The sequence below is a fragment of the Trichoplusia ni genome, chromosome 9, assembly GCF_003590095.1.
Source record: "Trichoplusia ni isolate ovarian cell line Hi5 chromosome 9, tn1, whole genome shotgun sequence".
Classification (NCBI taxonomy): domain Eukaryota; kingdom Metazoa; phylum Arthropoda; class Insecta; order Lepidoptera; family Noctuidae; genus Trichoplusia; species Trichoplusia ni.
The window spans coordinates 7,897,321-7,958,268 of NC_039486.1; the positions used below are offsets into that span (position 1 = coordinate 7,897,321).

Consider the following 60,948-nt stretch of genomic DNA (forward strand, 5'->3'; position numbering starts at 1 on the left):
TTGGTACTTGTGGTAGCGGTTGAAAAGTATTAAGTCTCGTTTCTGTAAAATGTTACAGATTTCTTTGTAACTATTCCAAGTTAGTAAGTTCACCGCTCTAGAACAACTTAAAGATAGCGAAAACAATTCAAGTATTTAAATACTCTAAATATTAAACAAATAATGATCAGAAAGGGACGAGAGACAAAGTGAAAAAATAATAATAATAAATAATAATAATCTACAAACAATGTAAATAATAAAAAAATAAGATTATAGTAAATTGCGCGTATAATGTTTCAGATGTCTGATCTGCTTTCGAATACTGCAGATGCTGTTGTCTGATCCATAGTGATACGACCTGCGTATACCGTGGAAGCCTCCCTGGCTCCAAACATACCGGAGCACTGCAAAAACGGGCAACCCAACACATCAAACCGTTTTATATTGACACGTAAGGCATTGAGCGTCCTCTGCGTATATCTGAACACAGCTGCACGTGTAGAAGTCTGACAGTAGTTTAAATAGTGACTTAACTTGTTTACTACAACGCACAAACCTGCGGGCCAGCATATTACTTCTAACCGCCAATGCCCTACGTTCCCGTTCTATGTCAACCTGGTCCTCAAGGTCCTCTGTAACGTAATGTCCAAGATATTTAAACTTTTCTACCCGCTTTAGTTCAATGCCATTTAGCTTTATTGCGGGCACATTCAATGTACATTTACCGGGGGCCTTGAAAACCATGTACTCGCTCTTCTTAGCATTGTACATCAATCCATGCTGAATGCTATATGTTTCACATATTGCAAGCAACTGCTCATTGCACTTACAGTTGGGGTCAGCAGCACCATGTCGTCTGCGTAACTAAAGTTGTTCATACAAATGTTGTCAATCCAGCATCCCACTCGTGTGCTGCTGAGCCAACTATAAGCTCATTCACGTACAAGTTGAAGAGCCTAGGAGAACTCAAACCACCTTGTCTCACCCCGCACTCCAACCTGTACGTGTCCGAGAAGGCATTTGCCCACCTTACATAATTATTCTGGTTTTGGTACCAGAAATGAAAAATCCGTTGTACCTGTGTAGGCACGCGGGTTTTCTTGAGTTTCTCCCATAACAAGTCATACGACACAAGGTCAAATGCCTTGGAGAGGTCAAGAAAGCATGCATACACAGGTGTACTTCTTTCCGTGTAGTATTGGACAGTGTGCTTCAGACTCAGAATTGCGCTTTCAGTGGAAAGTCCCGCGCGAAAACCAAACTGAGCATCATGAATATTAATATTTTTATCAAGTTCTGAGTCGAGCACACTGTCCAACACCTTGGCTACAATTGTAGCCAAGGAAATCGGTCGGTAATTGTTCTTATCAGACAAATCTCCAGTTTTATTTTTAACTATTGGTACTACGATGGTTTTCATAAGGTCTATAGGCAAGTACGAGTGATTCAGACATAAGGTAAAGAACATTGCCAGCACACGCGGTAAATGAACACCAGCGTATTTTAGATGCTCGATACTGAGTCCATCATGACCCGGTGACTTGCCCCTAGACATGCTACTCACAATTTGTCGAACTTGTTTAGCAGACACCCTATACAATTCACCGGTCATGGTGGACCCAGGATCTGCAGACGAAGAACCAGTGGAGACTTAGTGGTAAAATGTTCTCTAAACAGTTCAGCTATATCTCTGCTATCACTCGCACTTCCCACGCTCACTGGAAGGCCAGTCTTATGATTTAAACTGTTGGTTGCTTTCCAAAAATCACTAAAGTTTTTAGAAGCACGACATTCCGAAATAATTTCCATTTTTATCTGTTCTTTGTTATTGTGACACCACTTTAATCTATTTTTAAATAATTTGCGACTTTCACACATTTCTTCATATATAGTACCGGATTGTGGCCTATCCTGAGAAACCCAGTATAAAAATTTACTCCTAGCTTCCCTGTGAGCTTCACATACATGCTTATTCCATCCTATTACATTATATTATATTATATTATATTATGTTCGCCAGCTATTTGCTTGCGATTTTTGATCAGGCGTTTAAAAATAACATTTGGGCGAATTTATTAATTTAGATTATAAATGACCTATGCAATATTTCATTATTTACCGTTAGCTATCTAGATTGTACACATAATAATACTTACTAGGCTCTATCGTACATAATCAAGGTAGGTACACAAAACAAGTTTTGTCGATATTTTCCAGACAACTCCAGGTACTAGGGGAAGATAATAAAACGAAGGACGGGAAAATTTTATGTACCATAAAAAATAATACCTATACTTTATTTGTAATAGTAAAAAACCGTCTGTAATAATACGTTATGGAGTTTGTTGGCAGTTCATCTCCTACTTGAAATAAATTTCTCTATGTAAAAATACCTTTATTTGAGGAAAAATCTAATATTTTTATATACTTCTCGGCATTTTTGTTTTAGCAGCTAAGTACTCGACAATACAATTTACCTAATTAAATTCGAACTCATGGACTTGTGTCGTTTTATTTCATAGCTTCTATGGACACCTACCAGCTGTAGCATGAAATAAGGACCATGTCACCCGAATATTCCATTGTCAATATGGATTTTCACGAAAAATTTCAGCTCAATTGGAAACTGCGATGTGGGTCAAATTTCTCTTACAAGATGAATTATTGGGTTGATGATTGAAACTAAAGCTTGTGATACGAAGTACTCATTTTCTAGTACATAACTGGCCACAACGAAATAGTTGATTTTGAATTTGACATTAAAACCTCAATGCTAGGAAATGTGGGCCTGACTCCATCTTTGTTTACATATCTGTGGGGTAACTTCAGTTCCATGGTCAATGTTTACGGCAGTGTACGTTTGGCTGACGTCAATTTACTTCACCTCGCATAAAAGTTGTAACTTAAGTCTCTATACGCATGGGAATAAAATTAAAAGCACGAAACATAATTCTTCTAACAGGTATTGTCTTTTAGAGAAAACTGCTTTACGTTTACTTTTAATTAAATTACTGAGTCACAATATAATATTTTGTTATTGTTTGAACAAATACGAAAACAATCTTATGCGAATCATCGGCTTTGTTGTCGCATATCGGATTTCAACTTTCTGGTATTCGTTTTGCTGGTCCGATTCAGTAGAAATTATTTTTAAAGTAAATATATAATAGCCTTTATTGCTACGGATGGCAATACTCGTGTGTTGTTGCTGAGTAATTTTTTACCAACCAATAAATTTCCGTTGTACAGGCTATGTATCTTCCATGAAATTCATTTAGAAATCCGTATGCTAGAGGGAGAAAAAAAACATCTCCGGTAAAACGGATCAGTTAAACGGAGAGCATGACTTTGTGAGCCGACAGCTATAGTTACGTGACTTGTTTGAAGTTTCTAGAAATTTACCGGAGCTGTCAAGGGTTTCAGGAATCGAGCTAGATAAATAGTTTATCACTTGATACGATCTGTATAGTTTACAGGGTGCTTGCCATTGTTTGTGTTGTACAGGTTCTAGACACAGGTTTGAAATTGGTTGGTGATGGACACAGATCAGCCCTTTTCCCCGAACCGAAAACAACGATATGGCTTTTATCTCTTCTTTGACAATCTGCTTAGTTAATTCAAATCTGATGATCGAATTTTTCCCTACACTAGTAAATAATTTATCAAGGGAGTGACAGGCGCATTTGCCTTCAGATGAGGGCAGGCTCTGCAAACGATATTTAATATCATATCGATATCCTGAGTCATTCATCTTGTCTACTAAATTAATATAAATTATTTATTTAAGAAAGTCGACTCGCGGCGCCTGGCCGCGTTAAATCATGAATAAGGACTCCCGTTTCTGAAACTAGTCGGGATATACGAGTACCACAATTTAAAACGCGTGAGTAAAGCATTAGTAAAAAAATAAATATGACACCGCATCTCGAACGTTATAATTAATTAATCTTTTGACCTAGTTTTTTTCAATGATAAGGAATCCTTTTGTTTGTAGCGTTTCCAACAAATTATAAGGGATTTTGTTTAGTTCTGTAAAGTAAATTGGTTTTTTCGCTTTTAGTAGTAATTCTATCTCTCCTTCTGAACTATAAAAGGGAATGAAAAATAATATCCGAGGATTGTTTGGATAATCTCGTTATCTCTTGATGTGTCTCCATTAAATAAAAAGGTGACAATATTTACTATTTTAGTAAAGGGTTTTTCTCTAAAGGTATATAAAAAAAATACACAGCTTTTGTAGTTTTAGTTAACCTGCGGCATTTAATTCTTTTCACCTTATTAAACCTTTATTCATTAACATTATAAATATACAAAACTTTTGGGTGAGTACACTTTTGAAGCATATTTTAAAGCACCCTCCATCTACAATATATAGGTATTCACAGATATTGAAAATATTATTTATTTTAGGGGGATGAGAATACAAGGTTATCACAGTACATCCCTGTTCATTTGGGGCCAAATTTTAATGGTATGATGAAGTATAGACATTTTTGCTACATTATAAAAAAGTTCTAAATTGTAAAAATGTGACGTTAAGCCAGCATATGCTGTTTTTATTTATATTCAGGTTCTAGTTCTTTTCAGTGAAGATTTTCAGGTAGGATATACATTCAATTTAAAAACTTGTGATAAAATGTGGCATAACTTGTGTTTTCAATTAAATACAAATAATATGCTAACATTGTAATTATATGTTTTCTTCACTTACACTGTAATGCACTCTGTTTTATGAGTGTAACTTGAATATAAGTTAAGAGTCAAAACTTAAGCTTTGAGATAGCTTAAAATTAGTGACAGCCACAAGCAATGAACATTTATATAAGTATATCTGTACGACATTAATTACTTTTACATCACTCTTATTCAAAACGCAAATTAAGTTTTAATTACACAATAATTGTTTCCGCTTACTATAACTCAAAAAGCAGGATGACACATAGTGGGAGTGAGACAGCGCGAGCCGCGCTATCCCGCTCACACACTGACAAGAGTCTTGCTTTAAGATCATGGTACAGAAACTATGTTAATTTTACCAGTTGAAGACAAGCAAATTTTATAAATATTTGTCGTTGCGGTCTATTTAACGATATAACAATATAGTATTAAATTTATTTATAAACATTTCCAATAATGAATAGGGAACAACATTATTATGTATTTGTACTCAAAATCCTTAGGCTTTAAAGCTTTGGTAGTTTATACTGACTTCATGTTTCAGTTTATATGACATTTCTGTGTTTGACAAACACAATAACAGACATTCTGTTTTATCTGATTTGTTTTGAAGTATATTATGTCTTTGTTCGAAATGTCTTACCCTTCTATATAATCTTAAATATAATATAAGTACGTTAACATATATTCAATTAATTACATATACTTAGTAATTAATATTTCACGAAGATATAGCGTTTATTAACACAACTCTAATATAGAATATAATTGAGTTATAAGTTAATTTACCATGATGTTTTAATAAGCGTTACTGTTATTATAGAGAAGAGAAATTGTATTTTAAGCTTTATAAATATTTGTATATGAAACATTTTCGTTTAAAATACAATAGATACATGTAGAATTATATATTGTTATTTAATAGACTTTGACGTCATATTTTGTTTCTAATAAACAATATTAAAACTGACAAAGGTGTTTAAGCGACTGCAAATCATTTGCATTTCATCAATACATATAAGTTTAAGATAATAGTAGTATTATTAAAGTAGATCCAATAGTTATGAGACGACATTAGAATACACATTTTCATATAAACAAGTAATGTATCACGTCACGTGTGATATAGACGTGTCACGATGTAATGGACAAATTTAAACTCTCGGTTCGTGAACTTAGTAGCTTACTTGGAAAAGCAACTGGCTGTAGCCAGAAGTTGCAGGTTGGAGTTTTGTCTGTGCGTAATGAATTCCGTACTGCCACGCATCGGCCTCATACTAGGGAGATGTTGCACGGTTGTTCAGGTTAAGTCAGTAAGTCTGACACTGCCACATCCCATCCCTGAGGGAGAGGGTGTATATCAAGATTCCCCGAAGTTTCCGAATGAAAGGATCGAGTCGAAGGTTTAAATTATTTCATTGTATTATTTATATTTCATTGCTAATAAAACCACGTTTTCGGCGTAAATTTACCTTAGCAAAGAAATACAGTTTAATTTTGAAGCGTAAAGTAGAATCCTTAGGTTCGATCCTCCTTCGATTATCCAATAGAAATGAAATTTAAATATTTCAGCAATTTCTATTATTTGTTTAAGCTGTCTTAGAAAGAGAAAAGGTATGAGCAACGAATGCAAAACCTCATTGAAGCGTGAGTAGTCGTATTTGCAGTTTTCGCTTCGCTGAAGAGAGTATGTAAGCGAATTATTGATGTAGCAGTAATAGCCCAGCGGCAGTACGACCGGTGGTCTGTCAAAGTTCTTAGGTTCGAATCCATTTCTGAATTATTGTGTTTCATACAGAGTGATAATCACTTGTTAAAAACTGTGAAGAAAATCATAGTGAGGATACCAATACACCAAGGAATTTTCAAAAGTGTGTCAGGCCACGTTAGATACCTACTAGCGGTTTAAACTCTGACACCAAGTTGTACATCAACCATACGAAAATAAAAAGATTCATGTAGTAAACCTAAAAGAAACCTATATTAGAATAGTAAGTAATTATAGAAAAATATAATAAATATACAAAAAAATCAACAAATGGAATTCTTCAACAATAAAACATAATTACAACAGTTTAAATTATTCGTAAATTCTCTAATTTGGAAGGTTTTAGAAGGTTTGTTCACTCCTTGCGGTCGTGTTCCGACTTCGGGCAAGGCTCCTCAGTTTCGTGGAAGGTGCCGTCCCCGCAACGCCTCGCCCTACTCGCTACCATAGCGTTTGTGGCGGCTTTTACTGAAAAGAAAATAATAATAAATATACATTTAATGAGGAACCATTTTAGTTTCTAGCCGGTTCTTCATAATAGGAATGACATTTTGGAAACGCGCAACAAGGTTTTCTTTGCAAGATTTAACGTTTATTTAAAGCTTATATTTGCTTAACACAGACGCCTCATTATCACCTTCTAGTGGTACCGGGTTGCAAAGATGTTTATTTTTTTATTTAATTCAGTAACTCATTTTTCTAAGGTCGTTAGATATCAGACCATTTAAAATAAATTAAAAATAATCGCATATAGTTTATTTGAGGCTAAACAATCCATTTCGAGTAGGCTTCTATATTTCAATTTCAATAAACACTATTCGTATATTCAATATTCGTGAATATTAGTTAGCAGAGTATAGTATAATATGTATATGAAATGGGATTGGTCAGCACTCTATAAAATTACTTATTGTAAAGTCAATAGACGGACGATTACAGATACCCTTCACCTCAGCAATAGATAGTTGAGTTACAGATATAGGTATATTAAACTACCTACCTATACAGGTATGTATGCACTATACATTATCAATAACTTAAATTATAACATGGCATATATGGCATGACTTGCCTGTTGGTATAGTGGTTAGTGACCCTGACTGCTATACCGGAGGTCGTGGGTTCGATTCCCACCCAGGACAAATGTTTGTGTGATGAGCACGATCATTTGTTCTGTGTCTAGGTGTAATTTATGTATAATATGTATGTATTTAGAACTATATAAGTATGTTTATCAGTTTTCTAGTACTTATAACACAAGCTCTGCTTAATTTGAGACTAGATGGCGTTGTGTGAATGTTGTCCAATAATATTATTATATTATTATTATTATAACAATAAAATATTGTGAGAAATTGTAAATTTCAAGACAAATGGTCACCCATTAATATGATATATGTAGTTACTAACCGTTGCGTAACCTAAATTCTTTTAATTGTTGTTATAGCGACATTTTATCATTTAATTTGAGGACCCTAAACATTGTGGTGTGTGCCGTTTTTTTAAAGTTATAGCTTTCTCTTTCGACAAAAGTTTAAAAGTCTAGGTGATAGTGAGTATCTGTAGAGAAATGTAGTTAGACATAATATAGGTATTTCGAGTAAGTTATACCAAAAAAATGCTAAACAGTAATAGTCCATTAAAATTAACAATGGCAATGTTGATGGTACTATCATTAAAATATATCAAATAATGTCACTAAAGTAATGAAAACTGACGACTGAAAGAAAATCAGACTTTACAACAAGTTTAGATAAAATATCTTTGTCTAGAGAGTTACTATGTTTTTAACTCTAAAAGTAATAATGCTAACCAATATCTTTGAATGTAACTTAAAACTTATTTAGAAAAGAAAATAAACTACACAAAGACAATGCTGTTAGTCTTTTCTCATTATTTTATGTGGCTGTTTAATCATATGGCTTTTTCAAATAAATTAAAATACAATGCATGAAAAAAATGGTGTTTGGTAAAATTTTAATGAGAGATTTTTTATCAATACAATAGAACAAAAATCGTTACTGTAATGGAAAGTAATTATGTGTTGGAAAAAGTTCTGGAACATTAGCTCAAAGGAGTATAATTTAACTAAAATTTGTGTTAAACGAAAACGGTTTCGTTAAACTATGCTTTGAGAGGCATGCTTATCCCAGTCTTCACATATATCCCTCCTTTGTTCAATCCAAAACAATATGCCAGAGCTCCAATTCCGCTATTTACAATGGCCGATGAATGAATGGCAATTGGATTAAATTTAATATTATTCGTATTTTCCATAGCATTTTGCTAACACTACAATCGGAAATTGATTGCATTGACCGTGAGTGTTCTGCCACGTACCGAATTTCCAATTATTACATTGGAAAAATTCTTAAGAGGATACATGATGGCATCTTAATCCCATTTCCATTCATTCATCGGCCATTGTAAAATTTCCTCTAACAAAAATTGCTATTTCTCATTTTATACTCATTTTATCTTACAAGAAGACGCGGTAATAATTTTCCGCGAGTGAATTTCGCAAGATTGCCGCCTTGAACTAAGTTTTCAAATTGTTCCTGTCTTGTACAAGTTTGAGTATTATATTTCTGTATCCGCTGAAGTTCCTTGTTGAACTTACGCTATTATAATAGGTACACAAAAGGCTCAGATATTGCCATGTATAGGGGTCTACCGCTACGACATAATATAACATTATTTTGTGTAGTGGTCACGTGTCCCGATTTGCCACGCTTTTAGCCTAAGTTTCGGTCCGTTCGGCTGTCCCTATGTAACTTATTGCTTGTATGTAAATAGAGAAGTGTACAATGACGTCTCCCTAAAAAATCTATATGTTTCAGAAAAGATTTTTTCGAATATAGTGTACATGCTATTTAAATAATATAAAAGATATACTTACAATCATAAGCCCAACCAACTTTGGCGAAGAAATCAATGAAATTGGTGGAAATATTGATTCTTCCCAATTCCGAAGTCCTGTAGTCCCAGGGGAAGACGTGGTGGTAGTTGTGCCAGCCTTCTCCTAGCGCCGCCAAGCTGACCAGACTGTTCTCCACAGATTTCACAAACCTGGGTGCGAATTAGAGGTTATATCAATGAGAATTAATAATTAATTGCATTTAAAAAAAAAAAAACGACTCCCGCAGTAAGGAATTTAATTCCTTGAGTCGCGGGGTGTTTACAAACATACAAATTACATGCACAGCACAAACAGACAAACCGATAAACCGGTTTTGTGGAGCACTACATATTGTAATTGTATATTTAACAAATAAAAATAAATAAATGCACAATGACACCCAGACTCAGAACAAGCATTCGTGGATCACACAAATGCTTGTCATACGCGGGGATCGACCCGCGACACGACACGCACAGTGGGTTTGGTTTGGTGACCACAACCACTCGGCTATCTGTGCAGTCAACACCACATGCCTGGAATTTGTGCTACTATTTTTTTACATATAATACAGAAGATTGTAAGGATGAATATGGCTGTTGGCTGTCTGTCACTCTTTCACGAAAAAAAAACCGGCCAAGTGCGAGTCGGACTCGCGCACCGAGGGTTCCGTACAAACCTGCAAGGTTTACAAAGTTCGTTCATTACGACAATCGAGTCATATAAATATATATTTTGTAATGTAACTAAAAATTTAAGGAATTCGGATTTTTTCCTGTATGTGTGCTATAAAACGTAGCTTCATGCCAAATTTCAAGATTCTAGGTCGACTGGAAGTACCCTTTAGGTTTTGATTCCCTTGCGAGTATTTGCGAGTTTCAAAATATGCAGCTTAAATTGCTGTTTCTTTTGATTGCGTTGACATAGAAGTTTGATTTTGTTACAGCTTAAAGGTATTATAGACCTGAGTATTTGGTATGAATTTCAATTTAATACCTCTACGCGTTTATGAGGAAATAGGTATTAAGTTTAAAATTATTAAAAAAAAAATTATTATGTGATGTAACTAAAAATTTAAGGTTTTCGGAATTTTTCCTTTATGTGTGCTATAAAACGTTGCTTCGTGCCAAATTTCAAGATTCTAGGTCGACTGGAAGTACCCTTTAGGTTTTGATTCCCTTGCAAGTACTTGCGAGTTTCAAAACATGCAGCTTAAATTGCTGTTTCTTTTGATTGCGTTGACATAGAAGTTTGATTTTATTACAGCTTAAAGGTATTATAGACCTGAGTATTTGGTATGAATTTCAATTTAATACCTCTACGCGTTTATGAGGAAATAGGTAGTAAGTTTAAAATTATTAAAAAAAATATATTATGTGATGTAACTAAAAATTTATGGTTTTTGTAATTTTTCCTTTATCTATGGTATAAGACGTTGCTTCGTACCAAATTTCAAGATTCTGAGTTCACGGGAAGCACCCTGTAGGTTTTGATTCCCTTGCAAGTGTCGAAAATTTGCGGCATAAACGGCTGTATCTTTTGATTGCGTTGCCTTAGAAGTTTGATTTTTTCACAGCTTCAAGGGACAGTAGACCTGAGTAATTGATATAAATTTCAGCTTCATACCTCCACGCGTTCCCGAGAAAAAGGGTCTTGACAGACGGACGGACGGACGGACGGACAACAAAGTGATCCTATAAGGGTTCCGTTTTTTCCTTTTGAGGTACGGAACCCTAAAAACGGTTGAATGCGTCTCTACGTAATTTTCTGGAACATTGCTGTCTACTTTTAATAAAGAATAACTAAATCGCTCAATCCGTTCGGGAGCTACGATACCACAGACCGAGAGATGTATCAAACTTATAACACCCCAATACGTACAAATCAAACGATCTCGTGCAAAGAGTTTGTATATCAGATATCTCAGTTCAGTTTTGTTTAATGTTTTTAACTAGCTGTTGCCCGTGACTTCGTCCGCGTGGTTAGAAGATATAAGTTATAATTTATACCTGCCTTCTATCTACTGCCTTCTATCTATCTTGTAGGATTCAGTTAGCGTTTGCAATGTAAGCGCAAAAAATGAGTTTTTTTGCGACCTCACATTAGAAACCTAAAAAATTGTAGCCTATGTGTTATTCTGATGTATAAGCTATATTGTGGTAAAGTTTCATTCAAATCCATTCAGTAGTTTTTACTTGAAAGAGTAACAAACATCCATACATCCATACTTACAAACTTTCGGCTTTTGTAATAGTAGTAGGATTCATTATTTGTCTGGGTATTATGTCCTTGATAGTTTCAATAGACTCAACCAGCCACAATAACCATAAAATTTGATTTGTAATAATATGTGTTCTATGACGTAAAGTGATTTGTTTGTTCGGGGATTGAAGTTAGATTTATCGAATGTCACGTATAACCCCAATATTTTCTGGTTGAAATTGGAGATTTATTGTATTACGATACAGGCAATGTAATGGCATGTTTTATCTTTGCTACGCATTTCATGAAATAGATCTTGTTGTCAGTCTTTTGTTTGGGGAATCTTTCTTTCGTTTAACGTTGGTAACCTAGGTAAATAGTGGTTTCTTAGGTTTACGCGAATGTTAGACATTGAAATGAAACGACTTTTGGGTTTATAATATTATTTTACCTAGGTTTGAAATGAAACGACTTTTACGGATTTTATCGCGGTTTAATTTTTGGTTTTAGTTCCCGACGTTTCGACACCTTTGCAGGTATCATGGTCACGGGCAGACCTGCAAAGGTGTCGAAACGTCGGGAACTAAAACCAAAAATTAAACCGCGATAAAATCCGTAAAAGTCGTTTCATTTCAAACCTAGGTAAAATAATATTATAAACCCAAAAGTTGCAGGTATAACAATACAAAGGGCAAAGGAAGATGGAAAATTTAGAAATTATTATTTTACAGTACAGAATTGTAGCATTGAAATCGTTTTTTACGTTCTTTTTCATCTTTGATTTGTCATGAAGAGTAACGAGAAAATCAACGGACAATAAACTTTTAAACAGTACCCGTGTAGAAAACACATACGGCTTGTACCTTTATAGATAATTACAAAATATAAATACGAATTTACGACCAATCGTAAAGAAGCAATATACTAGCTGTTGCCCGCGACTTAGGTATAAAGATAGGAAGGAATATGCAGTTGAATACTGCTTAAAGGCCTATCTAAAACACTTGAATGCTCGAATAGCCGAGTAGTGAAAGGTCACCTCGCCAAATCCACTGCCACTGCCACATAAATTCTTGCCTTGAGTCTGAGTGTGTTTTAAGCGTCGAAGCATAGAACAAACTTTCCTACTACCACATATGGGAAATTCAGATCTTAGAAGTACATAATTAAAACCCAAGTTTTAATGAGACCTAAAGGGACCCTTTTTTAAAAAGCCTCAACTTTGCTTTCTGGCTTTTTTGAGCTTTGATCTCGAAAACGGCTAAATTATTCAAAAAACAAAGTACACACCTTATGTTTTAAAAATTAAATTACAAATTCAGGTCCACTTGACAGGTTACTTTAGTTAATTTTTAGAAAAACAAAATTATGACATTTTCCACGGTTATTTTTTTCCTCTTAATACAAAGAAACGCATCAAGATCAGTTGTTTGCAATTTTATACCTACTCTTATCTTCAGAAACCCCTATTTAGGCGCAGGTGTACAATTACTGTGAACCAATTCATTTTATTCAGTTCCATATTTTTGACGTGAAAACGTGACAGACAGAAATAAATAGACACTTTCGCATTCATAATATTAGTAACCATTTAAAGTAAGAGATAAAGGATTACACGGAATCGGTAGTACAATACGGTAACAGCTATTAGAGCATGAGTAATATTCTTTGAAACAAGGAATAAAAAATTAATATATCCGTTTGTGCATAAATGATCAGAAGATGTCTTATCCGCGGTAAATTCTGAAGCAATTCCAGATAGTCAGCTTTCGTATCCTTTACATACACTGTGCACAATATGCATGAACAATTAATACTTAATGATAAATGAAGTATTCTTATACAAATTTCCATATCAACAGTAAGAGACTTATTGTACGGTTTTAACCAAACAAACCTGTCATAAGGCTTGTTGCCCCAGAGGTGAGCGAAGCTATTGACGCAGAAAGCGATGTTGAGCGTTATAGTGAATCTCGTCACGAAGCTGATCACGAAGCTGTTGACCAAGGTCTCCTGCCAGAAGTACCACGGCACCCAAACTGGCAACGCGATGTTCAGTAGCCCGAACATTGGGATGAAGAAACTAGAACAAAAATATTAACGTCAAACACTTACAAAATAAGATTGAAATAATGTTAAGGTTTACTTGTGGATTTATCGGGATTGCCCGACTAGTTTCGGACCTAACCGGAGTTCTTAACATATGCAGGGTCGCAGATCAGTTCAACCCGTTGCAACATTTAATTATGAATATCCCTTACGAAAGATACCACAAAAATTAAAGAAATAAATATCGCATAATGTATAGAAAAGATTTTTTAGTACATCTTCGCCGAAAGGAACTAGTAATTTCTAAAGATTCCTGATACTATCGGAGCAAAACCACTTAATTCCACAAAGGAAATGGATTTCCAACAATTTTTATCTGTTGTTAATAAATGTTGAAATATATTATACTCGAAGCTTTCTTACATATTACATTTAACAAGATTAGGGATAGTGCGAGCCTTCAGTGTTTTTATGAAACAACTGTTTTAATTTCTTTCTCAATGACCAACCTTTTTATCAAATAAAATTTTGGTAATCTCTTTACAATAGCGGTTTTAGGACTACTATTTACATGGTTAGCAAAACGTTCGCTTTCTCAAAAATATATCGCATGACAAAGCGAATTAAATCGATGTGGGTACCTGCAGTAGCGCAATAGACGATTTTTTTGTTTCAAATCCTCGGGCGTTTTTTCTACGGCGATAGTTTTACACCGGGCTTGCGTGTCGCACCAATAAAAAACCTTGCTATAAAAACAGTTGATTGTCTGATTCAGTCATGTGGTTGTATCGTTACGTTTTGCATACATTTCTCGCTTTACAGTATAGTTTTCACTGTTTTCAGATTCACATTTAATTATGCTAATGGTACCTGACTACATACCAGATTAATTACAATTATACTGCAGGCTTGAAACCTATTAGGCTAGTTCTAATATTTCACAAATTGCGTTCCATAAAATTTGAAGACGCGATAAACAAACGTATCCTACATTTTTACTTATTTTCTTTTTGTATTTCAATTTAATTATTAAGTAGACTTTTGTTTCATTTGAAAATTAATTCAACTGTGTAGTTTTGTACAAAACTTAAATCTCTGTTCGGTTTAATTATAATTACGTTTTGATCTACAAACAATTATGTTTAATGGATAGCCCTTTGTCATTATAATAGGATTAAAACATCTAAAACGTTCTATTAATCTTGTATCGCGAAATAAAATTCTATGAACTGGATATGCATGAAGAAACAGATAAAACAAAACATGATTTGTAACAGTTCGTTGTACTAAATGTTACTTGAAATAAATAGGATCCAGTGAGATACATGAAAAATATCCCGAATATTCCTATAGGACTGAAATTTTATATTCTCGACCAGTTTCTCATAGAGCTCCAAATAACAGTACCTACTACTTGACTCCATAACCAATTAGGCGAACACAAATAAGCACTAAATTCTAAGAGAATCCAATTTGTTTGATGTTAATTCACAAATTGAAATCAGGAAAATGTTTTGTAGGATTCAATACTTGAAAAGAAGTATGAAAACATTAATATTTTCTATAAGAAATTTGTAGAAATTTTTCAGAAACAACTTCTGTTGACATACTTAAACAAACCTTGGAGCTTTATAAATACGTAGAGTCCATGTAATAATAGTTCTACACACACTTAAAATGATACAATCAAGGGTTCGTTAGACCATATAAAACTAAAAAACTTATGAATAATGATTACCCTTAAAAGGTATGAACAGTAATTTGCCTAATCGACTTTAGTGTTCATATTAAATTTTCCAAGAAATCTATACTATAAACAATGTTTTAGTTTTTAAGAATGGCTAAATAATGTGAGCGAGTTGATTGCACTAATGCCTATCTAATTCTAGGTATTAGGGATTATTCGTTCCCTTTAGCAGTTTGAGTTAACTTTTTAGAAGTCCTTGAAAAAATTGAACGCGAGTTAATTTATTAATTTTATTGTATAAAAGTTTTATTGAGTAGTGAGCTTTTTCGCTGGCTCGCTGAACATGAAAATTAATCTTTCAATAAAATATACCTACGTTTTTTAAACGAAAATTACGGCAGGTTTCCGAAGCTTTTCTTTGGTGTGAATAATTACGCTAAATTGACACTTACTGGACAGTTGTATATACCTATGTTACATTTTCTTTTATTATAAATTCATAGACTGTCCTTTCAAATTTAACACTGATTTCTTGTTCTACGCCACCTCTTGGTAACTCATTGAGAATGCTACTGGTATTATGATCGCCATTGTACTTACTTGTATAAGATGTATTAAGTAAATAAATCTTATGTTGGGACAAAGCAATGGAAATCCGACATGAAAAGTGTATTAAGATTTAAAAGTCCATAATTATCTGTTTTCATTGCGGTTAGGACGAAACTTGTAGTGCTGTATTTAAATTCTAGTTAACTCAAATTATCCTTGAACAAATGTGGGTTGTTGCCAGAACAGTATGTGTATTATTTTAAGAAACGTAAAACCATTTATTTATGATTTGTGAATAATCATCTACGACAGTTTACAAGCCACATGCATATAAAGTCCATATCGAATGAATGTGTGTGTGACAAGTGTAGCGCACTTGTCAAACAATAATAGCGAGACTAAATCTATATACCTACATGTCCTACATCCCTGAATCGTATAGAATTTGAAATAAATCTTACTATTGATCTAGTGGTAAGTGGAACTGACTGTTAAATCGGAGGTAGTGGGTTCGATTCCCACTCATTACAAATGTTTGTGTGATGTGCACGATCATTTTTTCTGTGTTTGGGTATAATTTATCTAAATTATGTATGTATTTAGAAATATATACTCATGATACAAGCTTTGCTTAGTTTGAGACTAGGTGGCGTTGTGTGATATTACCTATATTTATATTTTAATTAATACGCAATTAACAAACAACAGATGACACATTCTGTAGATCTTTCAAATAATGCATGAAGCCGCGTGACGGTTGTTCCTTTAGACGGCCTTTAGACAGTTTTGCGTTGACGTTTAAAGCATTAATATTTAGTTCTGCATGCGCTGTCACAAATTTTATTTCATCAAAAACTTACATTTTCTGTAGCCTGACAACAGGGTCTGCACGTAGGTCAGCGCAGGAAGCCTGCAGCGCGATGCGACGGTCCACCACGGCCGGGTGGGGGGTCAGCACCAGCCAGCCGACGTGCGCGAACCAGAACCCTCGCCTGATGTCGTGAGGGTCCGCCACCGTCTCCGTGTACTTGTGGTGCACTCGGTGGTCGAGAGCCCAGGTGTATATGTCACGCTGAAGAAAACGAAAATCGTTAGTCATGCAGGTTTTTTATTGGTTTCTATTCTAGTTTATTCCTCGAGCAAATTTCGGAGGACTTTAATCAGACCAAAATGGGTTACATGTAGAACGTGTGAATTAGATATTTTAAAGAGGCATTTGGAAAGAAGCGGGAGATTTTAGGCTTGCAATGGCTGGCATTAGCTGGATGCGAACAGCCGAAGATAGATCTCGATGGCGTGCAATTGGGTCGGTCTATGTCCGGCTGTGGATGAATATGGGATGATGATATATATTTCATTTTCTGTGTATAATTTACTTCTTGCTATCTCAGTAATATATGAACATGCTAAATAGCTTAGTCCAAAGTAGAACAGGTGGCTCTCCATTGCTATCAGTTCTTATCAGAATAAGTTTAGTTTTCCTTTAATTTAGTCTAATCTAAGGCTCTTTAGTGCTAAATATGACGTCATCAAATTATAGTTCCTTCATTATTTACTCAAAATCCGAGAAAATTATTAAAGTTGTTTACGGCATATAATTATTAAGCATGTTTATCATACTTATTATGTTCTAATTAGTCTATAGAGGTCTTGTATGAATTTGCCTTCTTTCATCGCTATAATATTTTTTCTGCTTTCTGATTCATTAAATAAGTTTAAGTCACAATAAAATGAAAAGTTTGAAGACTAGATCGTTTTCATGATATTCTAGCCCATACTTTGTCGTAACACAATATTCATGAAACTTTGATCTATTTCATCTGGCCTTTGTTCTTTGAAATTCGAAATAAGTCAAAACACTTATTTCATTCTATTTTCAGTACCAAACGTATGACGTCTTTTTAAAAAAAATCCCGGTATCACAATTTATTAGTTGCCCTTAGCCGTTAAAACAGGGTGACAATCAACTCTATCGGACATCCATGAGATGTAAGACTCCCACTCTCTGCTAGCTGCAGCTGCAGCTATCATGGTTTATGAGATACGGCGTCGGTACAGACAGACGGACAGGCTGCGATGTCTCAGTAGAAGGGTAACAATTTTACCCTTAACGTCCAAAACATACGATAGATGATCATGATGGTCTCATTATTTAATCACAAAATTTATCATTTTGGTGAAGAATTGGATTAAAAAAATGGGTTAAAAATTTTGATTTACCTAGAAGAGCATTCATAAAATCATGTAAATAACAATATTATTCTTGTACTTAAACAGTAACATTAACTAGTATTAGTAATACTTAACTAATGTGATTTCGGATTTCAGGAACCAACATTAACCATTAAAAGCTTTGTTCTACCACGTCGAGTAATTTGGTGGTCTGATTGTATTTGAAAGGGCAGCCGTGAATAATTGATCGACTCTTTAATGTTTTCCACGATAAACATTGAATTATCACATGATGAGAATATTTCCTTTTCGGGCTTTAGGTTTTCTGTACCCAAGGACGGAACCCGTACAGAAGTATTACGCAGGCTTCGTTGTCCAACCGTCTGAGTCTGTCCGTCTCCCTCTACATCAGTCCATCCATCGCTAGGCTGTACCTCATGAACCGTGATAGTCAGTTGAAATTTTCACAGATGATGTAGGTACTAATTTTCCTGCCGCCATAAACTAATTAGTGGTTGAAAAATAAATTACAGCGTGCGTGGGTACCTATCTCAAACTTGATTTGTCACCCAACTGTTTTTTAATTTCAGCCTATTTGTCACGAGTCGTTGACCTGTTTTCTAGTAGGTATATTTTTGTTGTTTTGTATTATCATTTTGTTCACAATACTTATTCATTTGGTTACGATAATAGTAAATAACAGAATGTTATCAATATTATCATAATCGACTTAGGCGGAGGTCGACGGAGCCGTAATGAAGACTGGATTCGCGTGATTTAAAACTTTTTTCGAGTTTATTTTGTGCTTATAAAATTTTTAATTTTAATAATGATAATGGCTCTGCTGCTGTACAGCATGTAAGTGATCAATAGTGGCAAAGCGGTATTTGAGACCCAAGTTTTCCACGGCCTGAAATTTGTCGAATTCGCTTCAATGACCGTACCATTGCAGTGAATTTAGGAATCTTTATTTTTGGAAAGTTGGGAACTATAGCATTGGACACCTCTAACTTTATAGGTCGTCACGTTTCATGAGTTTTACCAAACTCACTACTGGGTATGTTCATAGCACTCCCTTGTAATCCAACCAACCACATTTATTTTACTAAAAGAAAAAATAAAGAGCATCAAAAATAAAATTCATACAGTAGGTACCTACGTAACGCTTTCATCACGTAGAGACCAACCAAAGTGATTGACGGTATAACGTTGATGAAATTCAAATAGGCATAAGCCACTTATCTTTTTATGAGTTTCAGTTGAACGTCAATTCTGAACAAGGCCGAACCATGAAAGGTCAAATACGTACAATTGGCTCAATTTAGTCACAAGCTACGATCTGACTAGATGCAAGTGACTACCTACTATATAATTATTGCCATTATTTAGATTGTTGTTATCTTACACATCGATCAACAAGTTGCAAGATATACCTTATATTGTTTTAACTTCAAATAAAAAACTGGCGAGACAAACTTGATGATACTTTTATGGGACCAAAACACTATTTCACGTTAAATAAAAAAGAATCAACAGAAAAGGTCATCCAGTTCGGAGTTTAGACGATTGAAAAGTTTCCTCACATTTCATTCAATAAGAACACCTCACGTGAATGTAAAGAGTTGACGTAACTATCTAAATTACAGAGTTATCTAAAATTTTACTTAATAATTTATGCATTAACAGCAACAAAAAATATTATAAGTACCTATGTAATTACATTCATGTGTTTTTTCATCTGTTTCACGATAAATTGTTCTTATCTTCCTCATATTTGACAATGCTGTTAACGACAGCAATGAAACAAAAAATATGTTAAGTTTCGTTTCTAATATAAGAAAAACAAATTACATTTTAAGAAATCTGCGTAATGGTTCTCGGAATATGTGAAACTGTTTGTACTCCCTTACGCTAGTATTTCTCAAGCGTAGGCGTCACACAAACGTTCATCGAACACCTACGCTGAAGAAACGCTAATTTGAAGGAGCACTTACCTACGTTCGATCAGTAACTTGTTTTGAAGTGATAGTCTGGTATTATAACAGTTGGAGTGATAAATCGAAATTTTTCTTTTAAATTTGAAAATTGAATTTTACACACGCTTACCTAAAATCGGTGAAGGAAAACATCGTTGGGAGGCATCGTTTCCTCAACACGCATTCCTCCTAACACATTATTCGCATACACCTCTCGTTTGAATGCTCAAAAATCTAGCTTCGCTGTGACTCTAGAGCTGTACTGAACGAGGCTAGGAAAATGAAGCGATTCTATCGATTATTTACATACACATCCCTCGCTACGCATCCTAGCACATTTTTAGAGGAAACGCAGCTTTAAAATTATATATATATACGCATCTTATTATGCATTTACAATGGTACTCATTTTTTTGCTACCTGGCAAAGATAATGTTCTCATTTGGCTATGAATATGGCATTTAACATTTTATTGTTATAGTATTCAAGGACGATAAACTAAATTACGTTTAGTTGATTAATGGTGCCGTCAATAAAATTTGACAGCTACAAACATTTATCTGTATTTATTTTAGTTTAACACCAGAAGTCGCCATTAGCAAATAATAAATGAAGTTATGGAAATCAGAATTATAAATGATTTGTTGGTTCTATTTGTTTTAAAATGTTGCAGCTTGTAGTAAGTTGTAAGAAATGAAAATTTGTTTCTTCCTTGTTAGTATAATACTAGCGACCTGCCCCGGCTTCGCACGGGTGGATATTTATGTTTTAAGCTTATTTTTCGGGGTAAAATATAGCCTATACGGATTCGGAAAAATCCCTCTAAGTAACGGTAAAAGAAAATTTGAAATCGGTCCAGTAGTGTTTGAGTCTATTCAATACAAACATACAAAAATACCAAGGTTTCCTCTTTATAATATTAGTATAGATAAGAAGTAACCCATACTTAATAGACATATACTTAAAAAAAAAGGTTAACCGTTGTTAGTACCTACATAAACAGTCAAGGCCGCTCACTTTGCGCTTGACCTAAAACATTTGCGACTGTGATTTCTAGTTACCATGACCTTTGTGATTAAAAACCCACTAAATAGGTAGCTGGAAGGGAATTAATGTATAGATAGTTTGTCAGGGGGGGGGGCAAGGGGGTTCTAGGAATGGGGCAGGGGAAGCTATCTGTCTAGTAATGGCGTGCCATATCACGCTCTTGTAAACACGCCATGGTTGACGCGAATCGATAAATACATTATAAACATCATTTATTTGATGAAAATGACATTCGAATTGTTCTTTCGAACTGAGTTGATACAGTTGATTACTTAATAAGTTAAATTGCTTAATTAATTGGTCTCTAATTACTTTGTACTATAGTTTACGCCTTAAGCTAATGGATTAATAGCGGCAACGTGATATATCGAGACTTTCGTATGGTAACGAAAATTTGAGTTTAGTTTTATCGTTTTGTATTGACGAATCTTTACATGTTGATTTTTATGTAAATACTCTACAGCTTTGTACCTATTTTTAACCGACTTCAAAAAAAGGAGGAGGTTCTCAATTCGACTGTATTTTTTTTTTTTTTTTTTATGTTTGTTACCTCGTAACTTGCGATTGGGTGAACCGATTTTCATAATTCTTTTTTTATTTGAAAGCTTGTGCTTCCCGTGTGGTCCCATTATCACCATTTCAATATCTGATGATGGGATCTTGTAGAAATCGGGGGAACTCTTCAATAAATAACAGCAGATTAACCGCAATTGTTGCTATAGCATATCTAAGCATTGTTTACGCCATCACACAACATATTATCACGCCTGTACTCACTACAAAGGTTATAAAAACTATTTCGAAAAAAAATAATGTTCAAGGTCACTTACAAAGTTTTACAAAAAACGCAATACTGAAACTAAAATAAACATAATTAGATGTTTGTTCTGATGAGATATTCGGTTATTCAAAATGGCCTCCATAATTAACATCACTCTCAAATGGTAACAGACTGGGTGGAGGCTTTCGAACAAATATCACTGGGAATTCTGGGCAGTTTCACGGGGGTAAAGAACTCATTTGGGCAGCGCGTTTAGTAGGCCTACCCATACTAAAAATCACTAACTTTCCACTAAAAAGTGAAAAATAAAATTAATTTTGGAAAAAAATAAAAACCGACTTCAAGACTACACTAACAATATATACAATTGAACTAAAAAGTATAAAATAATATTTTAATTACAAGCCAAAGAACACTAAAGGAAAATCAACGAAATTATTGATACTTATGCATACTATTTACATTTTAAAATCAGTTATTTTTGGAGTCGGTGCCAGGCAAAACAAAAACAATATATTAATGACACAAAAAGAAATAACATAAATAATTGAAAAACAACCGATAATTGAAAAGAAGACAGTAAAATAATTTATCTATTAATAACACAAAAAAGAAACATAAACTGGCCGCATTTGGCACCGATCTCAAAAATAACTGATTTTAAAACGTAAATAGTATGCATAAGTATCAATAATTTCGTTGATTTTCCTTTAGTGTTCTTTGGCTTGTAATTAAAATATTATTTTATACTTTTTAGTTCAATTGTATATATTGTTAGTGTAGTCTTGAAGTCGGTTTTTATTTTTTTCCAAAATTAATTTTATTAATCAAATGATGAATTATACTTTTGACGAGGTTCAAAGCAAAAACAATGTTTTTTTGAGTGTTGCGGAACATCAAGCTAGAGAGAAACTTTAACGCTTTAATTTTTTACCTCATTGTATTTCCAGCGTTGCCCCTTAAGATAATGAAAAAGAGTAGAATTGAGAGTAATAAAATCTCAAACTTATTTTTTCTTCAAAAGAACTCTTTTTATTACAACCCTGTGAAACAAAATAGGATCAAAGAGTTTTTGAAGACTTGAAGTGCAATTTTTTGTTCTAATTTTTAACGAGATATCTGCTTGTAGTTTACATTTTACATTTTGGAATTCTTTGATAATATCTACATATTATCATTTTAGAAAGTTTTTCTTAGTTCAGAGTCTGCGTTGTTTTGTTTATGTTACTTATTAACATTTTTTTTTGTAAGGGTACTTCATTTTTTTCTACCATGCTCTTGTAAAGCTTTCCAGATCGTCGCATTAACAAGAACCGCATAACAAATGGTAGGCCTATTCAGGGGGTTATTCAAGGTTGATGATGATGATGATGACAATAAATATGTATAATTATTCTCACCTGTCCAGTTACAGTGAAGAGCAAAGCGAGTAGTACCCGTAGAGGTAGCTTCGCTCTGTACGCCCGGTGTGACCACAACCTGTGCACGCCGGCCGTGATGCCGAACCCAGACGTGTATATTGTGCCTATCACTGCAACAAACATACGCGTTAGTGCTTTGCAACAATTTTCGGGGCAATTGTTGGAAAACACAATTATCTATACAATAATTTTATTTTGCAGTTTGGAAAAATAATTTCTGTTTTGGTAAGTAAATTGAGGCACTGCAAAAATAAGTGCCGAATTTACCAGTTGGGGCTATTATTATTTTTGGAATTATATTTCGACAATTAATTTAATTCTTCTAGTCTATTATCTTGTTGTAATAATGTAAAAAACCACAATTCAGCGTAGAGCAATATCTCTTTTAGAAAAGCAACTCTACTGCTTTGAGTTCGAAGTGGCCTTTAGAATCAAATAGGTAGTCGTAGCTAATGCTAATTGAATACAAGTGAATACTTACCAAACAATATTGTGAGTAACTTAACTTGATTGCTTATAATCAGGTAAAGTCCATAAATTGAAACTAAATGCAAAAGTATTTGAACTATAAGGTCTGGCCATCTAATTTGTGCGTTGAATTTCATCGCTTCATATTTTTTTATATCGAAGTCTGAATCACTTGTCACTTTGTCACTGGCACTGTTTTCTAACATCGTATTATTGTTCTCAAAGTCTTTCACATTATTCGTTTTGTATATCTTTGGTTCTGACTGCTTCATTTCTTCGTTGCACATCGCCATATGCTGTTGCGCGGGTGCCATTCTGTAAAGGAAAGAGCAACTATTAAATTAAAACGTAAAAACCCAACTTACTCGAAGAAAACTCTCAGTAGCAGTTTTAAATAGGTTTGGATGTAGATAATATATCCAAACAAATCATACAAATTCCGACCTGAAATGTAGATCGAATGAATAGTCGGTCTCGTACCTTGGTAACCAATGAGGTGGGATAATCGGTTGTAACTGTCTCTTATAGCAAGCTTGACGATGTAAAAGTTCGCTAGGTTCTATAAATCAACTTTTTTGAGTAAATACAATGCAAAAATATTCATAGATAAATTTTCAATTAAATTGTTCTCATTGTTATTTTTATAGATGAATTTTAGAAGCGGTATGTTTTTTTTACTTCTTAACTAGCCGAATACTTCGTTGCGTGTGACAAAACTATTTATTTGGTTGCATACAAGTTTTACCTTCTTACTTTTATGACTCATAATAGATTAGGCCGTTATCTCTAGATACATTATCACTGTATGAGTAAACACAGGTGTTCTTTAATCAATAATGAAGATGCGAAGTACCTATATTTGTCATAACTGTTATTTATTAATTTCTTATCTATTAGATAGTAATGTTGAATAATCTAACCGCGGTTTATACTGATTGAATTTTTTGTATTTATAAATAAGTTTTCCTTAAAGTTACTCAATGAAATTGCGTATCATTTAATAACGTAAACGTGTAATATTAGAACGTGCATCACTAATTAAAATTACACGAAAAGAAAACCTATATTTTACTCATTCGTCAATTAATATAAGCTTCTACTACAATCCCAAAAAAAGAAGAAATTGTTTTGTTCGCGTTTGTTCCTAGAATTGGATGGCTGGATTCATCAGGGAGACCGAAAATGAAGATTTAAACTTAGTGGTTTCTTAGGTTTACGCGAATGTTAGACATTGAAATGAAACTACTTTTACGAATTTTATCGCGGTTTAATTTTAGATTTTAGTTCCCGACGTTTCGACACCTTTGCAGGTATCATGGTCACGGGCAGACTCTAAAATTAAACCGCGATAACATCCGTAAAAGTAGTTTCATTTCAAAGATTTGAACTTGTAACTAGAATTTGAGTACGGTCGTTGAATGGGTTTCGAGAGATGTGAATTAAAGAAGAACGAAAAACGAATTTGTCATCATCATGAGGTCGAAAAAATACTAGGATTCTACCAGCTAAAGGCAAACCGAGCAAGGTGAGGAAATATTGATGGCTAATCAAAACCTTGTTTTCATTTTTTCATTCATCGCCTTCAAATTTTTATTTTTATTTTATTGTTACTAACAGTCTTTCGTAAAATTCTTAATAAAGACCTAATAAATGAATTCATTCCAACTAATTTCGATTACTTTTTGTGTCATAGAATGCACTCATTTAAGAAGAACTTTAATAGCTGTAGCTTCTATACTTTTCAGAAAAGCGAATCTAGAGTTTTATAGTTCACAAGCTGACCCGTGCCCACTTCGTTGGGCATAATGTTAATAATCCTTGTTTAGTACAGGGTGTAATGGTTTAATTTCTAACTGCCAAAAGGAAGGTTATACATAGGTATAGTTTGTATTTGCATATTAATACAAAATTCGAAAGTAACTCTGTTTGAAAGAAAAAACATTTTCTGCGAGATTTGCCATAATCGAATTCCATGAAGAAAAGTTAGTTTGGTTATGGTAATTTTAATTGTTCAAAACTTCTCTGTAAACTATATTGGATGTAATGTTATCATTTGGTAGCAAAATATATTGTCTATCAGAGACTAATAAATATGACCTAACGATTTAATTAATATTATAAAAATTAAATTACTTATACTATCTAATTTAAAAAACGACTTTTTGTAACTTAAATATAAAAGTTAGACATATGCTGTCGTTGACTTTTTTGTAGGCATTTTTAACCTCCACATCTTTTCTCTAGAACTTAAAAATATATCTTTCATAATTAAAGCAGTGTTCGTAAGAAACGCTTTCATTCGACCGTTTTTTCTCCGATTCACTTCGCAAAACGGATTATCACGTAAAAGTCTTTTTTATTTTTCGGGTTTTATGTAGCCTATGAAACTCACCAGTAATGTGGCTTTCTATTGGTGAAAGAATTTTCAAAATCGGTTCAGTAGATCCCAAGATTACCCCTTACTATCTAACAAACACACAAACTTTACTTCTTAATAATATTGGTATAGATTATTTTGCCAGTGTGAACCAACCATACGAAAACAAGGAAAGCTATATTGTGTACTAATATAACTAGGTACTTTACAAATTGAAACAGCTGTTCTCCTATCTGTTCAGTTACGTATTTATCTACATTACTGTCGTTACCATGTCATAAGTAAACACAGGTGTTCCTAAAATCGATAAGGAAGTTGCACGACGTGTTTTTAATTCTTTGAAAAGCAAAAGTATACTCAAATATATTATGTACATACATATGAAGGATATTCAAATGTATCTGTTGGTTTTTCAATTAATTTTTGCTTAATTTGCCTTCTATTGGGTTTAAAGTAAGTTTGTTGTAGTTGAGATAAAAAAAGGAGAACTAAGCTGCAGCTCAGACCGGTGTCTCCACTCTCTGAATGTTTTGAAAAAATATAAAAAAAATATTTCTATTTATTGGGTTACATAAATAGGCAAATACCAATTATATCTGACTCAATGACTTTGTTTGCAATTGACATAAATCAATTCGATATAAATCATGCCCGCTGGTCACCGCTTGGTAGAGGAGTTTCCGCACCCAAGCGGTCCCGGTTCGATCAGTATCTATTATTTGTAAACAAATTCCAATTTCAAATACTATAATATATTTATGGTTATTTTATACAAATAATAGCAAAATATGATGACAAATATGTCAAGGAAAAGATAGCCATATTGTCGGGCGTCGAGTTATGAATGGGTCATAAAGTCACGCATTTTAATTACGTACAATTACTATTGTATTTCTCCATGCACGATAAACGTGCGCTATTGTTATTAACTCTTAAACTAAGAGGTTTACGACTAGGTTAAGAGTATGGAGTCTTTGAAAACCACACGTAGATATAAAAAACAGTGACCTTGAAAACGCCATTACGAAATAGTCTAGAGATTTCTCTCTGTTCTCGGAGGTCCATAGTAACTGTATTGAATTCCAACCTCATAACGTGTTTAGTACTGTATGGACGAAATGGTTTTGTGATTATTTTTATTAGTACACAAACACACCTGAGTGTTATTAAGTCTGTAGATAAGATAGTTAAGTAGAGAAGATATTCTTATCTATTGAGTTAGAGGGAAATCCCTTAATAAATAAAATATATATTTTGTCATCAGTTATTATGACGTTAGCAACGAATGTACGTAAACAATAATTGGTTTTTGCATTTAATAACTGACTGCACGGATAGCCGAGTGGTTGTGGTCATCAGGCCAAACCCATTGCGTGCAACGTGTCGTGGGTTCATCCACGAATGCTTGTTCTGAGTCTGGGTGTCTTTGTGCATGTGAATTTTATGTTTGTGAGACCCCCAGCGAGTGGTTTACAAATATATATCATTTATTTTGATGTATGGTAGAGTCGTGAAACAGTAGTAAGTTCTATAAATGCTGCACTACCTACAGACACGCCGCTGCGCCTTCACAATCTTCGCATACAAATGCATGATGCGTAGGCGTGTCTTAAAAACCACAACGGTACTATAAATATTGCTAATACGTGCAGTCAATTTTGTCAAAACCCAGATGATGCTCATATTATGTATTTGTAAAAATCTTTCTGACATACGCTTTCAATTGGACCGTATATTTGCTTATATTTTTTTTATGTATGAGAATCCTTTTTTTTCGTAACTACCCTTAAAGACAATGCCCGCCATCTCTTAACGCATACACATTTGTGCAAGTGAGGTAGCTTGTATTGTGTTGCGTCTCTCTTTGACTTCGGCAAAACATTCTACTTAAAGAAGGTAGTATGCCTCCTTTTCATTTTTTTCCATTATTTATGTAAATGGTTTATGTTAATTAAAGTTTATAACATCAACGTGCTATTAATATTCATGGTTTCTATGAAATATGTTTATTTTACAACTGTTCATAAAAGTGTTTGACTCATATTAGTGTATTGGACAAGGTGAAATGTATTTTTAATGTTTGTAGCAATTTTAACCGAATGGTAAAAAACGGAGCTCTTTTGTAGTCTATATGTTATAGCAACTGTACTTGGAGTTAGTTCAGTAGACATATTTAGCTTTTTACGTATTTTATTGTTTATTTTTTTTTCAAGTTTTGCACTGTTAGTTCTTAACGAACTCGCAGTTCTTTGTTACCACATCTCATGTTACCTAAAGTAAACGAGTAATTGAACTGATCATTTTTAAGTATATATTATGGACCTTAATTTTTCCAATCGGTGCAATCGATCTTAATAAAACGTTCGAAATTATTAATATCGATTATGGGTAGGTAAAGGAAGACACAGACAAACAAAATTAATCTTATCTAGCTGTCATGTCATGACTAGTAGGCTAAAAATAATATCGATGAATCGATCGATCAAGATAAGCTAAATTAACAATGAACGAGATATTCGCGATCGTGATTTATTTGTACTTAATAGATAAACAGATAACATTCGATGATTCATAATGTATCCCATTACAGTCATAAAGTAGTTAGTATTTATACATTATTTTAATTATAATTTTGTCGTCAAAATATTAGGCCTGTACATTTTTTTAGAAAGGTTAATACTATCTCTTCTTAAACAACTAAGGTCTTTATATTTATGTATTTTAAGGTATATTTTGATTAATTCTAAAACTCGACAATACTGACGATTGAACTGTAGTGTTCAGCAGTAAATCAAAGAGACTAATTGAGAATAAAGATAATTCAAATACAAATTTAAATAATACCTTTAATTATCTCTTCTCAGAAGTATTAAATATAACAGTACTAGTCGTTTACAGTCAGTTATAAATAAAAATAAAGCATGTATTCATAATAATTTGAAATGAATAGTCATTTAGAAGTTATCAGTAGATAATTAACATTAACGCAAAGCAATTAATTCGTAATTGTAAAGTTACATTGATTTTTAACGTTGTTTCGGTATCATATTTTTAACTGACTTAAAAAATGAATGAATTCTCAATTCGTCTGTATTTTTTAAGTAATTATACCTTAGAACTTCAGACAGGTTTAATAACAGTTTTTTGTAGAATACAATTTCATCGTATTTAGTTTTTATTTCAAGTTGTTTGTAATATTAACGACGTAATTAGTTATTTAATACATGTCGGAGCTCCTTCCCGGTTGGTAGGACAAGCACGTTAGTTTATAACGATTACATGAAAAAGTTGTGTGCCCTAAGGACTATTTCTACCTCATGAGTCTGTAGCAGTTAAGACGACGTATTTTTTAAAGTTTCGTACCATAGAGGTAAAACGGAACTTTTACTAAGTGTGTGTCTTACAGATATGTTAGAGTACTCTGTGATATTATTTTCAATTCACCTCATTATTATAGGTAAGTTTTTGGTCTACATTAATTTATGCATAGATATAATTATTATTGCTATTGTACTACTGTACAATTTACTTTTGCTTCAAAACGTAAACACAAACCTAAATATTATAACACAATCCCACTAATATTATAAAGACAAAAGTTTGTGAGTGTGTATGTTTAGTACTTTTTCACGTCAAAACGGCTGAACCGATTTTAATGAAATTTGGTATGTAGCTAGCTGACACCCTGGATTAACACATAGGCTATTTCATCGGCCTAGCCTTTTCCCAACTATGTTGGGGTCGGCTACCAGTCCAACCGGTTTCAGCTAAGTACCAGTGTTTTACAAGGAGCGACTGCCTATCTGACCTCCTCAACCCAGTTACCTGGGCAACACGATACCCCTTGGTTAGACTGGCTGTCAGACTTTTTTCAGCTTCTGACTATCTGTAACGACTGTCAAAGATGTAGGAATAACAGCTGGGACCCACAATTTAACGTGCCTTCCGAAACACGGAGGAACTCGTTATGACAAAGATGGTCACCCATCCACGGACCAACCGCGTCAAGCATAGCTTAACCTGTGATCGAATCACTTATGCGGTTATAGCTTAGCCACGAGCTCCTCAACACAGGCTATTTATTACGAGAAAATATCTTGTTTCCTATCCACACGGACGAAGTCGCGTGTAACAGCTAGTATTATATTAAAACCTACTACTAGGTAGGTACCTATACACCGTGATTTTTTAGTCGTCTTACAAAAGCAGCCTAGTTCATGTATCCAATGACTAGAACACGTACATGATAAAAAAATAGGTATTTATGAGATAAAAAAAATTAAATGCAGTTTTTATTTAATATTATGATGCAATTCGTAGTTTTTTAGAAAAACAGCTCTGTTGCGAGCGCGGTCCGAGCCTTGTGACAATGGTGAGGGGCGCGGGCGGCGGCGTTTTTATCATTTTTAGGGTTCCGTACCTCAAAAGGAAAAAACGGAACCCTTATAGGATCACTTTGTTGTCCGTCTGTCCGTCCGTCCGTCTGTCCGTCCGTCCGTCCGTCCGTCTGTCAAGACCCTTTTTCTCGGGAACGCGTGGAGGTATAAAGCTGAAATTTATATCAATTACTCAGGTCTACTGTTCCTTGAAGCTGTGAAAAAATCAAACTTCTAAGCCAACGCAATCAAAAGATACAACCGTTTATGCCGCAAATTTTCGACACTTGCAAGGGAATCAAAACCTACAGGGTGCTTCCCGTGAACTCAGAATCTTGAAATTTGGTACGAAGCAACGTTTTATAGCATAGATAAAGGAAAAATTACGAAAACCATAAATTTTTAATTACATCACATAATATATATTTTTTTAATAATTTTAAACTTACTACCTATTTCCTCATAAACGCGTAGAGGTATTAAATTGAAATTCATACCAAATACTCAGGTCTATAATACCTTTAAGCTGTAACAAAAACAAACTTCTATGTCAACGCAATCAAAAGAAACAGCAATTTAAGCTGCATATTTTGAAACTCGCAAGTACTCGCAAGGGAATCAAAACCTAAAGGGTACTTCCAGTCGACCTAGAATCTTGAAATTTGGCATGAAGCAACGTTTTATAGCACACATAAAGGAAAAATTCCGAAAACCTTAAATTTTTAGTTACATTACAAAATATATATTTATTTTTTTCCGGTTTCTACGGAACCTTCGGTGCGCGAGTCCGACTCGCACTTGGCCGGTTTTTAAGAGTATATTTCAGGTTTCTCTTGTTTAATTTTTCTTCGTACTTATTATCTTAGTTGATGATAAAAAAATAATAATCGCGCCTAGGGGTATTTTACGTCGGATACATGAACTGGGCTGCTTTTGTAAGACGACTAAAAAATCACCGTGTATATTCCGGTCTTGTTCAACTAGGTAGACTTCTCTACCCATAAAACAACACAATGTAGCTTTAGAATATCACTCATACATTAACGGAGCTATTGTACCACTGCATATGGCTCGAGTTATTACGGTGCTATTCGAATTGATCATGATTCATACAATCAATTAAGAACAATATGAAATATGGTTGGTTACATCACTGGCGCAGACGTGTTTTCCTTTACATTTCGAGCAACATTGTTGTCTGCATTCTTCTTGACGAGTGATCCCGTACATGCTGAACTAATAGGAGAGCCCTCTACAAGACATATGAATAAAATTGGACTGTCTGTTTGGAATATTGTAAATAAAGTATCGATGGCGTACAAAATGTTTATGAAATTGATTATGTACCAAATAATTTTCTTTAAGTTTTGTCGCTCTATCTGTTTGTTCCAGCTAATCTCTCAAATGGATGGACTGATTATGACAAGATTATTATTGGCAGGTATCTGATGTAATAAGGCGTAGCTAAAGATACTTTCATATTAGAAACATAAAGTAATATTATCAGAATCAATAAAATAAATAAATAAACAAATTAATAGTTTCGTTCAGTGCGGAAAGAAATTAAAATAACATTTGTTTTATTCCACACGGACGGAGTCGCGAGTAAAGCAAGTTTTATAAGTCTTTGAAGTTCTAGAAGCGAGAAGGCTACACGCCACCTGCTCTATCTCGCTTTAACAACTGCAATAGTCCTAATTGAAGAGGTGGCTGTGAAAGGAACAGTGTGGCAGGTAACACAGCTTTGATAAAAATAGTTTACCATTAGCCTGTATAATGGAAAATGAAAGATAACACGCAGGTGATGTGTATAGGTATATGAATCTTCAGCAATAAGAGCTTGAAATAATATAAATAATTGTACAGGTTCACATGTTTGGAACTATAAATGTTCGTCTACGAAAATCAGAGAATCTGTTGATCAGATGGGCAGTTATTTTTAATTGCCTTCATTAGTTTTAATCATGAATAAAAAGTTTTAATGACTGTCCAAAATATAATGAAGCCAGTCAACTTTAAAATATCTTTTAGATCCCTATCCAATGGACAAAATTCCACTGTCTGTCCGTCTGTTACCAAATTGTTTTTCATAAAGTGTACCTAATAGACTATTGGAATATACATAAGATTGTGAATTTCTGTTGCTTCTAAACTAACGTTAATATAGGTCTCATATAACGACATGCTTTTTTACCGTATTTTTTATAAATAATGGTATGGACGGAACCCTTCTTATTTGTACTCAAACTTGGCTGGCTTTGGCTCTTACCAACTCCTATTTTTCCTGGTTCAATATAAGCTACAGCAACGAACTATTTATCTTATCTCTAAACGAATAGAGTCTACTATTGACTGGTATGAAATAGCATGTAGAGCTGCATTTAGTATTCCGTTACAAGAGACGAGACAAATAATACAAGTAATGAAGTAATTGCTAGAGGTGCATATTCGACCCCATCGCAGTTAAAGTAGCAAAGTGATGTTTTCGAAATAATGTGTACTTTTTCAATTATTCTGTAATAATTTTCGTCAGAAAACCTGTTATCCAAATATTGGAATCTGAAATCGGCAACCCGCTATAGGTATAGCTTCTCCTATAGGGAAGCTATATAGCTTACCGCTAATCAATATCACTCAACTGAATGTTTCAAAAGCCTTAGACTAGATAATGTTTAGTTTCAGCCTTAACATGCTATCCATATAAAGCCGTATTTTATGCATATTCACAAAGTAGAATTTTTAAGTGCTATGATATTGGTCTAAGCCTAGGTTTTGACGGCTCAATCGGAACGAATCAGCAGGGTTTATTTTAAACGCATTTTAAACAACGTGGAAAGCCTCAAAGGCCTCTTTCATGCAAAGCTTTCAGTAAATAATTATTTCAGATATTAAAGTTATGCGATTATATGAATTTATTGAATTTACCTTCCGAAAGGTATTGTAAAATACTGTCGATAAATTCTATCTGCAGCGAAATAATAAATGAATAATAAAAGCCTCCTTTTAAATAAAATCATTTCGATTTTATGGCTTTTCTACTTTATTTCCGGAGTAAAAAGGCTTTCGATTAAGCTTACTGAAATACATTTTCTATGAGGAATTTTTTTAACGATACTTTACTAAGATATAATGGTGTTTTTAATGTATGTGTATCGTCTATTCATGCAATAGTCGGAATGAAACGTATATATTGATATTGACGCTTTAGTTGACTGTGCAAATGATAACACAACATTAGAAAAGTCTTTTAAGTTAGTGTCGTACTTGTATAGGGCAGTAATCAATCAGCTAAATCAATCTTAATATGAAAATAGAACTTGGTTTGATGTAGATGACTGAAATAAGGGCTCCGTACAAATAGGTAAAGATAAAACAAAACGGTTGGGTGACACCTAAACTTGTGATTACCCGCAAATTCGACTTCGATCTTTATCTTCTATTTTTATAGCGGCAATAGATATGAGTGAAAGCGGAGCTTCTGTATAGTGTTCCATTTTTCCCCTTCGGGTAAAGACCATTCAAAACCATCAAAAACTCAAACGACCTCCGGTATAGCAATCAGAGCCATCAACCACAAGACCAGTCTATGAAACTATATGAAACGACACACGAACAAAAGAGGAGCTAGGAAAATCCTGTATAAAATTATTATTTGAACAATAAACTCTAGAATTCTATTGTTTTAATTAAATAGACTTATGGTTGAATACCGGAGCGTTTAAGCCGCCGCTGTCTTATACAGAGGGTATAAGACAAGACCCTTGTCTTTTACCTAACCGGGCACAGATAAAAGATTTTAAGTGTCAGGTCTTCTATAATATTAAAGGAACGTTACGTTTCGGTATTTTATTGTTGCCTAAACAGTTAATTGTTTTCGAGGCTAATAAATAAGAGACATTGATTAATAACAGATGTTGCTATCAAAGCATAATTTACTTTGGCTTACTAGTGCAATTGCAGTGTTTTCCATAATTAAGAATAGTGGGAGTACTTCTAATATTCACTTAACTTTACACACAAATGCCTTTACTTACATCACCATTTATAAGGATAACTGTGAACTTTTACTCAACAATTGAGTTTTATTTATTTGTATGTTTACAGACTGGTCTAGGTAGAAACAGAACTAAAACAATACTAAGTAATTTTCCTACATGACTCAATGGTCACAAGAGAATAGTCAATACATGTTAAAATACTGTAAACTACAATTATATGATGACTCTATCGTCATATATCAATGACTTTTGACAGTCTAAACAATAGTCCGACTAATTAATTTGTATAGAAAGTGTACATAGCCATATTGTTGACATGACACGTTATAACGATGTATACTCGTAGAACAAGTCCTCACTAAAATGTTTACGTAAGGCTACGTAAATGTTTACAATCGTTTCTTTACGCTTCTGTGATGTTCTCTCTCAAGGTTCTCTTCATTCAAGTGTGACTGTCAGCCGTCACAGATCGCCGTTTTAAGCGTAACAGCTGTTTTATGCGATTATTCTGTGTTATAGGTTTATTTATGTTAAAATAGTACGATAACAATAATAAGTATCATGTTCTTGTATTTGCTTGCTGTCGAGTTTTTGATACAATTGTACACATCCTTCTTGTCAATAACTGTAATAGTAATTAATATTTTTTTTGTCTTGTCTTTGGGGTAGGTATTTTTATGTAATTACATTTATTTTAAGTGATACTTTTTACTTCGTCGTCCTGAGAGTCATGATACTTCTTTTAATGAAAATGTGTCCATAACATGAGCGGGCGATAATCCTTTGCTTGCTGTAAAGTCAGCATTCATAATAAGTGTAAATTTTAATAAAAAAATCATTAATTCATCGGCAATTACAAAAAGCGGAATTTTGTCCTAGGACACGAGGTGTCAACAAGGCGCCTTAAAGATATTAATATAGCATGTGTGCCCTCCGGCTTTAGGAAGGAAAATACCTAACTAAAGGAAAATTTCCAATTTAGAAAAAATCCTTCGACCGGTAAATACATCTAATTACAACTTTAACTTAACGGAGAAGTAATTGCAGAAAATAATGAATACTCATAGAAATAATTTGGTTTTTTTTTAAACATGACTATTTTCCCTTAGTTAACAAACATAACAAACGTTCAAATGGAATTAGCCACGGATTTACTGAAGGTACGTTTATATATAGGCTCCTTAATCATGAGCTGACGCGGCTGTGTCACGAGTCGAACTCAGGTTGGGTCCGAAACTACTTGGGCAATCCCGATAAATACGCGCGAGTAAACCGATGCATCATTTAGTAATGAATTATTCTCACGATAGTTACTATCAAAAAATGAAACGTTACCGGTAAATGCTCAATCGCTGTAGGCAATTCACGGAACAAAACGCCGAATATTCGCATTAACGTACACTACCAGGAAATTATCTATCATATCACCCTTTGATGTCTGCATCATTTGTAGAATAATATAAAACTGGTCAAGTGCGAGTCGGACACTTATGATTCCGTTCAGATAGGCGAAAGAAAATCAAGCTAACGAAAAAATGGTTGCTTAACCTCGATTTTTATTTTTAGTGATTATTGTTATAATGGCCACATAAATATGCCATCTGTGAAAAGTTTTATCCTTCTAGTTACGACAATTCATACCAACACATCTTGACGATGGTTATATTGTTATGAATGTAAAAGTAAGATAACAATACATGGCGTAGAGCGGCATCTCTTCCACGGCCGGCATTCCGCAGTAATCCCCCTGAGCCGGTGACAGACGGACGAACAGACAGCGGAGCTTAGCAATATGGTTCCGTTTTTACCCTTTGGGTACGAAACCCTAAAAGTACATTGTTGTAGGAATGAACCTATGAAACCGTAAACCCAACATTTACGTTGTATGACCTTACCCTTTTCCGTAAGCCAACCTATCCACTTCGCGTGTTCTAAGCTATTCTCAAATTAATGATAAAACAAGGGTTATAAGTATGTGGTTTGTGGGGAACTCATATGGACATAATGTTACAAACATTTGTCGGTAGAAAAACACAACTAAATTGACTCAGTTCTGCCTTTTTTTTTAATTTGGACATATCGCAAATCAATGAGGGGACATTTCTATCCGCTTATCACCATTCTTATGAAGCGTGTTAGCTAGATAGTTGACATATTTTTTGCGGGTGGTTAATTTCAAAAAGAAAATTGATGTAAAGCTATTTTGTAGCAGTCGTCAATTCAATGGGTGACATTATTTTGAAAATTTCTAGAATTATTTATAACCTTTTGTAATTAAGTTTACCTCAAAACATTCAGAACTTTCTCTTACCTTCTGTTTAACAGTACTGTTATGAATTTGAATTTAGTTTTACTTACAAATTGTCAACAACCTATAACTATTCTTCGATCCACGTCGTATTTTAATTTTATTAAGATTAAGATAAGTAATGACAAATATCGTTTTATTGCAGAACTAAACAAGTTTTAAATTGAATTGAATGAAGTGCGTTCGCAATGTTACTTTGAATCAGAAAGTAATTCTGAAGACAATGATATTCAAACTAAAATTGCATTTGTCTAACTTCAATTTCGGTTTTTACAGTTTTTATTATTTAACAGCGACTGCAATGACCAAAAGAAAATCGCCTTTTTCATAAAAATCTGTAATCATCAAAGTGACCATTATAAATTCTAATTTTACGGTATTAATGTGTATACCTAACTTAGCATGTACCTATGTGAGAAATTTCGGTAGCACCTACACTATGAAATGTGTGTTATATTATAGATATGGTTTTACGATAACATTCAAGGACACGGGACATTTTTCTTTTAATCTCAAATTCCCATAACCCTTACCTATCTAGCTGTTTTTGACACATATACCTATGTATTTTCTATGAATTTGTAAACTTGCCTATGGATTTCTTGCTTTATTTATAGGATTCAAGTTTTGGATCTTCGCAACTGGAGCTATTTATATTTTGTGTCCATACATATATGAAGATATAAGGTAGGAATTAAAAAGAAATTGAGTCAAGAAATTACTTCCCAGTTTTTTATTATAGATCTGTATGTACCTGTATAACAAGTTTTCGACATCCAAATGTTTGAATAGCTTTTTCAAACACATCTACTATATCACTATTTTGTGAATCATTTGCGAACTTTATCTGCTTTGTTTTAAAATTTGTTCTCGAGAGTCTTAAATGATTTTGGTCTTTAATCAAAATACAACACTTTTATGCTGAAGTTTGAAATATAAATCTTTAAATCACACTTATTATTTACATTATAATTTGATTTTTAAGGTAAAAACATTTTATTCTGTTTCCATGCCATCGCATAATAACGTTATTTACCGTAAAATATTAAAGTTGAAGTTATGCATTAAATGACAAAAAAGAATTCAGTGAAAAGCAGATTTAATATAAATGAATGTAATTACTGTACAAAACAATGACGACCTTTATGGTTATTTATTATTAAATAGTTACCACTTAGCTTACTATAAATAAATGCATTTTGGAATTGGGTATAAACCTTTGAAGTTATTCTGTTTTGTGTTCTCTGATGTTTGACGTAATGTGACGTCATACAATTTAGTCATTAAAACCACAACACTTTTGAATTACTACTTTACCAATACAACACATACGCTACAGACTCCACTATACATTTTGTTAGAAACCTACTAAAAACCTAAACTGTGTTATTAACATTTTGGAAGTTCTCGAATAACCCACATGTCCATCGAAGCGAGTTAATTGAGCTACCAAGGCACCAATCCCATTGTTTCGCAAACTGTATTATCACATTGGTTATCTGTGATCATGATGAGGTTCAAGGTAAACAACAGGTGGTCTACAACTTCTTGAAGAATGCAAGCTAGCCTCTCTAAAACTGGTTTGATGAGGTTCAAACGGGAATTTTGTAATTTTCCTTATCACCTCATATTTCATGAACTACTCAACGGATTGAGATCATTGATTGCTATCGTCAGGTTCGTCTTATCAGCTCAAATTATACTAAAAGAAAGGTGACGTTTAAATAAAATATGGCTGCATTGCGGTGAATTTCGATGTAGGAAACCAAAATTAATTGACTTTTATAGATAAAGACTTTAATATTTGAAAACCAACGTTTTCAATGAGTTATATCATGCTTAGCATTACCGTACTTAATAAATGTTAATTTAATCTATTTTTAATTTCATAATTTTTACGCAGGCGGGATTTTTATTCCATTACTTAAAACTTTTTAAGCATTATTTACTTTGATTCAATCAATCTCAATATGGTACCAAATTGGGATTATCCAAGCAAACTAAAATCGAATAGGAAATAAGTGGTATCAGCATCATTAGTAGAGGATAAAACTTATTTCCATCTCGTGTCACAATTCAGCGATAGTTTTGGGATCCAGAATAACAATTTGGTCTCTCCAGTGAGTCCACTAAAACAGTTTTTAAACCAAAATTTGACACTGTTCGGCGTCGTTTCTACAACGACACCTATTTTATTTTAGGAGGAGGTACTTTATTATCTTGAATTAAAACGTTAATTATGCATTTGTTTCGTTCTTTATTACTTAATTGCCTTGTTAGGTAAATAATGGTAGGTAATTTGTTTTTTTCTTATCTACAGCTATCATCTGTCACGTGGATAAAAACAGTATTATTTGGGTAACTTTTTATTCCAAGAATTTATACCATTTACAAAAAAAACTGATTCTGCCTTAAAAAACTTCGTTATATATTCAGAAATAACTTTACTAAACTCTTCTAATCCTCATCGTTAATAAAAAAACTCCTACCTTTATACCTACTCAAATACCTGTTACCAAAATCGTTAATGAGCTGATATTAACAACGCATTCATTAACAGTATCAGTCAATTAATACAGCTTGTTCTAGCGATCAACTCGACTAAATTGAATCATCGTGAAGAAACAGAAAACTGTAAGTCAGTACTAGTTAGGAGGTACTCGGTACAATACTATGATGTAACCACTCCATAATACGGATTAGTAACACGATGTTAACGACCGACGAGTGACGTCATAAGTCAGAATTAGTAAAAAGTGTAAAAACGTTACCTACACTTACTAAATTACTAATACTGGTTAATATTAGAGTGCTTACAGACCAAACATTGCTATCGATTTAGGAATTAAAATGCTTGCCTAGATTAAATGAAACAATCATCGTCGGTTGCGGTTACGTCATTGTGTCACGTGACTAACGTTTTCCTTGATTGCTTAGAGATTCATTAATAAGTAGCATATCGCTTAAAGCGTTACCGCAAAACTGATACCCATTCGTTTGATAACAATTATTACTTTATTTTCATGTAGCAAGCTCAGCGACGCGGTTTCATCAGCGGTTTTGTCCGTTCCCGTGTACTATGGAAAATGTATGAGAAGTATTCAAATGTTATAGACTGAAGCTTCAATTATTTTCAATACTGATATTCGTGGAAACGGTCCCAGATATTTAGGGCTTATTAAAGCAGGTATTGCCGGTTTTATTAAGCGTTATTTATTAAATCGTGTAACTAACTATGTATTACACATGTTCACATTCAACTAGGCACCTTCTACTATGTGTATGTATATTTTTTGCAAATTAAATAACGTCTAGACAACTCTCATTTCAGTGTTTCTAAATACGCCTAGCTCTAGATCTCTAATAATCTTTATTTAACCGCCGAAGCAAAGCGTACATACATTTTCTATTTCTGTCGCATCTAAGAAGACACTCCGCGTAATAATTTTTCATTCATTGAATTTTCGCGCATTCCATTACAACGGACAGACGAACCGCATATTTTATAGACCAACTAACTGTTTTTTGCGGGTTCGCCCGAAGGAATGTCGGTAAAAGCTGTAAGAACAACATAATCCTTCTTTAACGCAATCAGATAAAGGTAATGGTACTGCATGTGTTAATGTAACGTACCACCCACTCAATACAATAGGTATTTCAAATGATATAAATTTATCGAAAACAGTCAAGCCGTTTGGGTGTAAAACGGGTTACAAGTGTAACAACCATGCACACATGCACATTCTCACATATTTGTGTGACTAAGGCTTGTCTGCACTATCTGCCTACGTATCATAACCTTCACACCTATGTAAGCGTAGGTGTTCCACCTATTTCGTAAGTACACAAGCCTTACCTTTATACAACAAAAGATTCTCAGTATCTTACAATGCCGTCATACCGCCTAGATAATAAAGATCAAAATACTCGTGTTAATATTTCATCAAATCAATTTACAATTCAACAAGTCCTACAGAATGTACGACGAAATTTTAACTATTTCATTTCGGGTGCTGTAACTACTAGAAACAAAAAAAAACAAGTCAATGACCTCCGATTGTCTCCGCATTCAAATAGGTCGGAATTTGAGTGACAAAACAAATTCATTATACACTGGGGACTGGAGTATGTGACGCACGCGCTGGGACGAGTATTCCTCAAGGTTTTAAATATACACCTAAAGCAACCCATACCTGTTTGTGTTGTTGTTTCTCTCTTCTCTATAAATCAATAAACCGGTTTTGATGAGACTTGGTGAGATAATAAATTTAATTTGTTACTATGCCACCTGGAAATGGACAAAGCAGAGCCGCAAGCAAAAGTTAGTTTTATATTAATCTGAAGTCTATATTTCAAGTCTGTGTCCAATCTATGTATGGCTATACGGTTAAGGCAGGCGATAAGATAAGTTTTAACTTTTATAATTACCGTTACACTTTTATGGAAAGCGAATAAATATTTGTAAAAATTTATCGCGTTACTAAAATCCTGTGCTAAGATAAATGCTCCATATTTTACGACGTACATAAAATTTTATATTCCATACACTTTGGCGGATAGTTAGATGTATAGATATAATAGATATGATATATAGAGTACTGCGTGTCTAATATCTTCGCTGAAATGACATCATTGACAAAATAGTAGATTGTGTCATATATTATTGCGTTCGTTCAAGGCCGTACTCAAACGAGCTAGGCGAGGAGAAAGTATTATAATCGTATTACTTAACGATAAGGACGGAGAAAGGTGACGTCATAGTGTCATTTACGTAGTGTTAACGGTCCCTAGAAAAATTAGGTCAAAGGAACAATAGGAATATATTTACTTACTCTTATAGAGATGTAAATAGATAGAATACATGTTCTGTATTGATTTTAAGAACTCAGAATAATCCAGGACGCGGTTATAAAGGCTTTTTTGTATCAGAATAATAATAGTAATATTCTGATTTTAGCGACTTTTAGACTGATTTGATTCAGTAGACTCATTGCATTTGCATAGATTGTATTGCATTTATACTAGGTATCTATTCTATCAGGAAAACTTTTCTTGTTGATCAGTCGCATGAAAATATATACAAAGATCTATTTGCAAAATATTGTGTTCATTTATCAAACTTGCACAGACTAGTTGAGCTGTAGAATGTGGAAATGGAGCCCCTTATGAAATACTATCTACTCTCGGATCAACAGGCGTGACGCGTGCCTTTGTGACCACATAGCAAAGGTATAGGGAAAATATTATACGTAGCATGTAGTATGTAGCTATTGTTACGAAACATGATTTGTAAAAAACCTGCTTTTTAGAGTAAAAAAAGACTTAAAAAAAACAATATAAGGCTCCGCTGTTTTTTTCTGTCTCTAGGCTGTATCTCTGAACCGTGATAGATAGCAGTTGGGTCTTCAGATGATATATTTTAGCAGTAAAAAATAATAATAATTGAGGTTATGTAACGATTGGTACGATTGGAAAATTGAGAGGTGACAAATTTTAATGCTACGGAGCCCTCAGTATTACGAGTGCAACTTACACTTTACCAGTTTATTTTTTTTGTCCTAAATGTAATAAATACTTTTTTGTTATTCTATTTTCGTAAAGTTTACAATCACATACAATATTCGTTCCACATTAAAAAAAACCAATTGTTTAAAGTTTCGTAACCGTCAGACGAATATTCATTCTTCAAAAACAAAACACTTGTCTGAAACCAATGAATGGTTAATGATACATGTCCAAAGTCAACTATGTTATAAACAGCGTTCATGGCTACTCAATAATGGACGCACGTATACATAACTACTGTTTATATATGTATAATAATGAGGACGACTGTAGAATTTAGGAATTCTATATGAATTTAGTAAGTACACTGTTTGGTCACTAATAGATTACAGCTTGGAGTACATCTGTATTTACTTTTAAGGCAAGGCCAACTGAAATTAATATATTAAGTACTCTAGGAGCATAAGAATTGAGTTCAAGTGGTCTAGGTCTACAAATGTAGCGATATTAATGTCTTACCACGTCTCAAGATATATTTCGTGGATGCGAGAAATGTAATACATTGCTGGGTGATATTCCAATAGCAACAAAAGTGACTGATCATTGACGGCAATGTAAAGCAGCTAGCATGTTATTTCTTGCACCATCTACAGCATCTTTTATTCCAGCTGTGAAAGAAAGAATGCGCGCTATACGGCGTCAAACGGCGTCTCTTTTCCACAACTAATCATCCTACACTTTAAAAGTAAGTGGTAGCTATGGCTTGAAGATAACGATTTATCCCTAAATATTACTTATGATATTTGTAAGTCTCTCAGTTGTTATTATTTATTAATATTTATCATTGATTAGTCACAGAGGCACATAGTTCAATATTAATTTCGGTACAAAGTCCAACAAAACTACTTAGACGTTATAGTTTGTCTGTTGGATTTCATATAAAAGCGATATATTGTATTTAAAATTTAAATACGAAATTTTATGAGGTGAATTGCTACACATTGCCAGGCATCGAATAAATTCGGAAGACGTAAGAGTATGACACTACAAGCTTCCTCCCCCGATGAGCTCTATGAAGATTCCCAGGAATAATCAAGAAATAAAAAACAAGAAACTAGTGGATACTATACAGTAGACTTACGTCCAAACAGTGTTGTAGAGAAAACGAAGCATTAAAACTTGTTTAGGCTGAAAATATTGATATATTTTTACAATATTTCAGTATTTGATGACATCACCAGGCTCACCAGCCGATGCTATTGATTGAAAATATATAGGTTAGTCGCGAAACGAGTCCTCGCTGCGTTATCTTAATTGGCAATTTCTTAGTACCATTTTTGTAATTTTGATAAAAGAATCCATACATGTACAATATTTCTTTATATTACCTACCTAAAAACTTAAAAAAACGTCTTTATCCCCATTATCACAGATTACTAAATAGTTACCATTTTATCATTCTAATTCATTGGTATTGATAGCATACAGTAAATACACAAAAATAGTTCTTTAAGAAGTAAGTACAATTGTTACACGTCGGTCAATTATCACAACACCACGTGTAAGTTCCGATATCAAACAATCTTAACTCAGATCACAATCTTCATTTCATTATGAATAGAAAACGATAACGCATCCATACCATTTGAGTTAACCATCATAGCTTATCTAAGAAACAAGTTACAAGTGGATCCCCCACCGACAACCAAGCGTTGCAACAGAAAAAGAGAAAGCTTATATCAAATAACAATATTTTATGCGTGTTCTAAATATTCTGCCCTGTTCTCTCTAAATGCCCTACGGTTTATTCTAAAAATAAATCTAAGAGTTTTAAAACTGTTTACAAAATAATGTTGCGGTAGGCTTGTTTGTCGAAGCCTGTTGACCAAATCATGGATTGCAAAAGACTTGATCTAGTTGTTAGAGTCGTTTAGCAAGTGGCAGTTTCTATTATACGATCTTGAAGGCAAAACGACTGTATCACGTTTAATTAAAATTCAAATGTAAAGATGTAACGAAATGTTATGATACCCGCAAATATGTGTTACATAATTTTTGAGTGTTGATTCATGATTGGGAATATTATAAAAAAATAAGACGAAACACTTTCTTTTTAATTCACGGAATTTGAAGGAAAAACTGGTTTGCCTGCCGGTATACGTTACAAGATACAATCTATCGGGTTTTTTTAAACGAGTCGCATACTGAGCATAACTGCAGTGAACTCGTGTGGGTATTACAAAAAACTAAACTGTTCGGTCCGAGAATCGATTACAAAACTTTCTAAACACAAAATAAAAACAACTCGAAAGGACGGACTGTATAAGCACATCACAAACAAGTTACACAATACACCTAATAAACATGCAAATAAATGCAAGTTTTAATATTCTAGCTACTATCGTAAATAAAGAATAAATCGTAAACAAAAATCAGTTGGTTGCCCGAACAACTTAGATATAAGTACAACAATGTCCTTGACACACTACCTGAAAAGCGACGCCTCCGCCACTATTTACATTCACTGGCGAGAAAAATGCATCCACTGTAGCTCCTCAATATGTGACACTAAACACTGATTTTATAATATAACAAAGTCTGTATTGAGCAAGTATGCCAGTTTTCGCGCGAAGAAAAGCTAGGTTAATTCGCGTTCACAACGCACAGGTTAGTGGTGGCACGTGGTGTATTGGTGGTACGGTACAGGCGGCGCGCGCGGCGTTCTATGGTGGACTGGTAGCACCACTGATAGGATGGGGTCGGCCCGCCAAACGCTGCACTACCTATTCCGACTAGTACGTCTCCGTCTCAATAGAAACACGGACGAAAGTTCTGACGATAAGTGTCCACATATTGTTGTGTTGTCGCGTTGATGTATGCACGAGTTGTTTGACTTGTAAATACAAAACGTATGTTTACTTATTGGTCGTGTTTTTTTCTTATTTATGTAATTCGTTCTAATTGAATCGTATTTTTATAACATTTCACATTTTGCCTAATAAAACCAAACAAATTTCTTTAATTTTATTGATATGACTATAAATTAATTCCTGATATTTGTAGTGCCATAGAATATAGCGGGACATATTGTCATAGCTGGTCACAGTTGTGTCGGCACTCGATGCGTCATGATGGCGGCACCGGGGCGCGGCGACGACCCACGCGCCTCGCGACGCTCTCGTTGCTAGCATCACGCTCGCTCGCTCTCGACCCGACTTCGATACGTAATTTTCCTCGCACGTGCTTGACACGGGACGGATAGGCCAGTCAAATCGACACGTTCGGATGCCGCGCGATTTTGACATTAAAATTTGCGCGAGATCATAAAAGCTCTTCATACAAAAACAAAACTTTTTTTAATATCTATGATAGTTTAAAAAATAAATGTTACTTTCTGTTACCGAAGTCAGTAGATAGAGAAAGACATAAGAGACATATATAACAACAAAAAAAAACATCTTCAAAGTAATATCGGACGCGTCTATCAGACTAAAACCTTCAAGGTTGCATAGTAACGGCCGTGAATCGCCGGACCATGAGCAGTCGTCCATCTGACAACTGGATGTTTTGACGCCTATAACCAATGCGAATTGCCCGCTTACGATAAAATCGTTCACTCTTTAATGATTGCTCACTTTGTACCGTATATACGATCCTACCTACTACGTAAATACATGGGTAACTGGAAATTCGTTTCCTTAAGCAAGATACTTTTTTACAGACTGATCTCAAACCACAACGGGTTTTCCTCTTTTATTACCCAAACAATTGGTTCAATTGTGTTTACAAACACAAAGATTCAATTTCTAGTCTGAATGCTTGTATTGTATATTCTAAGGACGCAACACGATTTTAGTTATTGCTTCTCGTACTGTGTGAGAGAAATCGTAACAAAACAAAACAAAATTGGATGACATTCATTAATTATTTTGATTGAGCAGTGGTAATAAGATAGTATTCAGGTTCCAATTGCCAACGCGTATGTAAAAACCTACAACTAATCGATACGGGACAGATAACGATGAAATGTACTTATATTACATCCTCAACTGGTTATTGGTTTACAAATATGCTGCGATTGGTCAGACTCGATTATCAGGTGCAATACTTATCTCTGTACTGAATACAGGAACGTATTCATAAGCACTTATTAGTGTACTTAATTTCGAGTGGAATAAACCAACTGACGAACCGAGCTAATTGACTAAGCAATTTTTTATACTAAGGAGTTTTTGCTAGTGTGATATTTTTTTAAAATTCAAATAATTTTTTATTTTTTATTGACCACGATTCCTTCGAATTTAAGTCCAACTAGAGATAGGTGAATGTAATGTAGAGACTACAGATACCTTTTCCCTAGAATGGACAGAAACGGCGAAAACATATGTTATTTGTTAGAAATAATAGACTTATATGACGCTTCAGTATTTAGCATTGATTTTTCAGTAGCGTGCGAGTTTTTTTTACAAAATCCTTATAGGTGGTGCAATATAGCACGACGTAGCTATTTAACATATGCAGGTTTAGCGTGGATGTGGTGTTACATGTTAATAGCAGGTTGCAACATAATCAGATGATGTCATTGCCGCATGGCATAGGTCACTGGTCCTCTTGCCATGTCCTGATGTTGTATTATTGTATTAGTGTAAGCGTGACAGCGCGCTACTTTGTCAAGCGGCATCTCCTATACACATCACTACTCTAAGCGATGACGGTAGAATCTCTAGATTGACCCAATTGACTAGATGAGCGTAGCATCGGTTGGTAGTAAAAAATAAACTTAAGGGTTAATTGTGCTACTATGTTGACCTTAATACTGTCTCTAGTAACATCGGAACTGCATGTTAATTAAATCAATTTCAGTGGGCCTGTCACAAAATTTTAAATATGTCGGTTTTCAAAGCGGCACTCTCCACCGTGTAAAGCAGGGTCTTTCAAGTTCAAAGACATTAGACAGCATCCATTTTCGCCTACCCATCATGGCTCATGTGCTTTTTTGCAAGAGAAGAAACGGTGCATCAAACTTCCCAACAGCACTCTGTCATGCCTTCTACAATATGAGTTTCAGTATAAAATATAAATATAAATGTAAATGTGAAGGTGCCGTGCAAGACAAACAAATATTAAAGGAAGTATGACTCTCAAAAAAAAACGACCAAGGTCATTAGACCGACCAGCAACCGGGTGGTTGCGGTCAACACGCCAAACCCACTGAGCGCGACGTGTCGCGGGTTCGAGCCCCGCATAAGATAAGCATTTGTATTATGCACGAATGCTTGTGTAATTACGTTATTTAAAACTTCATGTACACACTTACAGTAGACGGATATTGGGTGACACATCATTTTAAAGTCAGGTTCTGAAAGTCTGTTACGACCTGTCGTAACACAATTTAGGTAAGTACTTAGTATTGATTTTATGATGTTTGTTACTACTTGTTGATGTGCGTGGAAGACCTAGACGAACACAATTTGGAAGGTCGTATAGACCATTTGTTGTGAGGTTCAAGGCCATTGGATGTTTGTATTGCAATGTATCAAGCGCCCACATAAACAACTATTTCATTGTAGATGAAAATCATTGTGGAGGATTGGGAGTTACATAATGAATGTTAATTTTGGAAAAGTCTTAATGGCACAGTTGCAGCACTTTACAATATCCTCAAACATACACTTTCATATTTTCTAAAATACCAGCAAATTTCAAAACCATGACGTCACTTATCATGCACGAATGATTTTTTAATATGGAATCCAAGCTATTAGCTGTTCCTGTGTTTTTTTTAATCATTCTAGCAATTGGGCATGGAGAAGTTGACTGTTAGAGAATTCCCTCTGGTATTGAGTCCGCCATTGTACATATTTGTTGGAGAAGTATTTTAATTAATTCAATTAAATAAGAAGTAACAGACATACATGTTTGCAAAGTCGCATAATATTAGGTAGTGTAATATAGGTAACTAATTACTTTAACAAATACTCACCTGATGACAATAGCATTAAATAAATAAATAAATGCGGACAACATCACATACATTGTTCTGAACCCAAAGTAAGTTGCTAAAGCACTTGTGTTATGGAATTCAGATACAACGAAGGTACCACAAACACCCAGACCCGAGACAATGTAGAAATGTGAATTTTTACATTGACCCGACCGGGGATCGAACCCGGGACCTCAGAGCTAGCGACACCTTGAAACCGGTGCGTACGCCACTCGACCACGGAGGTCGTCAAATTACCATTTCACAAGCCTATTCGATCGCCTTGTAATCACATCAGCGATGATAAAGCAATTATCAGCTGATATCGATCTAGTAACACATTTACATTTGAACATTGGGTTGTCAATTAGAGATTTGCTTGTGTATTGAATGGATTTCATTACACATTTCACTGTAACTATTGTTATCAACTGACTATTATATTTATCGATATCTAAAGTAATCGAATTAAAATATAATATCTTGTTTAATAAATCTAACTCTGATAAAAAAGATAGTCACAAAACCTATTATATATTATTCATTTAATCGATAAGAGATTTTATCTTTTTAGGCAATAGGTTATTTTTCCATGTATTTTATCCATTTAAACAGGTGAGAAAGATTTATTATATACCTTTAAATCGATTGTATTTTTATTTCTAAGTTTATGACCATACTTTATATTTATATACACATTTTTTATTTATATTTACATCAAATGATGTTGTAAATATTGCACTTTTTATGTATTTTCATTTTACACACTATTGCCTGAATTTCTTTTTGATTTCTCCTATCGCAGTTCTGCTTTAAGATCTTAGAAATAAGCATAACCGTTGTAAATTACTACATATTATGTTTTGTCCTCTGTAAATGCATAAACAGTAGATGAATGAATAAATACTTACCACATAGTACCAATTGAACTGTATTCAGTAATTTGTTCTAATAGCCTAAAGTCGTTATAACGCATTTGTTCCCTGTTGCTAGGCAAATATCTCACCCATTTGTCTTCATAGGACCGATCTTCACGTAACATTCCTCCTCCCTAGCTGCAATAATATTACGTAAGTAGTTGGTCGCAGACCCGACCCGCAGACCGTTCGGTCCTTGGCCACCACAAACAAATCCCTTACAAGCCATTTCATCCTTAGCATCCCATATTGTCATCAAAAAGACATTATAGAAAAGACCATCCTTAAATGAACTCTACCCATGTAACAGCTGTAGATGGCGATTGCTGTGGACATTAAGTAACGTACGTTTTTCGAATGTCATTGACTTACCGAACTTAGATTTCACTTTCAGTAATGCGCAAATATTTATTGTGTCGTCGTCAACATTTTCAGGAAGCTTTAAGACTTTCCTTGTAGGCTGTGCCTATAAGGAAAACGAGATTACTTAGCACTAACTAGTAATATTAAGATTATCGACGATTGCAGAGCTGCAGGCGACTGTTAGTGAACCAATAACATATCAAATCAGTGCTTACTACAAAAATATCTACATAATATTACTAAACATTACGGGCCTGTTGGTCTAGTGGTTAGTGACCCTGACTGCTATACCGGAGGTCGTGGGTTCGATTCCCGCCCAGGACAAATATTGTGTGATAAGCATGATCATTTGTTCTGGTGTCTGGGTGTAATAATATGTATGTATTTAGAAATATATAAGTAAGTTTATCAGTTGTCTGGTTACCATAACACAAGCTCTGCTTAGCTTGGGATCAGATAACCGTGTGTGAGTTGTCCCATGATATTATATTATATTATATTATTACAAGACAAGTGCTAGTTTGTAAGAGATCAAAATAAAATCAACACCAATCAACGGAAGATGAAATAGTAACATTGTGATGAAACGTGACATCAGTTAGAGAATGGTGCTGAAGTCCGATTTGTGATCTCTACATGAAGTATATTGACCTTAGAACAGAACAATAAAATTCTGAGTCAGTCGATGAAAGCTATTGAATCAGACTCAATGTACCTACTGAGGTTAATAAACAGTTCAATGCTGCTATGTGTAATTTTTAAGAAACTAGTTGAATCCCTTGGGTTTTGCAAGTTTTTTTCTGCTTTTTTATTGTAGAGTTATGTGTACAGATTTCCTTTATAAAAGTATAGGATACAATAAGATTATTTTGAACTAACAGATTTTTTTATATAAAAACTAGATGTTGCCCGCGACTTTGTCCGCGTGGTTATGATATAACATAGTTATAAAGTAGATTTTCTTTAATCAATTATTTGGAATCGTTTGTCACTAAAATATCGCTAAACGGTCCAGCCGTCCAGCCTCATTTTTTTTTTGTATTGTTTAGGTTCACAAATCAGCCCCGCAGAATGAAGATCGACATATCACCTAGTAAATAATATATATGAAATTGTAAACACATAAGCTTAATAAATATTATTGTGAACAAGTTTAACCACTTCAATTTTCCGTTTTTTTTTAATATCATCCATTATCAGCTATAACTCCAATGCTGTTGTGAATTGTAAAAATGGATCATATCTAAGGATCATGATCAATAAAAGAAGAAAATGCAATATTTTCTTTCCTTCTTTCTTACTTAGATTGATAGAAAAATCAAACAGAATTCTTTAACAACGGAAAAGTATTGTACATTAAAGCGCCTAGAAATATACTACAAGCAATAAAATGTAAGATGTCGAAAAACCGAAGGCGACTGGTTGCTATATTAAATTGCAAAAACTTGACGGAAGTTGCCAAACGAGGCACCTGTATTGAAGAGAATTGTATATGAAGTAAACCTAAATTAAATAATAAGTAATGTTACAAGTTTTAAGTTCCTTACAACATTGTAAGAATCAAGAAAAAATGAGTAGGTGCTCAATCCAGATCTTCCAAAAATAAAAACACAGTCAATTATAATATACTTTATAATGTCTAACAAAATACTTTAGCTTTTCAACTAGTGACTACTATTATAATTACACGTATATACCCTACTTTTGCCATGTCAGAAAGAGTCCACAATTGTTATCCAATTAATTTTTAGACGCCAGACATGGTAAAAATAGAGACTACAATATTGTTGATACTGTAATCTTTTCAATTATTCTGGCAATGATTGTTTTAATTTAAACTTGTTTAAAAACACTTAAGTACTTGTAACCTAAATTAAATTACTTTTGACGTTTAAATAGTAATTAATTTAAATTAGAACAGAATACTACTCTGCCAGTGAAGTTTAATCTTCTACTTAACGTAAAAAAATAAAACGAATAACGAATAGAGTTGGTATAGATTTTTGAGGGTTCTTCCTTACTGCCACCACTACAATGGCAATCTGGATGATGATGTCTCTGACCTCTCACTTGAGTGTTCGGCCTGAAAACGCAATAGTTTGCGTCGGGGTTCCGTAGTCTCAGATACAAAGGAAAGATGAACACTCCGGAGGTTTTGTTCGGTAAGAGTCTGCCACACCTCTCCGCCTTTCCAGAGCGAGGAAAGTCCACAAGTATAAAGAAAATAAAAAAGCACCTTGTTGAAACCTTTGCTTATGTTATAAGAGATTGTATTTACTTGACAGTAATATTTAAAGCCTACAAGCAGCAAAATACCTTTTTATGAATTACTTTTAATGACAAACAGATTTTATTATTGATATAGACTTAATTAAAAAAAAAATCGAGTGTATTTTAAAAATGATTGTTCTTTTATTAATATTGTTGTTCTGCGAAATAATATCTAACTGGGCGGGACATTTCGACGGAATACTTTTAATTAGTAAGCCTTTAAAACTAATTGTTTTAGACGTTGAAATATGAAAGTACTTGTAAGCCATTTTTCATTAAATGCCTGAATTTTTAGATTTCTAATTATAATTATAGGACTGATACAAATTTCATTTTAATTTCATCAGGCGCTATTTATATTTCGAATATATGTAAATCAGATTTGTGGTTGCGATGTAAACTATCTACAGTATCTTCGTATTTATTAATTACCATATAATGAAATAGTCAAAAGCTATGAATTGATAGTACTTCCTAATATGTAATAAATAATAACTCTTAATGGGGCATTTGAAATAATTTATCAACGTGATGATTTTTAGGTACATTTATAAGGTTTACAAGTAGGTTGAATTGATATTCACTAAATAATAATGACTTTCGCAAAAGGCTTCCTATAAGAAATTTGTTTTATTATGGTGTAAAGCCAATCTCACTTATTGACTTCCGATTGTATCATCCAATTTAGGTCCCTAATTACTTTTCCGTAATAACTTAGTGTGAAGTGTATATCTATATTATGTAACACCAAAATGATATTACACAGATGTTGTTTTCAGACCTCATTAAATAAACCTTGCAGAATAGGGGCCTGCTCACAAAATTCATTACATAAAACCTTTCTCTTTTTGCCATCTTGCTCTGAGATCAAAATACTTGAAAAGACAAATCAAACGTTCTCAAACTTAATGGGGCGGTGCCCCTTTACGGCGAAGTTAAAAGGACAACTTCCATCTTTACCATCATGTATCTCATCGTAATATTGTATTTTCACGCAATAAACATATGCATTGGATATTTCAGCACAATAAGAAATCGAAAATCGATCAAATTAAACCAACGCACTAAGCGACAGGTAAAAGTAATCAAAATGTAGAAAGTTGAAAAAAAACGTGGCTTTTCAATTAAGGTTCCCGATTTCGCCATATCATACTTACCTTAAGATAGAGGCATTTGTGTAACCTGGGATGAGGAGGACATTTCTCCTCAGGGTAGTCTCAGTTGTCAAAAAAATATAAGTGATCTATCCTACTTGCAGAATAAACTATTTCCTTTCATGTCTCTGAAAAACTTGATAGCCTTAAGATGTACCTACCAGGCATGGCTTGGCAAAGCCATACAGCCTTAGTAACAATACTTTGTCTTGCGGCGAAGGCCAGCATGAAGTATCAAAGAGAAGTCTCGTAAACTATACTCGAATACTCAAATACCTCATATACAACTATTCGACAGCTAAGATTTTTTTGATAATCTGCTTTGAACTGGCTGACACAGCTGTATGTTACAAACCACGAATCATTCTTCTCTACGCTCGCCCACAACCCTCGCTTATGCCCAAAATCTATTTCCACTATGCCATTTTCACTAGAGCTGTGCTATCCTAAGTAAATTAAGCGATTCTATTGGTTCGTAACAAACACATCCCTCGCTACGCATCCTCGCACATATCTCGTAGAAAATGAAGCCGTATTCAGCTCATTTGCCAACATCGTACAGGCGTAAATGGAAAATGTCTTTGTTTGGCTGTCATTGACGATATGTTTACCAGACAGCCATGAAAGGCTGTTACTAAGAACTAATATATGACAAGTTTCGAATACAAACTGTCCTTATCTGTCTCTCGAATGTACATAGTACTTAAAAGTCCTGTATTTGTTCCTGGCATATGACTCGTGGAACCGCAAGGACGCCGAGTGGATGCTTCTCGTAAAATACAAGAAAAAATATGGTCTTATGTTTGTTGGTCCAGTGCTAAGTGGCTCTGACTGCTATTCAGAAGGTTGTGGGTTTGATTCGGTGAAACCCTGGACAAATGCTTGTGTGATGATATATGTTCTGTCTGGGTATATTTTTTATAATTTGTCTGTATTTATAAATTTTACGTGAAATATGATAACATATTTTGAGCGGAATAAGTAGTAGAAAATGCAAACTATGGAAAATCTTATGTTAACAAGTCGTTTTAGCTTTAAATACATTATTAGTCGTCTTACAAAACCAGCCCAGTTCATGTATCCGACGTAAAATACCCCTAGGCTTGATTATTATTTTTTTATCATCAACTAAGATAGTAAGTACGAAGAAAAATTAAACAAGAGAAATCAGAAATATATTCTTAAAAATTATAAAACGCTGCCACCCGCGCCCCTCACCATTGTTACAAGGCTTGGACCGCGCTCGCAACAGAGCTGTGTTTCTAAAAAGCTACGAATTGCATAATAATATTAAATAAAAAATGCATTTTAAATTTATTCAAATCTCATAAATACCTATTTTTTTATCATGAATGGGTTCTAGTCATTGGATACATGAACTGGGCTGCTTTTGTAAGACGACAAAAAAATCACGGTGTATAAAAGGTGTGGACATAAGTTGGGTCTTAAAACAAATCATAACAACATGCCTTTGGTAAACATTAGGGGTTTAGCGTCTGCAAAATAGATAAAGAAGAGGGCTAACTTCTTTTTGGTTATAATATAATCTATTTAATTTAGGTTATGAGTGGATAGTTCTGTAGCAAAGAGGTGGTCGAGAGAAAAGGGTTATCATCAGTGGACCGGTATGATTATGGGACATTAGTTTTACCTCCGAGCACCGAGATAAATTAGGGCAAACAACCGACAGAAAAGTTAGGTTTTAAAACTAAATGTTCATTTGATATTAGCGCAGTGTTGAAAATTTAAATAGTATAGTTATCATGTTTTCATTCTCAACCTAATGCAAACCCACTGTGGGCATAGCTTTTATTTTGACGTCGTCTTTATCAGCATATTACTTTTAACCCCCCAAGCATAACCTTTTCGAAATTATTATAATCGAAGAGAACAATTTCTATAAATCATATGTTCTGTATAAATCGAACTCAATCCCGGATCACTCAGTTCCTAGAAACTCCATCTTTCCCATAGTAACCTCAAACACGTTAACTGAAAATTTCAAATTATAGGCAATAACATGTAACAGTCCATCTTTCATTACAAAATTGAAAGCCGTCATGAAACGTACAAACGTATTTACGAGTCGTGAACATGTTCCTATTGCCAATTTACTTTATACGGCGTTTTATTATTCTGCAAGTACTGTTTTCTTACGAGTTCGTGGAGCGTAGTGACCTCTCTGTATGTTCTGAGAATCCTTTAAATATACCAGCTTGTGTTGCTTTATGGTTTACATGTTCAACAAGTGTAGGCCGATGTATGTAATTGTTTGCCTAAATTAAGGCCTTTTCCTTTTTGATTTAGTTGAAATTTTCTTTTATTTAACGTGAAATTAATTTTATTTGATCACATAAAAAATCATCAAGTTTCACTTAGCAGTTTTTTTGAAGTCGGTGGTTGTTTAAATACATTATGCGGAAATATAATTTTGGTTTTTAACATTTTGTGCATTAATCCTTCCCAATTAAAAAAAAAAGTTGTTTTGTTTTATTATATGGGCATGTTACATAGAAACGCATAGCACGTGACATCAAATAGCTTAAAAAAATCTATACGACCATATGGACAGTTAAGTGTAATGAATGGAATTGAATTGAGGAAGTTTTTAATATCTTGTTCGTAAAAGATCGAAACATGTGCCCAGTCATATTTGTAAGGCTTATTTGTAACGAGTAACGGGTTTCTTGCTATATTGTTATTGTGTCTATTGATTTGCCGTAGACCGCAATCTACTGCTATGCAGTGCTGTACATCACACATAAGGATTATTTGATTTATTATAGGATATTGACCTTGAGTATAGTTGTGGACTAGTGCAGAGTAAAGAAGCCCTCCACGTGTCGAGACAAAAATGTTAAAATAAAATATTGCACCGAAATATATTTTTTTCTTTATTAAAAACCGTTCGATGCGTCTTGGACTCCCGAAAACGAGGGTAAAGGCAAACTAATTCAATACCAACCGCTACTGAATATCATTGGAGACTTATATAAACAGAAATACATCATCTTTGAAAATTTTCACTGTTGCTATTCAAGAGATGCAGCCTGGTGATAGTCGGAGAGACAGTAGAATCTTAGTAATGGAGTACCGGGTTTACCATTTGGGTACAGAACCAGACAACTAGTCCGAAATTACGTTTTTACCAAGCTGTATATTTAGTGCTATTTTTTCGCCCGATTATTTTATTACTTGTAAACGCAAATATTCCCACTCATAATATCCTTCTTGATACTATTGAATACGGTATTATTTATTCGTAATGATAGCAATCGATCGAGGTACATTTAAGTGCGGCTGTGTTTGGTGCTTATTTGTTAAAATCTAAAATCAGAACAAAGCGTTTCGCAATGTTGTCATGATTGTTAATTATGTTCGTGATTGTTCAGGCCTACGGATAGTTATTCTAATGCAAAATTCCAATATAATGCATCAAAGGGTGAACACTGAACATACTCTACAAACAAAAGCAGAATAGACCGTATGTTATACTTAAAACTTCATCTAGCTCGCTGTGTCTTGGTGGACTAAGGCCTCCCCCAAATCCTTCTACGATTCTCTGTTCTGGGTCAAATAGGACCAGCCCGGTAAGCATAGTACAGTGAATGCTAGGCTAGACCTCCACACTATGGGAGCCAGCTGATGGGCGGCGTCACCGTGGGAGACCAAGGAAGTGGTGGCGAGACGATCCTAACGCTTCATTATCAACATCATCATTTCAGCCTATAGCCGTCCACTGCTGGACATAGGCGTATCCGTAGGTTATCCAGCGCCACCGGTTCATTGCCAAATGCATCACACAGCGCTTACCTGAAAATAAATAAATTTTATGAATCAAAGTATAAAAATTCTAAGATCTAATTGTTTCAAGATTTTAGAAGGTTATTTGTACATCTACTACAGTCCAAAAAACAGTTTGTTATTAGATAGTTAATACTTACCACTGCTGGGCACAAACCTCTTCTTATACATAGAAGGTTAGCGATTTCAATTGCAATAGCCATTTGCAATTTGCATTTGCACAATTAAAAATTAAAATTAGATCTATGTATGTGAGCAAACCGAAATCGCAACAATTTTTTTCTTACAATCTGATAATTGTTTATCTAATTTGTAACTTTATAACAAAGACCACAATTACGCGTTAGTACTGATAATTAAATATAAACTTACTCTATCTATTGTAATTAACTAAACGTAATTTTGGAAACAAATACCGCTCAGACAAAATCTATGGTTCAAAATTTAATTATTGAAACACGAACTCTTAATCGGTTGTTTTTAGCCGTGTATTAATTATGTGTTAATCACTTATAATTATATTATTATACACAAATTATTAAATATCACATTACTACCACCGTTTAGAGTATTATTCTACAGCATTGTGGAAGAGAGACAACACTACGAATTGTAATGCGCTGTCACGCTTCCTCTGATACCGTTACTAGTAATTTAAGAGATGTGATTAATTAAAAAATCGATCTTCTCGTGGCTTAAGTTGCAACTACACTGAGATTATAAAACACCCTAATTTCAATAGAGAAGATGGCTGGAAGATATCACCTACTTGGGACCCAATAATACAAAAACAATGTACAGTACAAGGCTAAACCCAAGAGCAGCGCTGCAAGACATCACGACACAGTAGCTCATACTACGTAGGTCGGACCACAAATAATTAATAAAAAATATGAAGGTAGAACGAGCAACATCTTCTGTCAAGACGAACACCATCTCAGTCTGCCCGTGACCATGATACCTGCAAAGGTGTCGAAACGTCGGGAACTAAAATCAAAAATTAAACCGCGATAAAATCCGTAAAAGTAGTTTCATTTCAATGTCTAACATTTGCGTAAACCTAAGAAACCACTATAATTACCCTTAAACTTATACTTACGATAATCTGTCATTCTGATGACGTTCTGCTCTTCATAACACAGCTATAGAAAAGAGACTGAAAAATTTTAGTCATTCAATGATGTTTGCTAGGGAGTTTATGTCACAGACGTTTGTCGTATGATCTGATCTCTTATTAAGCAGCTTTGTCTGTCAGTTGTAAGCATTTCACGTCTCGAGCTCACACCATGATTCCTATTTTAGCACTCTTGAGGAAGGACATTGATTTCAAGCTTTACAGAGCTAAATTCGAACGTGACAATAATGCGCAAACTATTTTTTTTGCAGAAGAAACCATCCCGTGATAAATAATCGTTCAAAGATTTGTTGGAGGCCTTTGCCCGGCAGCGAAATGCAGTGGGTAGAATACAAAAAATCGAATATTGTTATTTTACCAGTCAGACCATAAAGAGAGCAAGCTAAACCTTCCTTGTATAACTTAGGATAACCAGAAAATTATTTCTACACGTGTCCATAGGACTTTTAAAAGGTGGTAAGTACTTTTAAGTGTAATACTTGGAAACGATTAAAAAAAATATTTTAATATATTATACAAAACTACAAGTAAATGTCACGTTCTCATGCATAATAGTTACAATTATGACAATCATAGAAAATTGTGTCAATTTTGTATATGCAGTACCAGTATTACCATTAACAGTATTACCTACCGTAGAGCATATGAGTATTATCTATTATGTGCTAAAGTATTTTCAGTCTCGCCCGCTAAAGCTGTGAAAACCTCTCTAGTGGATTATTTACTTACATCTCTTTGATTGAAATTTTCATGAAAGCCACCTAACAATGTACAATGACAATGTACATACATATATTTTTGCAACATCTTCATATTTGATCACCGCTTAAACTTTATCTGGGCTTCCACCACTATTTCAAGCCTAAAATAAGCCAAATCGGTTCAGCTATTCTCGAGTTTTAGCGAGACTGACGAACAGCAATTACTTTTTGTATATAAAAAAAGTGAAATTCGAAACGACTGCACGGATAGCCGGGTTGCATGGAGTGGCTGCAGTCACAACAAACCCTCTGTGCTCGACGGGTCGTGGGTTTGATCCTTGCCTAGGAAAAGCGTTTATGAGAACCACAGATGGTTTTTCTAAGTCAAAAGCAAAAGCTGCTTAACCTTGATCTTTTTTTCATGGTTTATGAGGTAGTAGTTCCTGGTGATGACAGGAGGACCTGGATACCTACCAAATATTTTAATTTGAAATTAAATCGCCAACCAGCAGTGTGGTATACAATGCTTAAATCTTCAGTTTATCGCGATGAGACCGGTGCCGAGCAGTAGGAGGTACCTACATTATATAGGCTGGTATTATTATTATTTACTTCTTTGTACCTTCTTTGATTTTATCACTCGTCCATCCTCATGTCATTTCAGCCATTTCTCAGTAATATTGACAGCTTAGTTGGTAAACGGTCTAGTGCGTTTAGGTAAGTCTCCATTATTTGTATTTAATTGCAAATATTTTTTAACTTCGTTATTGTCCATATACCTATCGTACATGTCCTTCAAAGACTTAATAGTGGTAAGTAATGAACATAGGATAATTAAATATGAACAGAAAGAATAATCGTCAACTCAATTACAACAAAAAATAAAGTTCATATTTTAGACCTCTATATTAAAGTGAATAACAAAGAAATACTAATTACAAAAATATAAAAACTAGCAACTAATGAATATCAGGATTTTTTTTTATTCATTTAAAATAAACTGTCCAAGTTCAGCACATCGTTAAAACATAATATTAATGAAGATTCTCAAGGAAAACCCAATATAGCCTCAAACTCATTTCAATTGTCGACAACTTTTTATTCAATATCACCTTTTTTTTTTTTTTTTTTTTTTTTTGTTTAGGCGGGGGAATCCTCATGGACACCCACTCCCTCGGGGGAGGAAATGGGTAGTGTCAGACTTTTACTGACTAAACCTGAACCGCCGTGCTACGTCATCCGCGTTGTTGTGTCGGTGTATGGCAATGCGTTGCAATCCTTCATACACCGACCGCGGGCTTCCACCGGCCAGTAATGTGGGCCGGTAGGTCACTTTCTTGTGTTGTGTGGAGGCCGACGTGTAAAGAGCGTCGGCCTCCTCGCCTCATATTGGGACCGCATCCATAGCACCGAATGTGGCCCCCCGCCGTGGGTAATATACTCGGACGACAGACACCCCCGTGCCGTCGCCCAGAACCCTAGTTAGGGCGGGAGAGCGCGCTCATGCGCGGCTCTGCGCCGCCCCACTCGACGTCGGCGTATGGCGGGCGCGCTGGGGTCAGTTTCCCGAACGCGCTCCGCCGCCTCCTTCTGTGACATCACTGTTTCACAGAAGGAGGCCAATGCATCCCACGCCGCCCGGCTGCCGATTGCTGCAGCGATGACAGCCGACAACTCGGCGACGTCCACTCCACCCAGCGCAGACACAAGTTCGGCGCGAGGCTCCGCAAAGACCGGACACGCGGCCAGTGTGTGAAGTGCGGTGTCATCCGCGTCACCGCACTGATGACACACTGTGGTGACCTCCCTTCGGGCCACCCGAAACAGGTAGTGCCCGAAGGCACCGTGTCCGGTCAGCATCTGCGTGAGGCGGTACGTCAAAACACCGTACCGCCTCTCCACCCACTGTTGGAGATGTGGGCGGATTGCCTCCACCGTAGCCCGCCCCGCCGTCGGATTGGCGAGCCTTAGTTCCCAATTTCGGAATGCGACGAGGCGGGCTTGTCTGCGCCAGGTCTCACGCTGCCCCGGCGAGGGTTCGATGCCCCGAGACCGGAGCGCAGTGCAGCGGGTGTATAGGTCCGCTAGCACACTCGCATCCAAATCCCAGGGCGGGATTCCTGCCAAGGCGCACGATGCCTCACGTCCGACGGTGCGGTAGGCCCGGACGATCCTGTTGGTAACCACCCGCTGTGCACCAAGCAGAACCGCCCTGTTCCTAGGCGTTAAACTACCGCACCATATGGGTGCGCCGTACAGGGCCATCGACCTAATGACCCCTGCGTAAAGCCGGCGACACCCAACGTCTGGGCCCCCGACGTTCGGCAGGAGCCTTCCGAGAGCGGCTGCGGCGACTTGGAGCCTTGGTGCCAGCCGCT

At 34.6% G+C, this 60,948-nt stretch overlaps 1 protein-coding gene across 3 annotated transcripts; it reads right to left on the reverse strand.

Annotated features, from left to right (window-relative positions):
• Positions 1 to 6,618: 6,618 nt before the first annotated feature.
• Positions 6,619 to 44,989, reverse strand: LOC113497217 ((11Z)-hexadec-11-enoyl-CoA conjugase). Of its 3 annotated transcripts, none has more exons than XM_026876656.1 (7): positions 44,732 to 44,989; positions 23,692 to 23,993; positions 23,190 to 23,320; positions 16,674 to 16,885; positions 13,426 to 13,611; positions 9,327 to 9,496; positions 6,619 to 6,895 (listed from the first exon to the last, which is right to left on the reverse strand). In XM_026876656.1, exons 2-7 carry the CDS (start codon positions 23,990 to 23,992, stop codon positions 6,783 to 6,785), a joined length of 1,113 nt encoding a protein of 370 aa, XP_026732457.1. In that variant the 5' UTR covers position 23,993; positions 44,732 to 44,989; the 3' UTR covers positions 6,619 to 6,782. The 3 variants fall into 3 exon arrangements, with proteins under 3 accessions (XP_026732457.1, XP_026732458.1, XP_026732456.1); XM_026876657.1 differs by lacking the exon at positions 44,732 to 44,989 and adding an exon at positions 24,123 to 24,310; XM_026876655.1 differs by lacking the exon at positions 44,732 to 44,989 and adding an exon at positions 24,159 to 24,309.
• Between the last annotated feature and the right edge of the window lie 15,959 nt (positions 44,990 to 60,948).

Excerpts from the sequence above, each read along its gene's own strand:
- LOC113497217 (XM_026876656.1), bottom strand. The coding sequence starts at position 23,992 with ATGGCACCCGCGCAACAGCATATGGCGATGTGCAACGAAGAAATGAAG. Across the intron at positions 13,612-16,673 it reads GTTGTCAGGCTACAGAAAAT|TTTCTTCATCCCAATGTTCG; the intron begins GTAAGTTTTTGA and ends TTTTTGTTCTAG. Across the intron at positions 6,896-9,326 it reads AGTTGGTTGGGCTTATGATT|TAAAAGCCGCCACAAACGCT; the intron begins GTAAGTATATCT and ends TTTTCTTTTCAG.